Raw genomic sequence first — 72,089 nt, forward strand, 5'->3', positions numbered from 1 at the left:
CGGCTTTAGACCTGGCAAGTCCACCATTGACCAGATATTTACCCTGCGGCAAATCCTGGAGAAGACCCAAGAGATGCAGATCGACACCTACCACCTTTTTGTCGATTATAAAGCAGCCTTCGACAGTCCGCTGCGCTCAAAGGTATTCCAAGCCATGTCTGAATTTGGTATTCCCGCAAAGCTCATCCGGCTTTGTAAAATGACTTTTACTGACACGAGGTCCTCAGTTAAAATAGGAAAGAACCTCTCCGAAGAGTTTGGTACCAAAAGAGGTTTCAGACAAGGAGACAGCCTTTCGTGTGACCTCTTCAACATCCTGCTAGAAAAGGTTATACGAGAGGCAAACGTCAAAAGAAGTGGCACAATCTACACCAATAGTCACATGTTACTTGCTTATGCTGATGATATAGACATCATGGGTCGATCAGTAAAAGAAGTAACTGATACCTTTATAAAGGTCGAAGGAGAATCTGCTAAAGTGGGTCTGGCGGTAAACGGTGAGAAGACCAAGTTGATGGTGTCGACGCGCAATGCGTCCATTGAGCTCGGACCGACTGTGGAAGTTGGTTCCTATAATATTGAGGTAGTAAAAGACTTCGTCTACCTCGGCACCTCCGTCAACACAACAAACGACATCAGTTGTGAAATAAAAAGAAGAATTGTATTGGCCAACAGATGCTACTTTGGATTAAGTAAGCAGTTTAAAAACAAAGCCACATCTCGTCAAACAAAAATAACGCTCTACAAAACACTGATACTACCCGTGCTGATGTATGGCTCCGAAGCCTGGGTACTTGCGCAAGCAGACATGGCAGTGCTTGGTGTGTTTGAGAGAAAAATTCTTCGAAAGATCTACGGACCAATCTGCGTTGACGGTGAATATCGACGTCGCATGAACCACGAGCTGTATCTGCTATACAACGACATCAATATTGTTAAACGTATCGAGATGCAGCGATTGCGTTGGCTAGGCCATATCATAAGAATGAGCGATGATGAACCCGCTAAAAAGGCGTATGAATACATGCCACATGGCGGTGCACGCAGAATTGGCAGGCCAAGGAATAGATGGCGCAAACAAGTGGATGTTGAGATGAAAAGGCGCGGTATTCCAGAGAGCAAAGCAACAAATAGAGAGGAATGGAGATCTCTTCTTAGTTCGGCCTATAGAACAAATGTTCTGTAATGGGCCAGCTAAGTAAGTAAGTAAGTATAACCTTGAATAATGTCAAGTTTACACTTGCGCTCTAAAATCCACTGGATTTCACGAAATCCTGAAATACATCCCCGTGTTTACATTTATTTTTAAACATATCACAATGATCAAGGTAGATGCATATGCGCAGCTGATCGAACATGAATTTTCAAAACAAGTTGTTGCAAATTGAATTAGTCATCAAAAATATACGACAATATAGAGCTTTACATTTTAGATGATGGCCGTAGTAGCCAATGCTATGTCTTATTAACATTGTATTTACTACAAGTTAATATAATAATAAATAAATAGAGCTTTACAACTTTATTTCGAAAATTATTATGTATAGAACCCGTTCCCGTGCTCCGAAGTCTAGCAAGACTTACACTTCTCTTTAAACAAAAATAGCGCCGAATAAAGGCCTGCGTACATAAGCTGCTCTGCCTGATTGCCTTGCTTTGCTGCTTCAATAAAAAATAAAAGAACAAAGAAGGCCGACCCAATTTCCAACTGATGGCAACCCAGTTCGAAATTTCGTCTTTATTCTATTATTTTTATTACGTCAGAAATGAAGCAGGTAAGCAAGGCAATCAGGCAAAGCAGCTTATGTAGCGAGGCCTTAACACCCTATTCTCTTGTTTTCTGCCATACAATTTTGGCATAGTAGAAACTAACAACATGTTCATTATCATCTAAATACGATAACTGATACGTTGATTTGCTGCAGTTTTTGCAATTTCCGTCATTTTTCCCTTCCCGTATTTTTTAAGAAATTTGTATGGGGAAGCAATTTTAGACATTTCCCTCTTTTTTCTAACATTACCATTAAAAAGTACGAGAACGCAAAGAAATATAGCATTGTAACAAAGTAATCTAATATTTTTTTCACATTGTTTAAAAATGTTGATTCTAAAATTTTTTGTTGCAGCAGTTGACCATCTACCTTGTTTATTGTGATACGTGAAAAGTGTTGCAACTTTTGGTACTTTTTCAGTCACAAACAGGGTCGTATATCATTGCTCTGTTCCAGAACCTGCAAGAAGCTACTATTTTTTACTACGATAACATTTTTTCCTTTATGTTATCGAAATAAATAGTAAAAATTAGTAGATTCTTGCAGTAGTGGAACAGACCACATGTGTACTGTGATTTCGATGTTGATTTCGCTGAAATCACGAAATTAGATGATTTCATTTTTGTATGCGAAATCATGATAATTTTTGCTTGATTCCGCGCGAAATCACGAAACACCTTCGAAATCACGAAAAGACGCCGAATGTAAACCAAACATAAGACCGTGTTTAGACATTCAAACTGGAAAGAAAATTTTTCTTCTCAATTTCTTTTAAAATTTCCTTGTTGTTTAGACACGGAAATCATGTTTGTGTCAATTTTATAATTTTTCTTATTCTTCTTCACACTAATTTTCTCATTGCGCCGTTCAAAAACAAAGCCAAGGCAAAATTGTAATGAAAAATAAAAATGGACGTGTGTGATTAATTTTAATATTTCCACTTATTTCGAATAGCTTTTCCTCCAAATGTTTTTTTTTTTCAATTGTCTCCGCTGTTGTTTGTTTCTCGACAGAGAAAATGAAATGAAAGAAAATGCAAAAACATATCTGCAGCCAACTTCAGGTTGTATACGAAGAAAAACGAAACAAAAAAGAATTTGCCAATACAGAGGTGTGTGTACCCCCTCTTATTCCTCTCTACTCCCTCGCCCATAAACTCAATTTTCTTTCCCATCAACTTTCCCTGTATAAACAGGGACTAAAGAACTGAATTCTAACCTGCGAAAAGTGTACTTCAATTAATTTTCATAGGAGATAAAACAACAGAATTGCTATAACAAAAATAATTTAAAATTTCAAAATTTGTAAACAATTCAACATTTTAAATATTTTAAAATAAATATTTTTTATTATATACAGTGAGTTGTCACTTCTCCCATACAAAATGTATATGCAAAGTGACAACTCATATGTAAAAAACATACCGTGTAAAGTACCCATAAGTAATCTTAATTATAAATTTCAGGATTCCACCTCTGTTCACCAAAATCCAAAATGTACCGAACCTAGTACCATTTAGTACTTTCCGTACCCATAAGTACGAATTTCCGAAACTACCTCAATCCTACACTGCATAAGTAATCTTATGCCTGATTTAGACTGTGCTGGATTTAGCAATTATCTGGTTTTATTTGACATAAATTGTATGAAAATGACAACTTAAATCCACTGGATTTGCTAAATCCAGCATAGTCTAAATGTACTATTAATTCCAAATTTCAGGATTCCAGATCTATCTATTCATCCAAAACCAAATTTTACCAAATTGTAGTACCATTTAGTAGTCTTCGTACACATAAGTATGAATTCAGCTCTATTCATTCACCCAAATCCAAATTGTACCAAATTTAGTACTTCTCGTACACATAAGTACGAACTTCCAAAACCATTTGCTTATAATAACAACACTTCCCAAACTTGATTCCCATTCCAAATTTCAAGATTCTTGCTATAACCGTTCAAAATATACAATTGGTACAAAATTTAGTAACTTTTAGTACTTTTCGTACAATTGCAGCTCAAATTTCCAAAAACTCTTTAGTACATCTTTCTAACTCTTTATCAGTGACGTTCATTCCAAATTTCGAAATTCTAGCTCTTCCAGTTTGTCTAATACAAAGGGTACCATATTTAGTAACTTTTAGTACTTTTCGTACTCTTCTATGTCGAATTTCCATAAACCCAGCCTTATCTCACCCCTACACACCAACAACAACCCACATCCAAAATTTTAAGATTCTAGCTTCAGCCGTTTCGTCTGGGCGATGATATGTCAGTCACTCACGAAGCTATTTTATATATGTATATAGATACCTACCTGTATATAATAAAAAATATTTATTTTAAAATATTTAAAATGTCGAATTGTTTACAAATTTTGAAATTTTAAATTATTTTTGTTATAGCAATTCTGTTGTTTTATCTCCTATGAAAATTAATTGAAGTACACTTTTCGCAGGTTAGAATTCAAGGCCTCGCTACATAAGCTGCTTTGCCTGATTGCCTTGCTTACCTGCTTCATTTCTGACGTAATAAAAATAATAGAATAAAGACGAAATTTCGAACTGGGTTGCCATCAGTTAGAAATTGGGTCGGCCTTCTTTGTTCTTTTATTTTTTATTGAAGCAGCAAAGCAAGGCAATCAGGCAGAGCAGCTTATGTACGCAGGCCTTCAGTTCTTTAGTCCCTGTTTATACAGGGAAAGTTGATGGGAAAGAAAATTGAGTTTATGGGCGAGGGAGTAGAGAGGAATAAGAGGGGGTACACACACCTCTGTATTGGCAAATTCTTTTTTGTTTCGTTTTTCTTCGTATACAACCTGAAGTTGGCTGCAGATATGTTTTTGCATTTTCTTTCATTTCATTTTCTCTGTCGAGAAACAAACAACAGCGGAGACAATTGAAAAAAAAAACATTTGGAGGAAAAGCTATTTTTATAAGCAAAAACAATTCGAAATAAGTGGAAATATTAAAATTAATCACACACGTCCAGTAGTAAAAGTTGAAAACTGCTCCCATATGAATTGTATTGTGTCTGAAGTAAAGGAACGCTTTTCGAGTAAAAAGTTGTAAAACTTGAAGATTCTTGAACGTAAAGGAACAGGGCTATAGAAGGTAGCCGATTCGGCGAATTGCTACAACAAAGCAACTTTTGCCCATGGTACAATAAGAAAGGTAGATGCATCGGCGAATTGCTACAACAAAGCAACTTTTTTTGTAATGTAAACTGTCAAAATTTTCGCCAAATAGTCTCTTGTTGTCTCTTTTTATCGCTTGTGTTTGTCTATAAAGTGTAGACATGCTATCTCTTACTTACCGAATCATATGGTTTTTTGTTTTGATTTTTCATGGCGAATTCCTAGTTTTTTGAAGTTTTAGATTCGATCAGCTGGGCTGAGGCATCTGCCTTTCTAATTGTACCATGCTTTTGCCGTAACATAATACGTCAAAATTTGTAAAGAGAATCAATTCGCCTTGGCGCTTAAATTTGCAGCGATTTAGCTTTGGCCAATCAGAACAAGATGTTTGTTTACATTTCACAATTACAACAATTTTATTTGACATTTCATGTTCAATCAGCTGATACGAGTCGGCTACCTTCTTTAATGTGCCTTGCCCATGGCCCAATTACAGGTCCTCCAGCAACATCAGATGATTTCGATTTTAGCTGTCAAAATTCATATTTGACAGTTGAATTCGCTGTGAGGTATAGAAATGTCAAAGTGTACAGAAACAGGTAGATGTATCTCTAAAAAAGGAAATAAATTAACTTAATGTTGTAGACGTAAAATGTCAACATTTGTTGTGTTTTGTATGAGAATTTAATTTACAATAACTTATTTTAGCAGTTGAAGTTCGATCAGCTGGTATATTCGGTTTCGTCAAACAAAAATAAATCTTTTTCAACTTTTCCTCGGAAAATGTTTTGTATGTATCTACCTGAATTGACAGAAAAGAAATTCGCCTCAAAAATTTTTTCGCTTTTGTTGTATCGTGTAAAGTACCCATTATGGAGTATAGGATTGAGGTAGTTTGGGAAAAGTTTGAGGTGGTTTTGGAAATTCGTACTTATGAGTACGAAATGGTACTAAATTTGGTTCAATTTGGATTTGGGTGAACGGAGAGAGTTGGAATCATAAAATTTGATTGAGATAGTTTTGGAAGTTTGTTACGAAAAGTACTAAATGGTTCTAAATTTGCTACAATTTAGATTTGGGTGGACGGATAGAGGTGGGATCCTAAAATTCGGAATTTCTGTTGGAGATAGTTATTGAAATTAGTACTCTCATACGAAACGTATTAATGGTATTATGAAGAGAGGTGGAATTTGGAAATTTGTATTACAGCCGCTGTTGGTGCGTAGGGTTGAGATATGGATGTGGTTGTACGAAAATTACTAAATGGCACAGAATTTGGTTCAAATTATTATTGTGTAAAGGGGTAGAGCTGAAATTGTGAAATTCGGTATTAGTATAGCAGTTGGCGTTTAGAGTTGAGATGGAGAGGAAGTTTGGAAATTCGTATTCGTATGTATATGAAAAATACTAAATAGCGGTTGGGATATAGTTTTAAGTACTAAATTTGGTACCAGTTTGGTGTTGCATGAAGGGATAGGAATTAGGAATTTCGAGAGATAAGAATTAGGAGTTTAAGTGCTATACATTTTTTGGAAACGTCATTATTTGTTATTTTCAATATTTGTATTTAATGATTTAGTCTAGAGTAGTCTAGAAGTACGTTTATATATAACCGGATTTAACAAACCGACTGGGTTTTAAATGTCAATTCCATTGCTTATATTTCAAACAAATCCTCATAAAGAAGGTTAACCCTGCAAAAAGCTCTAACTGCTATGCCTAAATACGACCGTATTCCCAGGGCGTGTGTGGTGAAAAAAGTAGAACACATGTATTCTTATGAGAACTACCGAAATACGTCGAGCGTATACTTTTTGTAAGTTGAACATTTTCAACTTTGACAGAACGTACGATATGTTATTGTATGTATGTTTGTGTGTTTTGTATTTTGAAAACAAAAGCCCAACAAAAAATGAAATACAATTCATTGCAAGGGAAAATTATTTATTTTACGAATGAAAACAATTAAATAAGATTTGGTCGCGGATTTTGTGTTTGAAATGGGATTTCGGATTCAACGTATTTGGGTAATACGGACGCTCAGAGACCGTTGTTGTGGTAGGTAGGTGAATATTGTTTGTACGTCACGACTTAAATTAGGTATAGCTGTAATATAAACAGCATATAGGTTAAGTTATTTTCTGTAACATAGGTGACCTTAAAGGCTTGGTTACCAATTGTGAAATAAATTAAATTAAAAAATATAGGTGGAATTTCGAATTGTTGTATGAGGGTTTGTGTTGTTGTTTAGATAAGGATTTTTTAAATGCATACAAATTCTGAAGTTAGGCTGAGGGATGTCTGATTTTTTGAGAAATACGAAATGTATTAAATAGTATTAAACTTAACGTTGGGTGTGGCGATGAAGCTGAATTATATACTTAAGGCCTGCGTACATAAGCTGCCTTGCCTACTTACCTTGCTTACTTCTGATAAAAGAATAAAAAAGAAAAGGGCAACCCAGTTCGAAATTTCCTCGGCCTTCTTTATTCTTTTATTTTTATTATGTCAAAAATGAAGCAGGAAAGCAAGGCAATCAGGCAGAGCAGCTTATGTACGCAGGCCTTTAGTGTGTGAAAAGTGCAAAATTGCAATAAATTTAGTACTGGGTTAGGAATAGAAGTGGAATTCTGATTTTTTTTTATTTGCCAGGTTCATTGTTAGAGGTGATCGTAAAATAAGTGTACTAGAAGTATTAAATACTAATAAATATTGAAACACTCGTATTGAGTGAATCGATAAATGAAATTTGTTATAAGGATCACTGTTGAGTTTGGATCAGAATATTTATTAAAATCCCTCTTTAAATGTATGAATGGTTTCTACATTTAATACCATTGGCATTGGGTGAACAAGTAGAACTAAAACTGTAAAATTTGAGGTAAGGTCCTGGATTTTAAAAATTGTACTGAATAGTGTGCTATTGTTTCTATGTTATCACCAAGGCGAATTTAAGAAGGTGATCCAAGAGGCGAATTCAGGCCGCAGTATTCATTTGCTGTCAACATTTTTGCGCGAAACAGCCACAAAAGGTAGAAGAAAACGGAAAAATATTCTTCGCGAAGTTTAAATTAATGGGTCTATCTTGTATTGCCACTAAACTTGAGTTGCGTTGTCAGTTGTCTGCGCGACTGAGACGAAATGTTGTACCATTAATGTCAACTCAACTGGGTGGTCGATAAACATGTTATCGATCAGTGTTTTTTCAAACTTGTGATCTCTATATGCCAAAAAAAACTATTTTATAAATAATTTGCGCTTTGGATAACTCTTTTATGTATTCTGGACAATATTTTAATATTTTGGCTGAGTTTTCGAGCAAATTTGGAAAACAACCCAAGATTGGAATATAACCTGCCCATTGAGTTTTATTTGCTGTCCCAAAAAATGATAAGTTCGGTGGAATTATTTTTTGATGATAAAGAAAATATACAGGACATTGCATCTATTAGAAGAAATTTGAGGGACAAGTCGAATCCATTGGAATTGCCATCTGCACTGTAAGCTGATGATCATGTGGAAAGATCTGTATAATCAGTAAATTATTTCAGGTTTAAGGCGTATTTTGGATTGCCAAAGGATGCCGTAGTTTACGTTGTGGAAACGTTAAAGGACGACTTCAAAGAAAGTTACAGATCAACAGGAATACCCCCACTTTTAAAAGTGTGCGCAGCGTTGCGATTCTTGGAGGACGGAAGTTTCCAAAAGTCCCATGGCAATGATTTCAACAATTGCATGGCTCAATCTACATTGTCGAGAGTATTTGTACTTAAACTGAACCTACTGTATTTGTCACCAAACTCCTCGGGCTAAGTTTGGATTTTCACTCAGTTTATCAATTAATATTTCGAACTGCTGCTTTGTCGTTATTTTCACCATATTGATACACAAAATTAATTAATGATGCAAAGAATCAATAATTGTTAACAAAATATTTATTTTTCCTTCTATTTTACTTCTTGTTTCTTCGAAAATGTTCACTGCAACTGAAAATTGGTAGTTGCTGAAAAACAGCCGCTTCGTCAACTGAGATTCGCAACTTCAGTTGAGAGTTGCCATACGTGGATCTATTTTGACAACTGGCAACGCCACTCAACGATAATTGTTATCGACCCCTAAGATGTTGTACACATAGATTCTTTAAAGAAGAGAAATATTTGTTATTTAATTTTGATTAAAAATATTTTTTGACAGCAAATAAAGACATCAGTTGTTATTATTGTATCAGCTTCTTTCTCGCACCATGGTTAACATGAATTCGATTTCTAAATAATGTACTGAAATCAAAAAGTCAAACGTATCTTTTCAACAAAATTGTTTATATTTTTGTCTATTCTGAACGTTATAGTAAAGGCCTGCGTACATAAGCTGCTCTGCCTGATTGCCTTGCTTTCCTGCTTCATTTTTGACATAATAAAAATAAAAGAATAAAGAAGGCCGAGGAAATTTCGAACTGGGTTGCCCTTTTCTTTTTTATTCTTTTATCAGAAGTAAGGAAATGGTTTTGGAAGTTCGTACTTATGTGTACGAGAAGTACTAAATTTGGTACAATTTGGATTTGGGTGAATGAATAGAGCTGAATTCATACTTATGTGTACGAAAACTACTAAATGGTACTACAATTTGGTAAAATTTGGTTTTGGATGAATAGATAGATCTGGAATCCTGAAATTTGGAATTAATAGTACATTTAGACTGTTGCATCCCTATTTATAATTAATGTACAATGGTAACTCTAATCAATAATGTAAATTATAATACAGTGGCAACACTATAATTCAAATGTCATTGTATTCCTTTTTCTACTTCATAGTTTGTAAGTTTCTAGCAAAGAGAGTAAATTGGTCTGTTCCTTTACTTTTGAAAGTGGTAAAACCGGCAAAAGTAGCAAAAGTTGTAATCTGCTTCCATACGAATTGTATGGTGTCTGAAGTAAAGGAACGCTTTTCGAGTAAAAAGTTGTAAAACTTGAAGATTCTTGCACGTAAAGGAACAGAGCTAATGAATTCCTAATAAACTAATTAAAAATTAAACGCGTGCCAAGCCTTTCAATTATTCAACATATATAGTCCACTCTGACGACCATTCCAGACACAACAAAATTGGCGACGAGTAAAAACAATAGGAATAAAATGGATGCAGCACAATTCGAACAATTATTGCAAGTTTTCAATCGGAGTCAGCAGGAGCAGAGAACGAAGCCGATGGGTTTTGGCGACCGGCGGCGGCTGCCATGCAAAACATTCGGCGGCGGCTAAAAGTCGACTAAAGCTGACGAAGAACGTTGTCATCGGCTTAGCCGACATACTCACAGCGGCTACAAAAAATCGACTGAAATAATCGGCTGTTATAGAAAAAGACGTTAGTTTTATTCTAATTTCATTTTATTTTTTTTTAATACTTTAAAGTTATTATATAGTTATTGTATTATATGTTATACATATATCACATTTATTATCAGTGAAGAGAAATGCACTTTCAAACGCTCTAATTTTTTGATAATGAAGATTCCACTATAGTCCTATTATCATGAATAAATAATTGCTTTTTAATTGTTGCGGGATGTAACCGGCTCCTCTTTGCATTCACACAGTTTCCGGCAAATGAAAAGGATTGTTCGGATGATGATGATGTGGCTGGAATTCCGAAACACATATTTGCCACTAAAGCAACATTCGGGAAGATCTAAAAAAAAAACAAAAATTATAAATCCGTTCAAATGTATTCATCTTCAACTTACATCTTTATTTTCTCTCCACCAATCTAAAGGCTCTACAGCATCGACTTTAGTCTCAAAATATTTATTTATTTCCGCTTCTATGTCATTTTGAGAACTATTTGTGGATGAACCCATGAACTCCAACATTTTTTGACGGCTCACTGATAGTTTCTACGAAAGCAATTATTTTAGTACAATATCATAATATCCATTAAATACATCATAATACCTGCTTTTTTGCGGCTTGTTCGGCAGACTTGCTTGTTGATGGCTCATAAGATATTGGAACATCTTCAAAATCCTTTATTTTTCTAACTTCTTCCAGAATCAATTCCTCTTTTGTTAAGGGATCTGAGGCATCAACTAGAAGTTGCATGGAATTCGGGGATTGTTTCGGAACTTTTTTTAAATATTTTTCAAGAACTTTCCATTGTTTTTGCGAGGGGTCCATCAACGCTGCAACTACATGCATTCTATATATTTTAAATCTATTTTTTAAATTGTCTTTGGCAAAATTGCATAAGTCTATTGACAACTTAAAACATGACTTTTCTTCGGCATTAGTTAAAAGAGATATGATACATTCATAGAAATATATGCACGAAGATATTGTTGGATACTCTTGCCCCTGAAGATGCTTCGTTGCTTCTTCAAATATTTTTAAAAATTTGCCAAATTCCTCTATTATTTCCCTCTCCATTTTTCCTATGATAAGTACATCTTGTTTGGCCTTTACCAAAGCTACATTTATCACAGAAATATTTCTATTGTAGCTGTCTATCATAGCCAATAGAGAATTCCACCTTGTTGGCACCGAATTCTTTAAAGAATTGCGTTGCGGAGTATTAAGTGAGGTTTCGTATTCGCCGTTGAAGTAGTCGTCTCCACTTGTAAATTGTTCGGAACAATCCAAGCTCTCCAAAATTGTCTCTGCTTCAGAGAATATTGTAGAAAGTGCGCCCTGTTCCTCCACATTTTGAATACTAGAAATCTCCTCGGCGCTATAAATAAGGCTCCCGTAAATTGTTTTTAATTTTGCTATTATTTGTTTTACGTTATCGAAGCGCTCATTTTCTAATATGTCGTGCATTAAAAATCTATGCAAAGAATGCGCCACACATCCATACCTAGTAATACCTTTTCTTTTTAAAGCTGCAACAATGTTGGAACCTCCATCTGTTACGGCGCAAATTTTTTTCTCTTCAATGTTGAATTCTGATAGCGCCTTTTCAATTTTGTCCATGACTGCCAATCCAGTATGTGGCCGCGGAAATATCTCTGTTTTCAACGTCACGATTGTCATATTGAAATCTTTGCAAAAATGCACTTTCATATTAATGTATGACAAACGTTTATAGCGATCGGACCACATATCCATAACCAACGTCAATTGTTTCGGTGTATTTTCCAGACATTTTTTTACATGTTCTAAGTATACATCGTACACGTCATTTAATGCAGTAGTGGCCACAGTTCTGTCACTAGGAAGAATCGTTTTGGGATTTAAAAAATTGACAAATTTTTTAAAGCCAGGTCTTTCCACAATATTAAACGGTTGCAAATCCCAGCAGCACATTTCAGCAACACGGCGAGCAGTTTGGTGTTTGTTGTTGCCACTTGACATAGGTTGCAAAGCATTTTTCGTCATCATAGAGGTTTTCTTGCTGTTTACAGATTTTGCATCTATGTTGTGCACAGCCCGTAGATGAAGTAAATAGTTCGATGTTGCTGTCGAGATCCCAAAACTTCCCAAACAAAGAACAACAATAAGTTTTCTATTATACAAATACAAACGACCGCTTTCTTACCTTTTCAAATTATCTTTTTCCTCCAGACAGACCTTGCAAAATTTATACTTCTGAAGTACATGTCTTTTATTGAAGTAAAGGTCACCAAAATATTTCCAACATATTGATATACCTTCATTCACAACGACTTTTAGCATTTTTTTTAAATCGTTTTTCTTTTTGAGGAGATCTTCAATCTCAGACAGATCCGTTGGAAACACACTTGGGATATTGTCATCTGATTCATCCGAGTCAGAGTCTGTTGGAATCCTTTTTTGTGTGGGTTTAGCAATAAAATAGCTACTGATATCTCGCCGCGACATTTTATAGAAATTATTATAATAATACTTTTCCTTTTTTCACTTGAGCTCACAAAAACGTTAAAACGGTTTAATAATGAGATTGCCATCTCACTTAAAATTAGCAACATTGTGAGGGTTGCCAATAAAAACACAAAACTGTGTGTCATCATCTCAATAATATTAGTACAAATGTTAATAATGTTTTAATACATATATTCTTCAGTGGATTTTAAACAAACAAGGAGTTATTTGAAGATAATCATTTTTATGAACATTATTATCTTTATTGTTTCTATGTTGACAACATACCAAAATAACGACTAAGTCGATGAAGTCGACTACTAATAACAGCCGTTGAAAGTCGCTCACATCGGCGGCGGCTCAGATTTGGCCCAACAAGTCGGCGGCGGCTGCGAGCCGACTTTGAGCCGATCGGCTTCGCTCTCTGAGCAGGAGTTGTTAAATAGAATTGCAGAAAGTTCTAGCAACGCACAGACACGGCAACAACAACAAAGTGTGCAACAAATACACACAATTATACCGCCATTTGAGCATTTCGATTCCACCAAGGAAAGTTTCAAGTTGTACATGCAAAGATTCGAAAACTACTTGTTGATGCGTGATGCTTTAAAAGACAAAAAACTGTGTCATCAAATGTTAATTAATTCAATAGGCTCCACAAATTTCAAATTGATGGTGTCCCTAGTGTCTCCTAAGAAATTACCAGAAGTGAGTTACGATGAATTGGTACAAAAACTAGAAGCACATTTGTGCCCCAAAAAGAACATTTTGGTTTTGCAACATCGATTTCTATGCACATATCAAAGCGAGGAACAATCAATAGCCGAATATGTAGCTTTATTACGCAGGGATCTGAACGATTGCCAATTTGTATCATCGTGTGAGTGTAGATCCGACATTTCAAACATCTTTCTTCGTGCGCAGTTTATACGAGGCCTTAAAGACTCATACATACGCGAGCAACTCCTTCAGTCAACAGAATCGGATTTCGACAAAATTATGGATAAGGCACTGTCGTTGGAGGCATCAAAGATTGACAGCCAAGAACTAAATTCAAAGCAGCACATAACTTCGAATGACGTCAATAAAATTCAACCAACTTTTTCAAGCCACCGAAGAAGCCGATCATCAAGAAGATCATCTGATAGACACCGTTCAAAATCAAAAATAAATTTTTCACAATTGGGTATCGACCATTTATGTATTCGCTGCGGAAGGAACAACCATAAGGTTAAAGATTGTCGCACCAACCCAAGGAAGCTCAAGTGCAAATCATGCAACAAGACGGGTCACGTTAAGCAGGTGTGTATCAAAACATTAATATCAACTCAAAATAACAACAATGTGGCATCAAATGACGACTACGATGAGTATATACACAAACTTCATAACATAAACAAAATTGTTGATATCCATCACAACCGGCCCAACAACAAGAATGATGATGACAAATACATGGTCACGGTTAACATCAATGGCCGACGTCAGAATTTTGAAGTGGACTCTGGAGTAAAATATACATTAATCAACAAAAGTGCGTTCGATCGTCTCAACGTCAAGTCACAATTACAGCGTTCGTCGATAGCGTTTCGCTCCTACACCAGAAATATTTTAATTCCTTATGGAAAGGTAAGCGTAGAAGTTGAATTCAATGAAAATAAATCGAAACAAGAAATGTATGTAGTACCCGATGATTATGAACCACTGCTAGGACGAATTTGGATACGCAATCTTCAAATAAATCTTCAAGAAATTGATCATAAACAAATAACACAAATTCAATTTGTTCGAATTAATCAAACATATTCACTAAATGAGATCATTAATGAATTTCAAGAACTTTTTGATGAGAAAATTGGATGTGTTCCTAATTTTCAAGTTAAATTACAATTACGAGAAAATTCAACCCCTAAATTTTTTAAAGAACGTGAAGTTCCATTTGCTCTACGCCAGCGGGTGGAAAAAGAACTTGATGAATTAGAATCATCAGGCATCATATCGAAAGTTGAAAGGAGTGACTGGGGTTCTCCATTAGTAATTATCCCGAAATCAGATGGTGGGGTTCGACTCTGTGTCGATTATAAAATTGGAGTAAACCCACAGTTAGTCTCAGCCAATTATCCAATTCGCCGGATTGATGAAATTTTAAATAGCCTTAAAGGAGCCAAGTATTTTTGCCGTTTAGATTTGTTTAAAGCGTATTTACATCTTCAAGTCGACGAGGAATCCAGTCAAATTCAAACAATATCAACCCATAGAGGAACTTATAAATTCAATCGATTGTCCTTTGGAATAAAGACAGCGCCCTCTGAATTTAATCGCATAATAGAACAAATTCTGTCTGGTTTGAAAAACACAATGTCATATTTCGACGATATAGTAGTTTATGGCGCTACAGAAAATGAATGTTTACACAATTTACATCAATGTCTTCAACGTTTAAAACAGTATGATTTACATTTGAATTTGGGGAAATGCTCATTCATGAAACTTCAAATCGAATATTTAGGACATGTAATTCAACATAACAAAATTTCAAAATCGCCTTTAAAAGTTCAAGCAATAGTAAATATACCAAGACCATCAAGCGTAGATGACGTAAGAAGATTCTTAGGTATGGTTACGTACTATTCAAGATTTATTCCGGATTTGTCTTCAACAACTGCACCCTTACGGTTGCTACTACAAAAGAATAAAAAGTTTTTCTGGTCAACAAGTTGTGAAACAGCATTTTTAAAACTCAAAAACATTATAGCTAGTGACCAAGTACTCATGCCATTCGATCCAGACTTGCCAGTTGTGGTAGCATGCGACGCTAGTCCCACAGGGATATTGTTAATGGTCAAGAACATCCAGTAGCTTTTGCTTCAAGGTCGTTGACAGCTGCTGAGAAAAATTATAGCCAACTGGACCGCGAAGCATTAGCAATAATTTTTACAATAAACTATTTCTTCATGTACTTGTATGGTGGAAAATTTAAACTGAATACAGACAATCGTCCCTTATGCCGAATATTTCACCAGAATAATAAATTGCCAGCAATAACATCAGCCAGATTACTACGTTACGCAGAATTTTTATCAAACTTCGATTACGAAATAATTTTCAAAAAAGGAACTGACAATTCAAACGCAGATTGCCTCTCAAGAGCAACACAAATGTTGAATCAGACAACAACAGATCAATTTATCAATGAAGAAGTTAATCAGCTTTGTATTCAATCAATTTTCAACATTTCAAATGAAATTATCAACGCCGAATTAATAGCTAAAGAAACAGCTAATGATCAATATTTATCCAGCCTTCTTGAGCAACTACGCAACGGCACTGATGTTAGCGAGGTGTATACGGTGAATGACAATATTATATTCAAGGGTCAACGAGTGGTAATTCCCAAAAATATCCAGCCTCAAATATTAAAGGAACTGCACCACACACATTCGGGCATAACAAAAATGAAGCAGCTCGCCAGAAGATATTGCACATGGAAAGGTATAGATCGCGATATAGAACGAATGGTGCGAGCATGTGAGTATTGTGTTCAAATTCAATCAAAACCGGTAAAAGCCCCTTTACATCACTGGGAGGAACCAGCACAGAACTGGGATCGAATACACATCGATTATGCAGGTCCGTTCCAGAACCATCATTTCTTAATTGTAGTTGATGCGAAATCAAGATGGGCTGAAGTAAAAATTACGCGTGACGCACCCACAACCGAAATTACATTGAAATTGTTGACAGACATTTTTGCGAGTCATGGATTTCCCATTACAATGGTATCGGACAATGCAAGCATTTTCAAAAGCGACGAATTCAAAGCTTATTGCAAAACAAATGGAATTTTTCAAAAACTAATAGCTCCTGGACATCCAAGTACCAACGGCTTAGCAGAGAGAAATGTACAGACCCTCAAGCGGAAATTAAAGGCAATGTCAACTGAACGTGGTACATTACACAGCAAGGTAAACGAAATTTTGCAAAGATATAGAGCAACGCCTCTTTTATGTGGAAAAAGTCCAGCTGAATTGTATTTCAATCGTCGTATTCGAATTAAATTGGATGCAATATTGCCTACAATAAAATTTCATCATACAAAACCAATACCTGGTGTTCGTAAACTAAGCGTGGGAGAAAGACTGATAGTTCAACATATGTATAACAACAAGTTAATATGGAAAAACGGTACAATTTTAGAAAAGTATGGACAGTTACACTATTTAGTGAAACTCGACGATGGATATGTGCTTAAACGCCATATAGACCAATTAAAAGCCTCAAGGGTTCAAGAAAAGAAAGTTCGTTTCGAGTCAGCAATTCAAAGTCAGCCATCGCGACAGCAATATAGTCAATGTCAGTATTACACTTTCCAACCAGCACCTCAAGGTCAAATCCAATCAAGTACTCCAGAAACATCAAATTCAGCAAAGCAATCATCTCCAGGAAATACTCAGCAGACTCAAGATTATCAACCGTGTAACGATCCACCCTTATGGTTCCATCTCCTCCAGAGTTTGCTACCTTCTGGCCCCGGCCGTGCTCAGTCTGGGGCAGTTCTTTTCCTTCGGAGACGGATTCGGAGTCGTTCACATAAAAGTAAAGTTTAAGGTAGCTGTTTGTTTATGTGTTTGTATGACCATATGATGGTGTGTGTATTTGTATGCGAGTCTGTTGGTATGTGTGTGGGAAATGGTGTTAATCGAATGTGAGCAACATAAGATGTATGTGTGTTGCTCGTCGTTCGTTACCCACCCTTCCTGCTGACAAGTCGTTTTATGTCAGCCCTAATATACCTTTTAACAGATCACCCTCCCCCTTCGTGACATAACCAAACCGTTTAGTGATTCATATTTGTAATTGCAATGCATATATTTAACATCTTGGATAGATTATGAAAACAATAGTTTAATTAGAATAATTCGTGATACCAAAAAGTATCTTAATTGTATGTATTGTAAAGAGTAAATATCATAGACAGTTTTAATACCGTTATATGATTAAACAACACTAAATTGATATATTTAATGAGATAAGTGATTAGAAATTTTAAAGATAAGAATCTTAAACAAAAATGACTTATGTTTTATAGGATCGCAAACTTCTATGAAATGAATTATATGAATTATATTACTATTGGACTTACCCAATTACTCCAACGCAGTCTCCAGGCCTGTTGACGGTGGAATATGATGCCTCTTCTTCTAAAATCTTAATTTCATTTCATAAGAATGTTGCGATTACTTAAGATGTTTGAGTAATGTGTGTGCTTCTAGTAAATGAAAATAGTAACAAATGTTGATGATGCTGGAGATCCTTTTAAATATATATATTGTGATGGAAACGTTGTAAATAGAATATTGAGGAAATTGCAGCTTATTCCAACTATTCAGATATTGCAAAAGATAACTTAAATTTCTTGTAATTTTCACCAGAAAAAGAAACAATTTGGATTTTTTTACGTCTTGAAACCATTCACTAATATTAAAAATTTGGTCATCCTTCGAGGATATTTCGGACTATGAATTAGTTTCCTTTTCTAATTTTCAGCCTTCCGTTTTGAAGATAAAATCGGTTTAATAATGTGTCTTCAGTTTGGCCATAAATAATTTGATTCGCAGACCACTAGGATCTAAATTCCAAAATAGTTTTTTTTTTTCTCCAGTTTCTCCTTCCTTAAATGGATGTTGTTCCACAGGATATATATATTTCCTCAGACTTTTCAAATAATGAATTTTCTTTTTAAAATATCAAGTTCTTTTCTCTTCGAAGTCTATTTATTAATTGAAAATTTTCTTAGTTTATTTATTTTCAAGTTGACAAGTTTTTCGTTTTGCCTACTGCTCCATCAAAACTTGCTATGCCCCCAATAAATATATTTTCTAGGGTACAAATAAATAACTAATTATATGCTGGACTTTGTGAGTTGACCAAAGTCACAACCGGTACAACAAGGCAATTTCTACAGTTCCAGATTCAAATGTACTCAGTCAACATCGTCCAACAACCCAGCAGGTCAGTCCTCAACCAAATCTTCCATCTTCAACTAATCGACAACATCCAGAACCTCAACAGCAATTTTTAAGAAGATCTCAACGTCCTCGAAACAAGCCATCGTATCTTAGAGATTACGTAGATGAAATAGATTAGTAAAAATGTATTCAAGATCTCAATTAAGCGTGGGAGACTGTTGTATCCCTATTTATAATTAATGTACAATGGTAACTCTAATCAATAATGTAAATTATAATACAGTGGCAACACTATAATTCAAATGTCATTGTATTCCTTTTTCTACTTCATAGTTTGTAAGTTTCTAGCAAAGAGAGTAAATGAATTCCTAATAAACTAATTAAAAATTAAACGCGCCTTTCAATTATTCAACATATATAGTCCACTCTGACGACCATTCCAGACACAACATAGACTATGCTGGATTTAGCAAATCCAGTGGATTTAAGTTGTCATTTTCATACAATTTATGTCAAATAAAACCAGATAATTGCTAAATCCAGCATAGTCTAAATCAGGCATAAGATTACTTATGCAGTGTAGGATTGAGGTAGTTTCGGAAATTCGTACTTATGGGTACGGAAAGTAGTAAATGGTACTAGGTTCGGTACATTTTGGATTTTGGTGAACAGAGGTGGAATCCTGAAATTTATAATTAAGATTACTTATGGGTACTTTACACGGTATGTTTTTTTACATATGAGTTGTCACTTCTCCCATACAAAATGTATATGCAAAGTGACAACTCATATGTAAAAAACATATCGTGTAAAGTACCCATTATGGAGTGTAGGATTGAGGTAGTTTGGGAAAAGTTTGAGGTGGTTTTGGAAATTCGTACTTATGAGTACGAAAGTACGAAATGGTACTAAATTTGGTTCAATTTGGATTTGGGTGAACGGAGAGAGCTGGAATCATAAAATTTGATTGAGATAGTTTTGGAAGTTTGTTACGAAAAGTACTAAATGGTTCTAAATTTGCTACAATTTAGATTTGGGTGGACGGATAGAGGTGGGATCCTAAAATTCGGAATTTCTGTTGGAGATAGTTATTGAAATTAGTACTCTCATACGAAACGTATTAATGGTATTATGAAGAGAGGTGGAATTTGGAAATTTGGTATTACAGCCGCTGTTGGTGCGTAGGGTTGAGATATGGATGTGGTTGTACGAAAATTACTAAATGGCACAGAATTTGGTTCAAATTATTATTGTGTAAAGGGGTAGAGCTGAAATTGTGAAATTCGGTATTAGTATAGCAGTTGGCGTTTAGAGTTGAGATGGAGAGGAAGTTTGGAAATTCGTATTCGTATGTATATGAAAAATACTAAATAGCGGTTGGGATATAGTTTTAAGTACTAAATTTGGTACCAGTTTGGTGTTGCATGAAGGGATAGGAATTAGGAATTTCGAGAGATAAGAATTAGGAGTTTAAGTGCTATACATTTTTTGGAAACGTCATTATTTGTTATTTTCAATATTTGTATTTAATGATTTAGTCTAGAGTAGTCTAGAAGTACGTTTATATATAACCGGATTTAACAAACCGACTGGGTTTTAAATGTCAATTCCATTGCTTATATTTCAAACAAATCCTCATAAAGAAGGTTAACCCTGCAAAAAGCTCTAACTGCTATGCCTAAATACGACCGTATTCCCAGGGCGTGTGTGGTGAAAAAAGTAGAACACATGTATTCTTATGAGAACTACCGAAATACGTCGAGCGTATACTTTTTGTAAGTTGAACATTTTCAACTTTGACAGAACGTACGATATGTTATTGTATGTATGTTTGTGTGTTTTGTATTTTGAAAACAAAAGCCCAACAAAAAATGAAATACAATTCATTGCAAGGGAAAATTATTTATTTTACGAATGAAAACAATTAAATAAGATTTGGTCGCGGATTTTGTGTTTGAAATGGGATTTCGGATTCAACGTATTTGGGTAATACGGACGCTCAGAGACCGTTGTTGTGGTAGGTAGGTGAATATTGTTTGTACGTCACGACTTAAATTAGGTATAGCTGTAATATAAACAGCATATAGGTTAAGTTATTTTCTGTAACATAGGTGACCTTAAAGGCTTGGTTACCAATTGTGAAATAAATTAAATTAAAAAATATAGGTGGAATTTCGAATTGTTGTATGAGGGTTTGTGTTGTTGTTTAGATAAGGATTTTTTAAATGCATAAAAATTCTGAAGTTAGGCTGAGGGATGTCTGATTTTTTGAGAAATACGAAATGTATTAAATAGTATTAAACTTAACGTTGGGTGTGGCGATGAAGCTGAATTATATACTTAGTGTGTGAAAAGTGCAAAATTGCAATAAATTTAGTACTGGGTTAGGAATAGAAGTGGAATTCTGATTTTTTTTATTTGCCAGGTTCATTGTTAGAGGTGATCGTAAAATAAGTGTACTAGAAGTATTAAATACTAATAAATATTGAAACACTCGTATTGAGTGAATCGATAAATGAAATTTGTTATAAGGATCACTGTTGAGTTTGGATCAGAATATTTATTAAAATCCCTCTTTAAATGTATGAATGGTTTCTACATTTAATACCATTGGCATTGGGTGAACAAGTAGAACTAAAACTGTAAAATTTGAGGTAAGGTCCTGGATTTTAAAAATTGTACTGAATAGTGTGCTATTGTTTCTATGTTATCACCAAGGCGAATTTAAGAAGGTGATCCAAGAGGCGAATTCAGGCCGCAGTATTCATTTGCTGTCAACATTTTTGCGCGAAACAGCCACAAAAGGTAGAAGAAAACGGAAAAATATTCTTCGCGAAGTTTAAATTGATGGGTCTATCTTGTATTGCCACTAAACTTGAGTTGCGTTGTCAGTTGTCTGCGCGACTGAGACGAAATGTTGTACCATTAATGTCAACTCAACTGGGTGGTCGATAAACATGTTATCGATCAGTGTTTTTTCAAACTTGTGACCTCTATTCGCCAAAAAAAAAACTATTTTATAAATAATTTGCGCTTTGGATAACTCTTTTGTGTATTCTGGACAATATTTTAATATTTTGGCTGAGTTTTCGAGCAAATTTGGAAAACAACCCAAGATTGGAATATAACCTGCCCATTGAATCTTCGGATCGTCAAGTTTTATATGCTGTCCCAAAAAATGATAAGTTCGGTGGAATTATTTTTTGATGATAAAGAAAATATACAGGACATTGCATCTATTAGAAGAAATTTGAGGGACAAGTCGAATCCATTGGAATTGCCATCTGCACTGTAAGCTGATGATCATGTGGAAAGATCTGTATAATCAGTAAATTATTTCAGGTATAAGGCGTATTTTGGATTGCCAAAGGATGCCGTAGTTTGCGTTGTGGAAACGTTAAAGGATGACTTCAAAGAAAGTTACAAATCAACAGGAATACCCCCACTTTTAAAAGTGTGCGCAGCGTTGCGATTCTTGGAGGACGGAAGTTTCCAAAAGTCCCATGGCAATGATTTCAACAATTGCATGGCTCAATCTACATTGTCGAGAGTATTTGTACTTAAACTGAACCTACTGTATTTGTCACCAAACTCCTCGGGCTAAGGCTAAGAACTGCTGCTCTGTCGTTATTTTCACCATATTGATACACAAAATTAATTAATGATGCAAAGAATCAATAATTGTTAACAAAATGTTTATTTTTCCTTCTATTTTACTTCTTGTTTCTTCGAAAATGTTCACTGCAACTGAAAATTGGTGGTTGCTGAAAAACAGCTTCGTCAACTGAGATTCGCAACTTCAGTTGAGAGTTGCCATACGTGGATCTATTTTGACAACTGGCAACGCCACTCAACGATAATTGTTATCGACCCCTAAGATGTTGTACACATAGATTCTTTAAAGAAGAGAAATATTTGTTATTTAATTTTGATTAAAAATATGTTTTGACAGCAAATAAAGACATCAGTTGTTATTATTGTATCAGCTTCTTTCTCGCACCATAGTTAACATGAATTCGATTTCTAAATAATGTACTGAAATCAAAAAGTCAAACGTATCTTTTCAACAAAATTGTTTATATTTTTGTCTATTCTGAACGTTATAGTAAAGGCCTGCGTACATAAGCTGCTCTGCCTGATTGCCTTGCTTTCCTGCTTCATTTTTGACGTAATAAAAATAAAAGAATAAAGAAGGCCGAGGAAATTTCGAACTGGGTTGCCCTTTTCTTTTTTATTCTTTTATCAGAAGTAAGCAAGGTAAGCAGGCAAGGCAGCTTATGTACGCAGGCCTTAAGTTCATTTGAAAAAGGTAGATCTATGCGACTAATGTTTTACAAGAAGGTTCTTATATGCTGTTTATATTATAGCTTTTTGCAGGGTTAACCTTCATTATCGGGATTTGTTTGCCTAATCTCATCAAATTTATGAAGATTTACCATACAAAGTTAAATCTTTTCATGACCGGATTTGTTTGAGATCCTGCACAAAATCTGGATACTAATATAACCCAACTCTGTTTTTGTACTAAAAAATGCAACTCATTCCCTATAGTACGAAAAGTTGCAAGTGTTATCACAAATTATTTGTTTACGTTTTGTTCATTTGTCAAGTAAGTAAATAAATATTTATTGGAATAGCAAAATAAAATAACAATTCCATTTCGTTACAGGAAAAGCCTACACACATAAATCACACAAACAGCGACCACGGTATTCAACAAACAGCTGAAATATCAAGAATCCACAGTATTCCAGTTGCCATCAATGCATAGTATTACAACAGCTTTGCAAGCCATATCTATACATATCAGTAGAGGACTGAACCAGAACAGGCTGTGCGACCGAAAGTCATAGTGGCTCGTGACATACGAAAGCCTTCCATATCGTCAACTATGTCAAGTTGTTCGAGGATATAGAGAAGACTATCCTGACTTTGTGCAGTTCTACCATCTGAGAGGAATATGAAAATATCCGCCGCTAAATCCACTGCCACACCGTTCACATCCTAGACGGCTAAAATGACGCTCCCTCTGAACATATTGATCGATGGTGTCCTCATTCCAACCACTAAGTACCGCAAAATATTGGGCAGCAGTTGGGGTGCTAACAAAGAAAGCTTGGTATGCAATTATTAGCGCTAGGCAGTGGAAGAATATTCAATCCTGCCAGAATGCCGCCCTAATGACGAGAACCTCTAGACCAACGAGCCTATCAGTCAGGCTTGAATAGAAGTCGCACATGCAGTACAGTGATACAATGTGAATGTCGTTCTTGGAGACGAGTTGATTTACCTGTTTATGGCAGCAGCAGGGCAATAAATGCCGAAATCGAAATAACAGAAACAACAGGCAAAATGTAAACACATGCGTGTTACGTGAGAGCCATCCCAATCACCATCTGGTGGGTAGGCCCGACATGGAGAGATCCAACTAAACAGGAGATAACCCCTAGATCAACATGCATATCAAGCAGGTTTAAATAGCATTCACACGGATGCAGTTGCTAGCTAAGGCCATAAGCAAATATAGTGTGAATAAAGTCCCTCGTCAGCAGCTGCCACGACAAACCAGAGTAGTTTTGGCTCAACTACGCTCGGGATATTGCAGTCGCCTAAAATCGATGTCGCCGTGCAAGAGATCTGTCCAGTATGCGGCGTGGGCCCGCACGACACAAAGCACCTTTTCAACTGCCCCGCCAAATGTAAAGGTACGTGGTACTTTTTGCTGTCAACTAAGTAATTGCAACGTTAATGAAATAAACCTCTTTTTTAGTTTCACTTCGGCGCTTTTGTTGAGATGTGTATTATTTTATTGTTGTTTACAACAATAAAATAAACCTCTCTTATGCTGAAATTTGTGTGCAACATCATATACCACGACGAGGGAGAAGAAAGGCTCAAGCTGAGGGCGTCACCTAAAAGACCAAAAACAGCAAACCCACGAATTGGAAGAAGAAAAATAAATCAATAAACCAGCCTCAGAAAATTATTTGCTCTTCTGATTGAAAACGATTTTGGATTGTGTCACATGAAAAAGTCAGAAAAGTTCTACATAACAAGGATTCATCACCAGTGGTTTGGAAAAAACCATGGTTTAATAAGAAAGGTTAGCCAAAGCTTTATGTCAATTTAAATTTTTTCATTCGAGTATGCCTAAAACTTCAAAACAATATAAACAAACTGTGTATGTGTGTGTGGTGTTTGAATAATATGCCAAACAATTTTAAAAACAATCGAATTCAATGATTTTTAAAATTGTTTTTAGACCATTTGTATGGAAGAAATTGGTGAGATTTGTATTGAAACAATCAGTTTATCATATTCACAACTCGATTATGTGGAGAAAACTTAACTCTTCATTCATTTTTTGCGTTTTTTATAAAATGCTCAAAAAATGCATTGTAAACAAACCCACTTGTTGCTTTTATTTTGAAGTTTTAGGAATTCAAGAAAAACAAGTGTTCTATAGATTTTTTCATTTAAATCTACCTCTTTACTTATACCATGGAAAAAAACCATTGCTGGGATGACGTCATATTTTCTGATAAGATGAAAATTATGTTATACTATCACGATGGACCCAAAAAAGCATGGCGAAAATCTCTCAGCCCTGGAAAAGAAACATTTATTACGTACCGTTAAGTTCGGAAAACTGTCAGCTATGGTGGGAGGGTGGGTGATGCAAAGGATTTTTTATATTATGTAATTTTATGTATTTTTAGATTATGTAACGAACAGCGTCAAGAAATTTGGATTTCTTGTCCCTGAAAATTCAAACAAATTGCAATATAAATACTACCAAGATAATGACTGCATCTGCCCCAAATTAATCGACACCTCAGCCCAAAGTCCAGATATTAACCCATCGAGACCTTATGCGTACATCTGAAAAAGGCGGGAACAGTAGTACGATTCTCTAACACATTTTATGAATGAAAAGTTCAAATAAAAGTTGACAACACTCTTGCTATCGGTAGATCTATACGACTGCATTTTATTCGTCGCTAGCTTACCGAACATCGTTAATTACCAAAATTATAAGCATTTTAATTTATATAAAATGAGTTAGAGGATCGCACTACAGGTCCCCTAAATATGAGCGACTTGATAAAATACATAAAAGGGGTGGCAAAAATACCATTGGAATATGACATTCCGAAACTTATTCATTCAATTCAGAGACGTTTACAAGCTGTTATTGATGTCGATGTGGGCATACGAAATTCTAAAAACATCTTTTCGAAAAATTCTCTGTTAGACTGAAAATTTTGCAATTCTTTAGTTGACAATACAAGCAATAGGTTGTTTGCCTTTTTTGTTAAATTTAGCTACTTGTTTCTTTGATTTTATTAATAAAATAAACATGTGTAAGAATTATACTCTTAACAAATATATAAATAATGTTATTGATTTATAACAACAAAACTTTGTTTTATTTAAAATAGTTTATAATATTGGTTTTGCAATAATTTAGTTGACTAACTGTATTGAACAACTGCAAACTTGAATTTTGATGGGGACTATCCCAGTTGACCTGAATATTAAAAAAAATGAACCACAGAAGTCTGAAGCACACAAAAATTATAAATTTAATTACAAATAAACACACGACAAAATGCGCTAAAATCTTTGGACAACTTTCATAATAACACTATTAGCCTATCGCACAATGAATGGGCCCGCTGGGTAATTGGGACTTGAAATGCCAAGAAGTAATTTCTTGAAGTCACATTACCAGTAAAATTATTTTCAGGTTACATTTTAATGGGACATTTGATTCCTGTAAAAACATTATGACAATTTTAAAAAATTGAGTCCCTGCTGAATCCGCTTACCTCAACTTCCAATTTCAAATCTTTGGGATAATTATTACTGAAATAGTCACGTATAATGGCCTGGTCCGATCTATCACCAGAAAAGTTTTCACTGCAACACGGAACATGGCATCTGGCCTACGATAATCCTTGCGGGGAAAAATAAATTGTTATTGTGGCTATAGGTATTAGGTATTTTTTCTTACCTGGATTAATTGTATTCTTTTCTATTGTCTTTACAAGGAAACTCAAATCATAGAAATTAACAGTAATGGGAGATCGTTTTGGATAGCCATTGACTGCGAGAGAAAAAGCAGCTGTTTGAGCTTATGGAACACAATCAATCCTACCTTGTAACGCCACTGTTCAACCAGTTGCTGCTGCTATATACACAACTGAAAATGAAAATTGTATAATATTAACATCTTCATTAACATTATTCAGATCACTCCATTCTTCATTTTCAAAGCTATGGTCATTGCCAAGGGTGCACATTCTTCGGCAGCATGTCTAGAAAATTATAGAAGAATTGATTAGCCTCACTCACTCTTAGATACATAAATATGTATGTTGGACATATTTTCACTTACCTTACATACTTGGGTCCACCATAATGGAAACATCACTTTCATGACCAGGACATATGTATGTATGTGATGTCTCTTATCACCACCATGAGCATCCAAAAAACAATTGACATCGCGACCAGCAAGACCAACATCCTGCACATAACTTTCAAAATCCCTTGGCTTAGTATAATGAATAACTGCCCTAATATCGATTTCCCAATGGTGGCCACAGCAATACGCGTTTCTGCATGCCAGTTAGCACGTTTCCGTTTGTTTTTCTTTTCCGGTTCAGCCGCTTTACGATCTTGCATACAGATACACAGGAAATTGGCTTTACGTTTGCATTTTAATGATGTTGCGATGCGTTTCCCGAAATATACATATATTTATTTAGGAACAAGTCTCGTTTAGGGGCACCTCTCCGATCGGGCTGAAATTTTTACCATAGGTAGTTCTTTGGACCTTGATCACGACTATATATATCTTTCCCGGGGGAAGTCCATACTTCCCGAGATATGGGTCTTGACATTTCGGGAATGTCCTACTTTAACACCATTACTTTATTTATGGGCACCTCTCGGATCGGGCTGAAATTTTCACCATAGGTAGTCCTTGGGACCCTGATCACAACGATATATATCTTTTCCGGGGGAAGTACATACTTCCCGAGATATGGGTCTTGACATTTTACTATTTTTACTTGCGCAATATGGGTACCATTTTAAAGCTCGTGGTGAGTACTTTTCTTTGCTATTACGACTTTTGCTTCAGATTACAACAATATATAGTTTCTCCAAAATTATAAGTTGTCTTTAAGTAGCCGGCCTTCGGCCGGGATTTAAGACTTTCTCCTATGGACAGGAGCTAAAGTGGGCTACGCGAACAAAAGTTTTTCCAAAATTATAAGTTTTCTTTAAGTAGCCGGTCTTCGGCCGTGTTTTAAGACTTTCTCCTATGGACAGGAGCAAAAGTAGACTACGCGAACAAAAGTTTTTCCAAAATTATATGTTTTCTGTAAGTAGCCGGCCTTCGGCCGGAATTTAAGACTTTCTCCTATGGACAGGAGCAAAAGTAGGCTACGCGAACAAAAGTTTTTCCAAAATTATGTTTTCTGTAGGTTAGGTTAGGTTGAAAAGAGGGGCGCAAGTCGCCACATGTCCAATGGACATACACTTAAGCCAGAATAGGCCTGTTGTGCGCTCTAGACTAATTGATGAAATGGGTCGTATTTGTTATTTTAGGAATTCTGTGCCCTTAACAAAATCCCTTAACTGTTTAACATCTGTTACCGTTATCCGGTATGGTGTCGGTCCCTAAAGACTGGGACCTGATATTTGCGAACGCTGGGCATTGGCAAGGAAAGTGTTCCAACGTTTCGTCGTCCTCTCCGCATGCCCTGCATAAGCTGTTATCTGCGCATTTAATTCTATGCAGATGTGCTTGTAGGCCTAAGTGACCAGTAAGGATACCTGTTAGCCTACTAATGTCTGCCTTACTTAATAATAGTAAGTTTTTAGTTTTATCCTCGTTTGGGTCCCCCCAGAGAATCTTAGTGGTTTTCCCTATCTCCTCTCTATTCCATAGGGATATATGGGCCTGCTTTGCCCAATCTTTTAACTCTAGACGTGACGCATTTAGAGGCTTTGCGCTGTCTAAGTTTATTGTTGCTAATTCCCTGCCATTTTTTGCCAGAGAATTTGCTCTTTCATTACCTTTAATCCCCGCATGGCCTGGTACCCATATAATGCGCACTGTTCCTTGCTGGGAATAATTGTTTATCGTATTTATGCATTCCAGTACAGTTTTCGATTTTACTGTCTTGGATGTTATTGCACTGATTGCCATTTTACTGTCCGTAAGGACGTTAACGGTAGTTGGTCTCGAGTTAGCATTAAACCAGTTCAGACACTCTGTGATCGCCCTGACCTCCGCTTGAAGGACCGTATTGTGATCCGGCAAACGAAGAGAGATTTCGGTCTCTGGTTCTTCAATAAAAAGTCCCAGTCCCGTCCTCCCCCTAACATCGAGCCGTCTGTATAACAGCAGTTTCCAGGAGGCTTTCCAGCTAGGGTCCCGCCGATCCACGAGTCTCTGTCAGGTATTAATGTTTCACACGAGGCAACTACAATTGCTTCAGGTATACGGTCCGAATTAACGTTATCCGTTGACTCCCCCGTTGTTACCTGTAGAATTTTTTTTATGGTATGTTACGTGGTTCTTTTCGATCCACTCGTCTGTCGCCTTCAGCCTTATGGCTGCGACGGCAGCTTCATACCTTATCTGAATTTCTATTGGGTGTACGTATAGAATAGTTTCTAGTGCCCTCGTTGGTGTTGTCCTCATAGCACCACTTACTCCTAGGCAGCACATTCTTTTGACTTTTTGTAAAATTTTTATATTACATTTTTTATCCATCGCTGTCCACCAGACTACTGACGCGTATGTTAGGATGGGTCTAACTACGCTTTTGTATAGCCAGTGTGTCATCTTTGGATTGAGGCCCCATTTAGAGCCTATGGCCCTCCTACAGGTTGACCAACATCTGTATGCTTTGTTGGCTCGTTCTAGGATATGATCCTTCCATTTAAGTTTCCTATCCAGGATTACTCCCAGATATTTGACCTTATTGGAAATCTTAATAGTCTTGTTAAGGAAAACAGGTTCCTCGATGTGACCCAGTTTTGTTTTCCTAGTGAAAAGACATATTTCTGTTTTTTCCGGGTTTACGTTTAGACCTCTTGGTCTAGCCCAGTTATATGCAAGTTTTAGAGCCGATTCGGCCCTTCTGCATAACAAATTAGGGTTCTTTCCCCTCAGAAGTATTATAACGTCGTCTGCATAACAGACTGGTTCAAATCCTACTTTGGTTAAAGTCCTCAGTAGGCTATTTATGGTAGTAACCCACAGGAGAGGTGACAAAATCCCCCCTTGTGGCGTTCCCTGACCAACTTTATCCCGTTTCGTTACGTCGTGTAGCCCGCAACTTATCCATCTATTCCTTAGCATATTGCTTACCCAGTTCGTAAGGGCCCGGTCCACATAGAAATTATCTAAGGATTGGATAAGGGTTTCAGTGCTGACGTTATTGAAAGCACCTTCGATGTCAATGCATACTGCCAGTGTATACATCTTCTTGTCGAAGGTGTTTTCGATGTGGTTTACTACCTCATGTAAAGCGGTTTCCACTGATCTGCCTTTAACGTATGCATGTTGTTTATACCCAGCAAAATAAATTGGAAGTAGTGCAATGTGGATTAGTTCTGTCACGGCATGTTTTGATGCAGTTCAACTGGAGGCACTCCAGTCCTCACATTTTAACCGCATTTGGATGCAATCCAAAGAATCACATCCACTTGTCACATTTTAACAACATCCGGATGCAGTTTAGCGAAGTCGTGAAAAAGCCACTCCAATTCCTCACAATTTAACAGCATCCGGATGCAGTCCAAACGGAGTCGTGAAAAAGGCACTCCGTTCGCTACATTTTATTAGCAGTTGTTAGAGATCCCTACATGTACATAAATCAGTTTGTACATCTCTACAGGCAGCGGCATACATTTTCCAAAAAGAGTTAAAGCCCCCGGCACATACGGTACGTTGTGCGACGCGTTGCGCGTTGAAAACAACAACCACATGAAAAATGTGTAAGTGATGCCAAGTTTGTTCTTGAAGTTTTCATGTGGTTGTTGTAACACAACGCTCAACGCGCCGTATGTGCCGAGGCCTTAAGAGTGTTAACATTTCCAAACATTTGTTAATACAAACTAAATAATATTTGGTTTGGTTTTAGGACGCGCAGCTACCGTTGTTGGCAGCTACTTCACTCGGAGACCTTGAGGTCCATTGTGATCATCCTTAGAGAAACTGTGTGTTGTGGATGGGCTATATGTGATGATGATAGATGCTGGACTATTGCGGATTTGTTGTGAAGTTGAGTATGTAGGTGATGCTATGATGATGGGTGTGAGTTTATAGGTTATAATATTTATAATATTAATAATATTTAATTTGTGAACATTTTTCCGGTAACTCACGAGAAGAAAATTTCCGAATGGAGTGCTGTTGGAGTAAATGTCGAAATCTTAACTGGTGATGGGAAGGCAAGCCATTTAGCAAATGAAGTAAAAACAGTTCAGCTTGGAACAAATGGAGAACGGAGGAAACACGCATGTTTGCGATTGAATCCAATGGAGAATTTTCATAATTTGTGTTAAAATGTGTGTTCGTTTACTCAAAATTTGTACAAATTGTTACTGGATGTTGTTCGTTTACTCTACATTACAATGCAAAAGACCTTAGTCGATTACAAGAAGTTACTGGACTTGTACAAATTGTTGAGTAAACGAACACACCTAATGTAATAAAGTTCTTAATATTTTTGTTTTACACAAATAATAAATGCATTTTATTTGTTCTGGCATATTTTGTAATGGCTTGCACAATTTCCGCAGAATGCCTGTATCAAAACACGTGCTTTGGACTGCCTCCTATTCTACCCCAAAGGGTTAGGTAAAATGCAATACCAAAGGGTCAGTTAAAATGCAGTGCCAAAGGGTCAGTTAAAATGCAGTGCCAAACGGTCAGTTAAAATGCAGTGCCAGAGGGTCAGTTAAAATGCAGTGCCAAAGGGTCAGTTAAAATGCAGTGCAATGGAGTGCCTCTTTCAGTAGTCACGCTCTTGTAAAAATCATGAGTGAAAATGCATAATTTGATGCACTTCCAGATCACTTGTACATATCATTTAACTGCCTCTTTGGAGGCAAACTTTTTGCTGGGTATTTAAGCATATCGTTTGGGATCTTGCTCTTAATCATGGTATCGACTATACGTTCCATGGTTTTGAGTAAGAAAGAAGTTAGACTTATCGGGCGATAAGACTTAGGAATTGCGTAGCTAGCCTTTCCAGGTTTGGGGATAAACACTACCCTCGCCTCCTGCCAGGCTTTAGGGGTATACGCAAATTTTAAGCATGCGTTGAAGATACCAGCTAATTTGGACGAAATATAGTCCACCTCCTTTTGGAGTAAGGCCGGAAAGACCTGGTCTGGTCCCGCTGCTTTAAAAGGTTTGAAACTGTTGATGGCATCTTTGACCATTGTTTCATCAATGTTTGGTGCTTCGTCCGTAGCATTTTCCCCAACTGCCGATATCCCTACATTTGCCGTAGTGCTCGGCGGGAAATGCGTACTCATCAAAAGCCCTAGCGTGTCCTCGATTGTTTTCATCTTATTTCCCATATCATTCACCATAATCTCGGTTTGTGTATGGGTTTTCGATAGAAACTTTTTTATTTTAGATACATCATTTACGCTGTCTACCTGTTCACAAAAGAGTTTCCAGGAATTGCGCTTTGCTGTTCTTGTCATTTTGTTGTATTCTTTAAGTTTTGTGTGATAGTTATCCCAGAATACAGCTAATTTTTTACGTCGAGCTCTGTTGTAAAGCCTTCGGACCTCTTTGCCTTTGTTACGAATTTCTCCTGTCATCCAGGGTTTTTCGTAGGCCGATGTCCTCTCTCGAAGGGGACAACTTTCTTCGAATGACTTTACTAAGCCCTCCGTTATAATTTTGACATTTCTGTCTATATCTTCCGTGCTTGAGCATTCATAGCTATCGTGCCCTAGCCTTTCTTTTATTAGTTTTCCAAATTTTATCCAGTTGGTTTTGGATTTATTTCGGAAACTTATAGGTATCGGCGGTGGCCGAGTTAAGGCCTGCGTACATAAGCTGCTCTGCCTGATTGCCTTGCTTCTCTGCTTCATTTCTGACATAATAAAAATAAAAGAATAAAGAAGGCCGAGGGAATTTCGAACTGGGTTGCCCTTTTCTTTTTTATTCTTTTATCAGAAGTAAAGCGCTCGGCACATACGGTGCGTTATGCGTCGCGCTACAACAACCACATGAAAAATGTGTAAGTGATGCCAAGTTTTTTGAAAAACAACAACATGGCTGGCGCATTAAAGTTAAACATAATTTAACTGTTTTGGGACAACGCATGTCCCAACGTGTCACTAAACGGACCGTATGTGCCGAGGGCTTAAGCAAGGTAAGCAGGCAAGGCAGCTTATGTACGCAGGCCTTTAGTTCAAATCTTATATACCGATGATCTGAGAAGGAGTGCTCTTTCGAGACCCTCCAATTCTGCACATCGTTTATAAGATTTTCGGAGCATATTGTTATATCTAATACCTCTTCCCTAATCTTGTTAACAAAGGTGGGTGTATTCCCTGTGTTAAGTGTTACTAGGTCGTTAGTATTCAAGTAATCTAAAAGGGCTTGGCCCCTTTTGTTAGTATTAAGGCCTGCGTACATAAGCTGCTCTGCCTGATTGCCTTGCTTACCTGCTTCATTTCTGACGTAATAAAAATAATAGAATAAAGACGAAATTTCGAACTGGGTTGCCATCAGTTGGAAATTGGGTCGGCCTTCTTTGTTCTTTTATTTTTTATTGAAGCAGCAAAGCAAGGCAATCAGGCAAAGCAGCTTATGTACGCAGGCCTTTAGTACTTCCCCACGTGACGTGGTGTGAGTTAGCGTCGCTACCTACTAGTACTTCGTTACCTGTTTGTTTTGCTTCCCTCACCAGCCGCTGCAGCTCCGACGTAGGTGGTAGTGTCGGTGAATCATACGGCAGATATATTGAGGCCAGGTATATGTTGCCATTCCCCTGCTTCAGTACAGTTGCGTCCGATGTTGACAACTCTGGGGAGAAAAGAAAACTTAAGTTTTTGTGACATATTATACAGGTTCTCGGGCGAGACCCTGTATTAGCATAAAAAAGTTGGTAATTTGTATGGTTTAGTCCAGAGACCTTGTTCTGAATAGTCCATGGTTCCTGAATCAAACCTATGTGTACTTTACCTGTGTTAATTTGCTCCATCAGTGCCATGGTTGCCGTCTCGCTCCGATGGAGGTTTATCTGGATGCCTCCGATCATTGGTCCTCCAGTAAACGGGATTCTTGGGAAGCGCTGATTTCAATGTCGGCTCCCTGTAGGTTGTTGCTCGGAGGTGAAGCCTCCTCGCTGTTATTTTTGGCTTCCTCGTTTACGCCGATGCTCGCCTTTCCCGTTTTGAAGCGGACAGCGTTTGAAACGTAGTAGGCCATACCCTTTGTCTTTGTCAGACTGGACATGGAGAGTTGGTCAATTCCGACCACAAGGAGAGTACCATCTTCATGCTCCTCCCTGTGGAAGACCTCCCAACTCTTCACATCCAATGTCCTGTTTTGACGACCAAAGACCTCGAGCATGCGTTCCGTCTCGAACTTGCTGCCCCAACCTCGGACAAAAACGGATGCCTTAGTCAGTTGAGGAATTTGGTCTTTCCTCACCAGCTTGAGTTTGCCGCTTTCCCATGGAGGTCTTATACTACTGAAAATATCCTTGAGGGCGGCAACGTTTGCATGCTGGGCAAATTGGTAAACAATCATGTCCCCTTTGACCCCGCTGCTGACAATTTGAATTGGATCTCCTCCCTGCATTAGGTGGTCCAATATTAGGTTATTGACCTCATCTTCAATGGCTTGAATTTGGTCCTTGGGTAGCTTGCCGGAACCCCTACTGGTGTCGATCACTGCATAGCAGAGCTCGTCCCTGTATCGTTTCTTTGCTACCTTGGCATAAGATGGCGGCTCTTTACCAGTTTCCGCAGCCCTCTTCCTCTTCCACTTGGTCCGGGATTTCTTTACGGAAGCCCCAGGTTTTGCAGTCGATTCCGCGGCCGGGCACACCTTTTTCATGTTCGCGCTCACTTTGTCGCCCTCTGCCAAGGGATTCTCGGAACAGCCTCCCTTGCGAGGTTCTTGACGCGGCTTGCTCGAATCATTTGAAGGTGTGGAGCTCTTTTTCTTTTTTGTTGGCTTTGCAGTGTTCTGCTCTTCAGGAGATCTGATCCTCTTCCCAGCTTCCGATGAAGTTGAGGGAGTGTTCGTGACCTCCTTGGGAGCATCCTGCAGAATTGCCTTTTTGCTTGCCTGTTGCTTCTTGAGCTTGCGCCGTTGAGCCCCAGACAGCTGTTTTTTGTGAGTAGTGAGGTTTTCAAAGCCCTTACCCACATCATCTACCATCTTGGGGATCTCCTCCTTTTTGCGGTTTTATTTGTTTGGGATTCGGAGTCTGAGTCACTACCTGTATCTGAAGGCTGGGTCGAGCTTGAGCTTCCCCTTAGTTCCTTAGCTTCCTCCTCCCTGTAATTGCCCTTCGGCTGTGTGCTTGTCGCATTACCTTCGACCACAGATGCCAAGGCACCCACATCTGTGGGAGAGATTTGCTTACGATCGCATGATGACGACGGGGTGTGACTCGTAGGCAGATCAACAACACCCGCCGGTACTGGGTTTATTAAGCCCTGCACCCATGGTAGAACAAGAAAAGGTAGCAGCAATACCCAGCTGACTGAACTGGGTTGTAGTGTTAGTGTCAAATTCCATACGACATTTTATGTATTTATTTCTATGTTCGATGTATGTTAGGGATATATATTTTTTGAAGAAAAAAATTATTCATCTGAAATAAAAACAATTTCCCATAAAGACTCCTTCATATCAATGACACGTAACCTCCTCCAGGTCCGAACGACACCACTTATAGAGGCGGTACAATATTTGTTAATATGTGTGGTATTTTATTAAACTTGAAAATAATAAAGCCCTAATAAACATGTGCTTTTTGTTTTCAAAAACAAAAGATTGAAACAGCTTCTCTTTTTTCAATGAATTACGAGCGACCCTAAACATTTTGGCAAGAATTCTACTTCCTGCGTGATATTGTGTATTTAGTGGAATGATACGGAAACATTCAAACTGAAAATCTAACCAGTTTTCATTCATGTTTTTCAAAATATTCAATCAAATGTGAAAAATTATTAGTTTTTTAAATTCCAATAATTTATAGACATTTCCTTATTTTGTTTACATTTATATTTGACACTAACGTTCCAAACAAAAACAAATTCCTTTGTGGTTGTTGTTCGAGTTGTATTTGTTGTAGTATTAACTTTACCTTGTATTTGTTCTACCATGCCCTGCACCGTAACTTTATTTTCTTTTCCGACTTTCTTCATATTTGTTTTTTGTTTTAGGGGAACACCCCCGTAGTCAGTTTTTTGTCCGCGGGGAAATTAAATTCCCAGAGGCAGGTGATCTCACTACTTCGCACCGACAGGTCATACCACAAGTGATTTCCCTAGTTCAGAAACGAAGTAGTATGATCATCCACCTCCCCCTATCCGCCGGTGGGGACGCGCCCGGTAGGTGAACTGACAAACACCCTCGAGATGTTTTCTGTAAGTAGCCGGCCATTGGGCGGGATTTAAGACTTTCTCCTATGGACAGGAGCAAAAGTCGTAAACGCAATCAAAAGTACTCACCATCAGCTTTAAAATGATACCCATATTGCCCAAGTAAAAATAGTAAAATGTCAAGACCCATATCTCGGGAAGTATGTACTTCCCCCGGAAAATATATATATTGTTGTGATCAGGGTCCCAAGGACTACCTATGTTGAAAATTTCAGCCCGATCCGAGAGGTGCCCCTAAACGAGACTTAAGCCTTTATTTATTTTCCAGTTTTTTAAAGTTTATTTATGTTGTTTTTTTTTATGTACACATAAACAAAAGTAAGCTGTCATTTGTATCCTCACAATTGTATATATAAACGGTTAAGATTAACCCACTGGATCTATAAATCCCACAGGGTTAACCTTCAATAGTGTAACCGGGGTATTATCGACAACAATAGTAAAAAGCTCTGTTCCAGAACTAAAAACTTTTTACAATTTTTACTACTTTTACACATTTTGCGTTCCCGTACACAAAATTTATATGAAAATCGTTTACGACTTTTACAACTTTTACGACTTTTACCACTTTATAAAGTACGGGAACAGGCCAAAAATTAGTAGATTCTTGCATTTCTGGAACATACCAATAGTTTACGTTACGTATGCCACTAAAAACGATTTTGATTGATTTCAAGAACATTTGTCAAAGGAACGTTTTTTTATAAGGTTACCCATATGATTGTGTCAGCTGGCAAGCTGTTTAATGGTTTGGAAAACGTTAGTTGTTTTGATATGCTATGACAAATATAAATTTATTGTTTAAGCTAAATTGGAATTTTTAATAAATTAAAAAAAAAACAACATTTTATTTTAAAAGGTTCACATGTCATCACAACACTACACTTTTAATGCCAAAAAGTGCTACCAAGTTTTTATGTGTATATGTGTGAGTATGTATGTTTGTGCTATTTTATCAGGCAAAGAAGCTAGAAGTGTGCTCATAAAGTGCTTAATTGTGAACAAAAGTTGTTTGAGACAAGTTATTACAAAGATTTTACTGTTTTTATTATATTAACAATTTAATTTGAAACTGTTTTGACAATAAAACAAAATAATTTCCAATTCAACTGCTGTAAAAATATTCACTTTGTGTGGATGTGTGTGACACAGCAGCATCAGCTGTCATTAGCAAACAACAAAACGAACGTCGTTCAAACTGAAAAAGAAGCAGACGCAAAATTTGAAATTGTTAAAATCAAGTGCTTTTTACAACTACGGTGAAATAAAAATTAAAAAATATATTAAACATGGTAATATTGGCACTTTGGTTTATGGAAAATATATTTTTAAATTAAAACAAAATGTAATTTTCCAGACATAGAATTGTGAAAATTCAAAGTTGTATCGGGCAGCAAACAAGGCGCGCACAACTGTCAAATGTCAATGAATGAATGGTCTATCGGAAGAGAAAGACACGACAGAAGAGAGGGAGTGTATAACACGAGACAGAGAGATTTGGGGAATGTACGTTTGAAAACCAGCAGTAGCAGAACATTTTTGTTTTTTGCTTGTTGACTCCATTCGATTGGATTTTGTGGAGCAATCAACAACGTCTTTTAAATTTCAAAGAGGAGTAAACCTGTAAAATTTTGGAATTTGAAATATTATCCTTGCAGTTGTAAAGTGCGATTAGAATAAAACGCCAACATAATTTGCCAATGAATAGTAATTTGAGTGTCGAGCGATTTCTTAAAGACAAGATATAAGCGACAAAAGATATTTATTTTTAAAATAAGCAGATAACACAAGCAGCAAGCAAGCTTAAGAAGAGAAAAGCAGAGTCGTCGTTTTCTACCATACCGAAAAAATAAAACAAAATTAGCAAACATGTCAACGGCAGTTCCACCATTTGTGGTTAATTCCAGTGGCGGCGACAGTGACATTGTGCTGGCTGCCGCTTCGCGAGATTTAACTGGATCCCGTTTGTTCCAATACTATATGGAGAGTTTTTTCAAAATTCCCAAAGATATTAAAAATGATATAATCTATTGCCAACGAGCACTGAAGGCTCACATCAAGGTTCATCAGGTGAGTAAGAGCGAGCGATGCGGGGAAAAAATTGTAACAAAATGGCAAAAGTACTTAGTATGTACGGATGTATGAATTTGTTAGTAGTAGCCAGCCATATACGCACAGGTTGGATTGGATGGTGGTCATTGTTTAAAAAATATATTTTCTTTGTTAGAGATTTTTTAATTGTTTTACTTTTTCTCATGCGTGAAATAAATTCGATCATTGATTTATTAACTAATTCGTCTCTTGTTATATTTTTTCTATTTTTTTGTTTCATCATCACTGTGCTGGTGGTTGGCCTTATTCAGATGGTCTTGGATGTGTTTCAACAACAACCCGATGCAGTAAGTATGAACATAATTAGTTGTATTTTTATTAAAAGAAGGATAACAAAGGATAAGGGATATCTTGGGGGGTAGTGGTTAACATGTTGTTACTTCTCGGGAATAGTAGGATCTAATGTATGTTATTGTAAAAACTTTTCTTTTTTTATTTTGCACACGTTTTTTTCTTTCTGTTGCTTCCGACTGAGGTAGTGTACTTCTTTATCATTACGGTCTTGTTTAGTTTGATGGCATTCAGCTTAAGCAAAATATTTTCAGAACTTTCACTTTTATTCGCACAAAGTGCACAAAGTATTATTTGTTATGCATATCCTTAAAGTTTCCAAAAATCTATGGGAAAGTGTATATCTCCATTGCCCTCTTTTTGGTAACAATGTAATTGTGTTGCCTATCTCGAGGTAACGTTCAAAGGTTTACACATAGCACCAGAGACGTCACATGAACAACGTGTTTTTGTTGTTAATTGTAATAAAATTCAGTTCATCATATTTTTGCAAAAACAAGAAGAAGTGGGAGGAGTATAACTTAAATATCTTGTAAATTTATAGCAATTCTAATAAATTATCTATAAATGTGCATAGTTTCCAATTCTCCCAATTAAATTGATAAACTCTATGTACATAAATAAATATTTTAATATGTATAGACATACATACACACAAACATACCACTGAAAGATGTTGTGACTAAAATATGTGACGTAGGCATCATTATTAGAAAAAAGTTAATATTTTTGCAAAAGTGGGAATTATTGGTCGATTTTTTATGAAAATATACTTAATGTGGTTGTTTGCAAGGATAATTTATCCTAATGATCTCTTTGTTCTTGGGTCGAAATCATTAGGTTTGTACTTTACAAACAACAACAAAAACTGAAGTAAATGTACAATCAAGAACATGTTAAGGAGCATTGTAATTAGCCACCCACATTTATGGAAAAAACAATGGACTTCCTTTCATTTCATCCATCGTTGATGAAATTTGGCCAATAAACCATTGTCCATGTATTAACTACAAATTAGCAAGTATGTTAGGTAATACACTTTGGACATACATCATAAATAGTCTTATATTGCAAACAATAAAATACGTATTTCTTTCAACAGCTTTCTATTTTAATTGTGTTATTAAAACTCCAAAAATATTAATTCTTAAATATCTAATTTTAAAGAATATCATTTGCCCCTTGATTTTATTGTTGTTCCATATCTCTCTGTTTTACTGAGCAATCAATTCCTAATGTCAAAAATGACATTTCCCTTTTTGCGTCGTGTGGTCTCCAAAACGGCTGATGTGATAGATGGCGCTTTTGTTTGCGCCAACAACAAAAACAGCTTGATTAACTTGTTGTGGTTGTTGATGTGTGAGTAAAATGGCGTTAAAAGAAAAACAGACATCCAGCAACTAAATTAAATAATGCCTTTTATATTTTGGTCAAAAGATTTGGAGATATGTTAGAATTTATGGATAAATATGAATGTAGGTTTTAACAGAGCTGTAGGAAATTGGGAAATTGATATATAAATATCGATTTTGTCACAATTGTTCATGCTATTAAAATATGTACTGGATACAGTAAATCTTCTCTATAATGAATATGTTGGAGGAACAACAAATTACTTCCTTATGGAGAAACTGCTTTGAGGGAATTCCTATTTAAGCTTTATAAAAAAATCGTTACAGAGAAGTATTCGTTACAGAGAAGTTAAACTGTGCATTTTTCCAAACTATAGTGGGGAAATAACCTAAAATGTCATCTTCGTCTCGTCAACAGAATTAGTAGTACCTATTACACATTATGAATCACATTTTATTAGGGGACTAACCATTTAATACTCAAAGCGGATAGCGTAGGTAAATATTTTCATGAAATTTGTGGCATTTAAATCTATTATTTGGATCTATGCAATTTTATGTAGGACATTAGTCAGTATTGTGAAAGGGTTGAGAAACCGTTGAAAGGTGATAGGTCCTAAATAGCCTTATTTCTGTCACAACCATTGTAATTACAATTTTATGCGTGCCTAACTAACGTAAAGATATATTATACATATACACAGTCTTACATAAGTATACGTACGCCCCATAAATCTCGTGTTTTAGAAAAAGTAATGATTTATAAAATTCCAAGTACACAGGTTTATTTCGTCTCACTAATAAACAATATTTAATACAACAAAATTCAATTGGTGTCCAAGGATTATATAACGCCATATTAAAACACAATTCAAGGTTTTCTGTATGTAATTTGAGCAAAGAATTCCGGGGAATCTATTAACTTCCTGAGATATCCCAGGAAAAATGTGAATTTATCGACACCCAGGAAGGTGTGTTATGCACAAGGTCAACTAAAAATCTTTCTAGGATCTCAAAATCTATAATCTGACACTAATATTGTGGCTTTTTGTATACTCAAATACCTAAAACGGAAAGAAATCAGCAAGGGTCCACTTTAACGAGCTATACAAGAAGTTTGGCATTAAATAACGGCACTTAACACACAAAAATTATTTTTTATACCCTACACCACTATGTGGGGAGGGTATTATAAGTTGGTTTATGCCAAAAAGTTTGTAACGCATCGAAATAATGGTCGTAGACCCATACTTATATATACCAAAATGAATGTCTCGACGAGCTGAGTCGATCTGGCTATGTGTGTCCGTCCGTCAGTCCGTCCGTCTGTCCGTCTGTCCGTCTGTCCATCTAAACCTTGTAATCACGCTACAGGTCGCAATTTTGATCGGATCGTCACCAAATTTTGGACGTTGATGAGGGTCCCGGAGGGGAAGAAGCCTATTGATTTTGGTGATGGTCGGATAATATTCAGGGGTCGGAATGGGCAAAAAACTTATTTGCGGAAAAAGTCAACGTTTTATTTCAAAGCGAATATCTCCGTATCTATAAGTGGTATATTAAAGGCAAAGCATGCTAATGAAAGCAGAAAATATCACCTTTACAGCGATGTATGGTAGGTTATCGTAGGTGGTCAATCAACGAAGATATCGCAATAGTTGCTTATAGAACCCAACTTTTAATTTATTCGATATTAATTCTAATGACGAATAACACAGCTTTTGTTGGATACTTTCCAAAAACAAAACTTGGCTATGAAAGTAGAAAATCCTGTCTTTACAATGATGCAAAGTAGCTTAGCGTAGGTGGCCAAATAACGGAGATATCACAATAGTCGGTAATACATCCCATTTTTCCACTTTTAAAAAAATCACGCTACAGGTCGTAATTTTGATCGGATCTTCACCATATTTTGGGTGTTGATGGGGGTCCCGCAGGGGAAAAAGCCTATTTATTTTGGTGATGGTCCGATAATATTTAGGGGTCGGAATGGGCAAAAAACTTTTTTGGAGAAAAAGACAATGTTTTTTCCAAACCGAATATCTCAGCTTCTGTAGGGGGTATGCCAAAAGCAAAACCTACTAATGTAAGTAGAAAATATCGTCTTTGCAACGATGTAAAGTAGGTTGTTGTAGGTGGTCAAACAATGAAGATATCGCAATAGCCACTAATAGAACACAACTTTTCATTTTTGCGATTTTAATAATAATTGGTTGGGGACCTTCCAAAAACAAAGTCTGACGATGAAAGTAGAAAATCCCATCTTTACAATGATGCAAAGTAGGTTGGCGTAGGTGGCCAAATAACGGAGATATCGCAATAGTCGTTAATACATCCCATTTTTCCATTTCTTTGTAATCACGCTACACGTCGTAATTTTGATTGGATCGTCACGAAATTTTGGGTGTTAATGGGGGTCCCACAGAGGAATAAACCTATTGATTTTGGTAGTGGTCGGATATTATTCAGGGGTCGGAATGTGATGGTTGATGGTTGGCATACATCCCACTTTTCCATTTTTTATTTGAGTTATTCTGACGATGCACTTAAACGCGTTTCAATAAAATTGACCTGTATTAATGAAGACATTCAGAGCAAAGGCGCTAAGCTATCCCAATTTTAATATTTTGAATTTTACCAGTCAAAAGCTTATGCACAGGGGAAGTGGTGTAGGGTATCACATAGTCGGCCCCGATCCGACTATATCCTTGGCTAACTTGTTTTTCTCTAAAATATATCTCGGACACCCAGACACATTCGCCAAAACAATAATATGTATAAATTTTGCTGCTAATTCCATAAATTGTACGATAATACTCATATTTCCTTGGGGCGTATGTATACTTTTGTAAGTATCATTTTTTAGTTTTTGTAAAATTTACCGTTATTTATATTATGGAATATACTTTTGTTGTATTAAATATTGGTTATTAGTGAGACGAAATAAACCTATGTACTTGGAATTTCATAAATATCATTACTTTTTCTAAAACCCGAGATTTATGGGGCGTACGTATACTTATGTAAGACTGTGTATATTATTTTTCACAGTACGCATTATGTTTTCTTTTAATCAGTATTTATCCAGGACGCTAATACCGCTTGAAATTGAAATGCGTATTTATTTTTTTTTATTTAAAAAATATTTGTTATAATTATAACTTATAATAAAGAAAATTATAGAAGCGCTAGCAATAAAAGCTAGTAAAAATGCGTATAATTTACCCAGAGGTGGCTGATAGTCACTCTACAACATTTTCACATGTAATTCGAAGAATTTCAGTTTTAATTTGATTATTTCATTTGAAATTCGAAACATTTCACTTGTAATTTGAGAATTCCAATTGAATTTCGGATTATTTAATTTGTAATTTGAGAATTTCATTTAATATTCGAATTTATGAATTTGTAATTTGAATTTTTTTATTTGTAGTTCGAATTTTTTCATTTGTAATTTGAATTATTTTATTTGTAAATCGAAGTTTTTCATTCAGAATTTCAAATGAAAAAGTTCAAATTATAAATGGAAAAATTCGAATTACAAATGAAATAATTCGAATATCAAATGGATTTCTCAAATTACAAATGAGATAATTCGAAATTCAATTGGAATTCTCAAATTACAAGTGAAATCTTTCGAATTACAACGGAAATTATTCGAATTACATGTGAAAATGAATAGGCCCCCATATAACGGCGTCAACGATTTCAGGTATTTTGTCCTTTGTACCTACAGTGCTGCTCAAAACATTTGCAACTCAGATGCCTATATCACATTCAGTCTATTTTTAGGGACATTTTGAGTTTTGAAATTTGTTTGTTTTTGTTATTTGATTTTTTGTTCACCATATTTTCAAGATTTAAAAAGGATTATTCAGTTATGAACACTTATGTTTAAAAAATGTGTGAAATATCGGAGGAACACATGTTTTAGCCTGCTCAAAACATTTGCAACTCCGTGGTACGAATAACTATTAGTTAATTTTTGACGATTTTTTGTGTTGATTGGCATCAAATTGTTTTTAATCATAAGAAGGGGACAAAAAGCTTTCATGAGGAGTACATTTTATACCACATATGTTTACTTTTGATAGACAAGTATGCCGAAAACAAGACATGTCTAATTTTTTAAGAAAAACTTAAATTATGGCCAGAAATTTTTATCTACGATTTGCTAAAATGGTAATTTTTGAAAATTGTGGATCCGACGAGGTCCAAAAATAATTATAGGAACATCACAATATGTAAAACAGAGTTGGATACCGCGTAAAAAGATCTAAAATCGCCATAAGATGGGAAGGAGATGCAAGGACAACAACATCTACTGCAGGGGATGATCAAATAATTATACGAATTATTAAGCAGATCTCTCAGAGGACATCAACAGATGTTAAAAAAAGACTTGACACCGATAAATCTATGCAAACACCTCCGATACATGCCAAGGACACCGGTATACCAAAATAGGCAAATTTTGGGAAAACAGTAATTTCCAGGAAAAGTGGAATTTTCATAGAAATTATGCAAAAAATGTGTGACTATGTTTTTGGAGTAGTAAAACCTAGTACTTCTCCTCGATATAAATCAATATTTAAGTTATATTACTTGAAAAAATTTGATTGATCACCAGAACGAAAGATAATAGAATTTGTCCCCTTATACGAAAAAGTTGACCCAAAATGTAGAAGGTGTTTTATATTGCCCAGGAGGTATTTTTATGGACAGGAATGTTATAGGATACATTAGGACTTAATATTTATCAGATCCAAGAAATAACCTGACAGGTAGCATGTCAAAATCTCACCATGTACACGCCAGAAATGTCGTATAACAGAATGTTTTGGCATAATACCGCATCTAAACGTGTATATAATCACGTAAAACTAGTAATTTTTTGAAAATATGCTTAAGTTCTTATCGAACCCAATCAGGTATAGTAATCTAAATTCATATAGGAGGTTCCGGGACTCCAATCTGGACTCTAGACTATTAAAAATCGTATAAAACCTTGGTATTTGACAATTATCCTTAGAGCACAGGATTCCAAAGGATATATTAATTTATTTAGTTAACTGTTTCTTTTACGATGTCTCCAGATAATAAATAAAATGTTTAATTCACAATATATTATCAAAACAAAAATAATTTCTTCAGATTTTGTATAAAATTTTCTCAGTTGCAAATGTTTTGAGCAGAACCAAAAGTGAGTACGAGCTTTGTTTTGTATATTTTTTGTAAAATAAGTGAAATTTTTGCAAATTAATTTTTAAATCTTTAAAAAGAATTCAATAAACAATCAATCTACAAAAATATTGGCATTTCAAATCCACAAACTACCTCAGAACTATATAAAATATGAACTAGTCATTCCAGTTGCAAATGTTTTGAGCAGCACTGTACGTTTTCAGACAGTATTGGCTATTATTTGGTACTTATGTTGCTAGCGATCAAGAAGCTTATTTAACAAAAATTAAGGACATTGGCCCATGTTTCGGTATAGCCCCCATATAACGGCACCCCCGGTTTCTGGCATTTTTTGCGGTTTTAGCTACATTTTCAAACGAATTAGCAGCAATTTGGCATTTTAAGTTCGAAGTTGGCAAAAAGCTTATCTATTAAAAATTGTGAACATAGATCGATTCATGTTTCGGATTAGCCCACCCTATTTCAGGCATTTTGATGTTTGTAGCTATATTTTCACACCGAATCAGCTATAATTTGGCATTTGTAGGATTGTTAGTGGTTAGAAACCCTTCTCCATTACAAATTTGGGACATATGCCATATTTTGGCATAGCCTCCATATAACGGTACCGCCCGGTTCCTGACGTTTTTTGCGGTTTTTGTTACATTTTCAAACCGAATTAGCAGCAATTTGGCATTTTTCGTTCGAAGTGGTCAAAAACGTATCTATTAAAAATTCTGAACATTGTTCGTTGTTTTGGAATAGTCCCCATATGGCGGTTCCGCCCGATTTCATGTATTTTGACGTTTTTATCTACATTTTCAGACCGAATTAGCTCTAATTTGGGATTTTAAGTGGTCGGAAACACTTTACTAAACATTCGAAAAAATCCAATTTCGAAAAAACGCGTTTTTAGTTGGCGACTAAAATTTGACTTCCCAACTTAATAAGATTATTACACAAAAAATAAAATAACATGACCATATTTTGCAAACAGGCAGCCAGATATTAGTGTTAAATTTCTGTGCAAAAAAATAACTTGTTTGTTGAATTATGTCAAACAGGTAGTAAATGAGCTGTAACTCGTTTAGTTCTAGAAAAAAATAGATATAGTTAACTCAGAAAACGTTTTTTTTTTTTTTTTTTTTTTTTTTGAGTTATGCAACTCATTGAGTCTATGTGCCACCTGATTTCAGTTATTTACACGTTTGTAGTTATATATATAGACCGAATTACCCGTTATTTGGCATTTGGGATTGTTAGTGGTCAAAAAAAGTCTCCACTAAAAATTTTGGACATGTATGTACATGTTTTGGTATAGTTCCCATATAACGATACCACCCGATTTCAGATATATGGACGATTTTATCAACATTAAAAAATTTTAAATTGGAATTTTGGGTTCCCAGTGGTCGAAAAACGCCTCCGCAAACAGTTATTGACATAGGTGTAGGTTTTGGAATACTCATTTTAATGTAATTAGATGTCATTTTGGCATTTAGGGTTAAAAGTGCTTAAAAAACTTCTCCACTAAAAATTGCAAACATATGTCCACATTGTGGTATAGCACCTATGTAATGTTACCGCCCGATTTCAGAAATGTTCAACTTTTTGGTTGATCGATCGATTAGCAAAAATAAGATATTTCCAGTGGTCAAACAGAAAGAAAACTAATTATTCTATGTAAGTCCAGAATATTTCATGGTGGAGGGTATAAATAAGCACAGAACATTGACAAAGAAGACGTTCTTTTCGTTTTCTCCCGTTTGTACGTCTTATTACATTGTCCGCAGTAGTCAATATCATTGTTAACCAGCAAAAATTCTCATTACAAAACCCCTTACTAACCCATTATTTTAACAAGTGAATGTCGTGCGAAATTTGCAGTTATTTTTGGCCACTAAAATAAGTAAGTCTTAACTGCTTATTGTAGTGGCTAAAAAATTACCATAAATTTCGTGCCACACGGGTCCTTGTTCAAATAATGGTTTAGGAAGGGGTTTATAATGAGTATTTTTTACAAGTACCGCATTATAAACTTAGAGTTATAACATGTAATGACCTTTCATTAAAATGTTTACCATCTCAACCGTATTGTCAGGGAGAGAAGGGTGGTGGGTTTGGGCGATTCTGATCCTAGATTACCATTGCATCCATAGTCAAGTTGGAATTTGCGAGATTGGATACTAACTCGTATTTAGGTCTTTATTATAAATACCTGATTATTATCAATACCAGTCAAACCACTGATTTTAAGTTTAATATTTTCTTAATTGTCTTTGAGAAAATATTTACCTATGGATTTCTATTCTCTTGTCTTTGTTCACCTAAGACAGGCATTCAATTAAATGTCGACAACGACAGCTTCTTGTTGTAAACACGTGCATGCAGCTGCTCTTAGAAGGAATCTTGGGAATTACGTCTAATATGTCATTTACAGCATAATCACTTATTGGATTTTCTATATTTGTTTTAATCTCGACTTTTGTCTTCCTACATCAATGAATGAATGACTTTTTCGTCCCTTCAAAAAGTAATGTGCAGCTGTTTAAAATAAGACATTAGTTGAAGCGACTCAATATTACGTGCACCAAAACACACATTATACAAAATCACCGAAATCTATTTTTAGCATTATATCTGTTTATGTTGACAAATGTATTTTGATTTTTGAAGATACATATGTATGTATGCTTTTCTCAAATAGATAAGATGTTTAATGTAATTATGGAGGTAGGAGGAATGTATTTGGCGAAACTGTATTTTTATTCAGATTTTATAGAACGTTTGTTAATCTATATTACTTATTCATATAATCCGATTCGCAAATTTTAACCCATTGTGCTTCTTCCTGTTTGTGAAGGGGAAACTGTTTGAAGGGAAGACATACATTTAAAAAAGTAGGAATATTAAAAGTTGTTGCAATAAAAAGCGTTTGTCCAAAAAATATATTCTTATCAACCTAAACCATAGAAAATAAGGGAAGAAAGGTTGATGAAATTTAACGTGAAAATTAAAGTATGTGGGAACATGTTTTATTACACTTTTCCTATCTTGATGTCCTTTTTTCATCTCTCTATTTAATGGTTAAGGATAACAACAATAATTCCATTGCGTTCTTTATGAAGTCTTTAGTTCCCAACGTGAAAGCTCTACGAACTGATAACATCAATATATCATCACCCAATATAATTCAGCATGTTAAATTTCATTTAAACCGGTTAAAATATTTTAGCTAATAGAATCGAGGTTAATCGACCTGCCTTCTATTCCAATGGGGTTTTTTCTTGCAAATGAAAGTAATATGTGCACGTTTTATTTATTGTTGCTGTAAATATTTAGTAGTAGGAGAATTATTACAATCTGCTTAAAAATGTATTGAAAACACCTACACGTCGCTTCAAACATTCATGGGTATTTTAATTTAAATTAAATACCGTGAGTCATTGTACTAAAACAGATTGGCCAATATTTTGTCGACATGTTACCTATGCATCTAATAGATAGCGATGTCCCCCAAAGAATAACACCAGTGTGCTAGAGCGAGGGTTACATTCAATTGAAAATGTTATGAACATATGCAACAACAATACTCTTTAAGTGGCATACATAAATGAATTCAATTTGTTGCTGTAATTCGCCATTAAGTCATGGCCATGTAGATACATTTTCGTTTTAATTTTGAATATTTTTTGTTGGAATTCTATAAGCCATGATGCTCCAGGACTACCTAATGTTGTTTCATTTGATTGTATCAACAGATCGATCGCCATTTTCTAGTTGATGCTAATTTCAATTTTTCCACCTATGTGTGTATGTAATTGTTGTTGCTAGTATGTATTATGCTATCCGCTCTTTGAGTTGTTTATCATGTACTCTGCTGATATGGCTGTGTGAGTTTTATTTTAGTTTAGCTATTATTTATTTAAGGTCGTTAATTGTTTTATTGTTGTTCCTACAGTTTGTTGTATATTTTCGTCTCAGTCTCGTAAAAATTGTTTTATATGACCAATGTGTTTGAGTAAAAATACATAATATGTACATATATGTATGTACATATATAATAGGTACATATATTATAGATATATCGACAATACATTATGACTGTATGCTGTATGCATATACTTTCTTTGTTTAATCAAGCTCTCTTATATCTATAATTGTTGGTTTCAATCATTTTTTTATAAACATAAGTACATAATAAATAGTCTTTGTATCCAAATTATAATTCTATAAAATAAAAGATAATTAACATGGAATATCATAATTTCCATTTAACTGTCGAGAGTTGCATTTGGTTGAGTTGTATTTTCATTTGCTTTGCGAACATTATTGACATTTAGTTTAAGGGTACCACAGATTAGGTGATTCGTTCTTTTATAAAATTAGGTCAGAATGGACAATTAATTATCTTCTGTTTAATATCACTTAAGGGAGTCTAAAAACTTTTGTTATTACTTCCACCATAGAAGAGTTTCAGTTTCATTGTGTTTAATCCTTTATATAACGGTACAACCCGATTTAAATTATTTAAAGCTTTAACCCCAATTTCAGATTCTTATTGAATTGTGTTATGGTATGTTTACATATGTATTGCTCTTATGTAAACATGGTTTAGGTTTTAAGATGCACCATTATACTCACTTATGCTCTGTTCCTTTACGTGCAAGAATTTTCCAGTTTTACCACTTTTTACTTGAAAAGTGTCCCCATACTTAAAAATGTATACATTACATTACTTAGTTGGCTGGCCCTCTACAGCAGGGCTGCTCACAATTGTATTTAAGAGAAGCCTATATATTCATTTTTCATGAGTTTTCATTAGATATTTTACATTCTTAAAACATAATTGTAATTCTAAAAAAAAATTTATGATGAATTAATTCAAATACACTCCACGTCAGTAGAATAGAACACCTAAATTTTTGTTAATGTTAGCTTATTTATCCCAAAACGAATTAATCAACGTTTTTAATCTTGCAGGGATTTAAAGTCTATAATGTTCCGTATCAAACACAGAAAAAATTATGTTTCTAGCTCTTCGCGAAATGATTTTCTGACCAATTTTCCGATAGTACTATGAAAAATAGGCATTTATTTTTGGTCATCAGGATAGAACATTCACTTTATTTTCGCGAATTTTTGAGTTATTGACGCCGAATTTTCTTTCAGTCGATAAAGCAAGGCTTTCTAATCATTTTTCACCAAAGAAAACCTATAAATAATTCCGCGAACACCGAAGTAACAGCGTAAAAGAGTTTAAAATGACAGATAATTGAAACATCTCGGAATATCAATAGGAGTGGCGCAGTAATGTCATATTTCTTCACAATTAGATAGAATATGACACAGACAACCTCGACGGATACAATCGAGTTCTTCGGATGCTGATAAGATGGACCATTTTCAAAGTAATTATGAAAAACGTCAAAATTTCTTATAAAAACCTTGATGTTTTTTTCAATAAAATGGTTTTTCCGCGAGCAAGTCTGCCATTTAAAAGTTTGAAAATATGCTTCACATTTAGAGGAAGATAATCTGATATGAAAACAACCGCTATTTTAATACACTGAGCGAAATTTTATTACTTTTTAAAAGCAACATACGAAACCCAAAACCTCAATTTCCATGACCCCGTTTTCCCGCGAAAACGGGGCTTTTATATATGCGAGTTCAGTAAAAAAAACTACTACATCGTAAAATCCGGTATGAAGAGCATAACCTGGTCCAATTATATTGGAACATAATACTGTTGAGAACAGTCGCGGACACCGAAATAAGAACACATATAAAATTCAAAGTCCAAAGGTTGTGTTAAATTTGAAAAAGTGCTAAAATTTCCTTCAGTGTATTGAATAGAGGATGTTTTCATATCAGATTATGTTCGTCTAAATCTGAAGCATATTTCCAAAGATTTAAACGCCAAACTTGTTCGCGGAAAAACAATTTTATTGAACAAAACATCATGGTTTTTATAAGAAATTTTGACGTTTTTCATAATTATTTTGAAAATGTTTCATCTTATCAGCATCCGAAGAACTCGATTGTATCCGTCAAGGTTGTCTGTGTCATATTCTATCTAATTGTGAAGAAATATGACATTACTGCGCCACTCCTATTGATATTCCGAGATGTTTCAATTATCTGTCATATTAAACTCTTTTACGCTGTTACTTCGGTGTTCGCGGAATTATTTATAGGTTTTCTTTGGTGAAAAATGATTAGAAAGCCTTGCTTTATCGACTGAAAGAATATTCGGCGTCAATAACTCAAAAATTCGCGAAAATAAAGTGAATGTTCTATCCTGATGACCAAAAATAAATGTCTATTTTTCATAGTACTATCGGAAAATTGGTCAGAAAATCATTTCGCGAAGAGCTAGAAACATAATTTTTTCTGTGTTTGATACGGAACATTATAGACTTTAAATCCCTACAAGATTAAAAACGTTGATTAATTCGTTTTGAGATAAATAAGCTAACATTAACAAAAATTTAGGTGTTCTATTCTACTGACGTGGAGTGTATTTCAAAAAACTGCTATGTATTGCTGGATTAACAACACTTAAGAGAATTTTCCATTTACGGTAGCGTAAAGGCGTGAGCACAAATGCTCTACAGAACCTTTGTCTCATATGCCGAACTAAGAAACGATTTCCATTCCTCTCTATGTGTTGCTTTAGTTCTCCAGTTTGGAATACCGTGTTTTTCGATCTCGCCTTCCACTTGTTTACTCACTCCATCGAAGCGTTACCCTTCAAGTTCTGCGTGTACTGCCTTATAATTGTTCCAAAAACATCCCATAAGGGACAAGGGAGACTTCTCTCATATCAATGAGTGACCCCGATTCATATTAGCTCAATGATATAGGACCTACAGTTTATCGCCGAGTCCGAACGGCGTGTCTAAGACACCACTTTTGTAGAGAAGTTTTTCATGGCTGAAATAATCAGTAAATGTCGCCAACATTACTGAGGGGTATTTTGCCACCGTTGAAAAGTGTTTTGATGTTGCCTGGCCGGGGAATCGAACCCACGACCTTATGTGTGCAAGGCGGGTGTGCATACCATTGCACCACGGTGTACTGCCTTACGCACCGTATTTTTACGCCTTTTTAGTGGGTACATCACCGCTCATTCTTACGACATGGCATAGCCAACGCAATCGTTGTACCTCGATACTTTTAACTATACTGATGTCGTTGTCGGGTGCCACCGTGGTGCGATGGTATGCACGCCCGCCTTGCACGCAGAAGGCCCGGGGTTCGATTCCCCGGCCAAGCAACATCAAACATTTTTTCAACGGTGGCAAAATACCCCTCAGTAATGTTGGCGACATTTCCTGAGTATTTCATCCATGAAAAACTTCTCCATAAGTGGTGTCTTAAGACACGCCGTTCGGACTCGGCGATAAACAGTAGGTCCCATATCATTGAGCTAAATATGAATCGGGGTGCACTCATTGATATGAGAGAAGTCTCCCTTGTCCCGTATGGGATGTTGTGGAACAATGTTTTTTTTTTTTTTTTGTCGTTGTATAGCCGATACAGTTCGATGTTCATACGACGTCGATGTTCACCGTCAACGCATACTGGCCCGATATTCACCGTCAACGCATACAGGCTTTGGAAACATACATTAGCATGGGCATTATCGTGTTTTGTAAAGTGTTATTTCTGTTTGACTAGAATTGGTATTGTTATTGTACTGGTTATTTAAGACATAGTAGCATTTGCTGGTCAATACTATTCAACTTTTTATTTCACAACTGATGTTGTTTGTCTCTAACTAGCTCAAAATTTTGGTTCGAGTTCTCTTTCGAATTTCTTAAAGGTATCAGTCAGGGACGTAGTCAGAAATTCATCTCAACACCATTTCGGGGGCCCAACGGACAAAAGTTGATGTTTTCTGAGTAAAATATACAAAAAAAAAATTCTAAAAATTACAATTTCGGGAGGGGACCGGGCCTCCCCCTGGCTACGTCGGTGGTATCAGTTTCTTATTTTACTGATCGACCCATGAAGTCAAAATCGTCAGCATAAGCAAGTAACATGTGACTATTGGTGTAGATTGTGCCACTTCTTTTGACGTTTGCATCTCGTATAACCTTTTCCAGCAGGGATGTTGAAGAGATCACACGAAAGGCTGTCTCCTTGTTGGAAACCTCTTTTGGTACTAAACTATTCGGTGATATTCTTTCCTATTTTAACTGAGGACCTAGAATCAGTTATTGTCATCACACAAAGCCGAATTAGCTCTGCGGGAATACTTAATTTAGGCATGGCTTGGAATACCTTGGCATGTAAGGGGCTGTCGAAGGCTGATCTAAAATCAAAAAATATCGTAATTGTCGATCTGCATTTCCTAGATCTTTTACAGGTCTAAAATCGCATTGGTATGGTCCAATTATTTCAGTGACCATAGACCTTCACACAATATTCCTGGCACTATCTTAGAAGCAATATGTCTTAAGCAATACCCCTATAGTTAGAGCGCACTGTCTTATCTCCTTCTTTCTCTTTCTATCCTCGTCCCTACAGAAAAATGTGCCTGTATCAAAGTCATCAGTTTGATGTTTTACTCTTTTCGGACACTTCCGCTCTCCATTTCTCTCTTTTCCTTGCTGAAAAGACGTTTCTCCTCTGTCCTTTTCTCCCGATACCTCTCCCACGCTGCTTCTGATTGTAGAGTAGCCTTATATGCCTCTTCGGTAGCGTCACGACCCTCTTGGTCATACCATGGGTTCCTTGGTGGAGGTTTCTGGTATCCAAGTATGGATTTTTTTGGTCTTTAGACAGCCAGATGTTGTTATAAAAGTCGATATTCTTAAATTTGGTACTGCTAACTACCATGTTTTTTGCTGCTACGAAGTCTATCAGTCTCATTCCATTGTCAGATGTTTCACTGTGGAGACACCGACTGTTGGACCAAAAAATTTTCCCTTTCCAATTTTGGCATTTAATGCCTGCCTAAAATAATTTTAATGGCATGGGCAGGACAACGGTCATATGTTTCTTCTAAGCGCTCGTAAAATACATCTATGGCCAGTTCGTCCTTGTCTTTAGTGAGAGCACGATCGCAAATAAAGCTGATGTTGAAAAATTTTGATTTTGTCCGTATTGCAGCAAGTCTTTCTTTCACTGGTGTGTAGCTGGAGACCAGATGTTTTAACCTCCGACCAACTACAAATCCGCAACCAAACTCATGCTTTAAGCCATGGATGTTATGATATTGCTTTAACTTTAAGTGTTGTGACGCCTTTCCCATTCCATTGTATTTCCTGTAGGGCAGTAATATCGGTCCTGTATTTTTCAAGTACATCTGCCAATGTATAAACTGCACCTTCTCTGAAAAGAGTGTGAACAATCTAGGTAAATATCAGCAGATCATGATCCTTAAAACCTTTGCGGCAGTCATCAATTTTCAAGGGATTTGGCTTTCTTATTCTTTTATATCAATTTAAGCCATTACTTACACACATTCTTCTCTTTCCAGGATCCCCAACAAAAGAAACGTATCATCGATGAATTGGAATCAGAAATCTATGAAATTAATGCAGAACAAAATTTCCTACTGCTACGTTTACGTCGTGTTATCGATCAATTTTATAAAATGCTTAAAAAGAATGGTATACCAACAGATGTTAGTGCCACAAATGCTATGGTATCCAGTGAAATTGTACCACTCATTAGCGATACAAGTGTTGAAATTATACCCATTACGGTAACATATCGTAGTAGTGAAGAAAAGTTAATAGAAAAGTATTTTGAGGTACAAAAAGACCCACAATCGGAAGTGATGACGACGGTGGTATCACCACCACCTTCTCCATCACAGTTACGCAAAAAGGAGCCTGCGAACTGTGTAGAAATAATCAATTTAGATGATGATGGTAATATTTTGGAACAAATTGTCAAAACCCAACAACAAAGGGGACAAAGGGGTCAGAAAAGAGAGTATCCCAATAGCGGTGGTAGTGTTATTGGCACTGCTAACACAAATAATAATGGAGAGAGTTTATTGAAGAAATTTGAAATGGCTGTGACATGTGCCAATGCATCACAAACTTCACTATTGAAACCCATGAATCAACGTGTTATCAATGAAACTGTGGTGACACCAATTCCAGTTGTTATGCCCGATATCAAATCCAAAATGGATAAGGGTACTACATTAGCTGAAATCTACAATCAACGTAGACAGGAAAAAGAAGAGGAACAGCCTGTTAGCACAAACGTTAAAATGAGCCGTATGAATTTGAGACAGGCCTTGAAGAGAGCTCAAGCCGCTGTTAGAGGACCAGCTGCAGCAGTTGCGGCTGCAGCACCACTGCCTCCTCCACCACCGCCACCACCACAGCCCATTGCTGTGGTTCCCACCAAACCTCCCGCAACCAAGGGAAGGCCATCAAAAGCTTCCATTGCCGCCGCTGCTGCTGCAGCTGCCGCCGCAGCCAAGTTGCGCAAATCACCTGAGGTATCTTCGTCCTCCGAAGAAGGTACGCCCGAAAGGGGTCCAACACCCCCTCACGCCTATTGGCCAGACGAATTGGAAGAAACTCGTACTAAGGCTGAAGAATATGGTCAAGAAATGTTTTTGAGAATTTTTGATTTGTACACACCTGAGGTGTATGCTCATATGCAGCAAAGGCGTTCCAAACGTCGTCGTCGTTGTGTACAAAATAACAGTTATCATTATGGGGTAAATTTAACACAATTAGCTTTAATCATTGGACATTATTAGTAAGAATTTTCTCCCCACTCTTTTAGGCATCCGGTACCAATTACCATGAACCCGAGACCAAAAAGAAACGCAAAGCTTTCTTGCTGTCGCCACAAGTAAAGAAAGCCATACCTAATAAACGTAATAAAAGGCGTAGTGCTGATAATGCTTCTGACATAAATTCAGCACCACCATCCCGTTCCGCCTCCAGTAGTCCTCAAGATGACAAACGTACTTGCAACGAATGTTTTAAGGGTGGCTATATTCTCGAGCAATGTGAACAATGTAAATCCCATTATCATCCTCAGTGCCAACGCGAAGAAGATGCCCCCACAACTCAGGATCCAAAAGAGATTTTAAGTCAAACAAAAATATGTCCCACTTGTAAAAGAAGCAATGATAAATTGTTACAAAAAGGTTTGTCATGTTCTTCTATTTCTTCTTCTACATCGTCGACATCATCAACGTTGTAATATTGAATAACATTTTTGAAATTTTTATATTGTTATTAACTTTTTATGTTGTTACTTTTTCTTTTTTTTTTTGTATATAATTAGAAATTTTACTCAATAAAGAACTACAAAATACTGCACATGCGTTGGAATTGAAACTGGCTCAGGAAAAAGATCGTCGGGAAGTTTTACAACGTACAGGCAAAATGTATAAAATACAAATGAACAGCCTTTTTAAAATTGTCGACTCGTTGAAATCGGATAACACCCACGGCAATGTTACAACAAAGTCCACCAGAAGCACGGGACATATAATATAATATTAAACTATTAGATTAGTACACAACTTCCATTAACTTTCTTTAAAATATGATTTGATATCGGCTTTTAAGCCCATTCTTCCTCTGAAAAGGTTTCTTCTGTTTTCCTCTAATATAATCGTGTTTTAATCTATACTTTTTACATAACGTTAAACATAAATCATTATTTTGTTTTTAAGCTGTCGTTTATCTTGTTTTCTTTGACATGCATTTACTTTATATACTTAAACATTTGTATTACCTAACCTAATTATGTTAAATTTTATTCCATTTTACTCTCCTGTTTTTTTGGTAACTTTATATTAATATTAGAAGTCGCAATGGTGTATAAGTTTTCTTTTTTTAAATAAAAATCTGCAAGAATATTTAAAAACTTTTTGTTTATTTATTTTTCTTTTTTTTTTTGCTATTTTTATTTGTTTTTTTTTTTTAATAATTGCAAGACTTTCTCTTAAAATACATAGTACATCAATAAAGGAGTCTGTTAATACAAATTGCCTAATTTTTGTATACTTACGATGACCAAATGTACTCAATTATAGATAACGGTACTGTTTTTCGAAATTCGTGCTTTATTTACATACAGTTTGTCAAGTAATTGTTTTCGAACCAAGAAAACTAACATTTTTCTATATTAATTTATGAAAAATGACTGATAATTGGGATAAAAATGTCGGATTTTTTGCAGAAAATAGTTGGTAGACTTATTAAAGACAAGATAGGATGTATAAATAAAAAATTGACCCACGTAGTCCAACAAAAAATAACGAAAACCTATAACTACATATAATTCAAGCTGTCAAATAAATGTTTTCAAAATTTAATGGAGGTGCCAAAATAACCAATATTTTTGGTAAATTCTTGAAAATCATGACATTTTATGAATGTTATTCTTAAAAAGGTTTAACTACTAACAAGTATCAACAATATTAGGCATAGAATATCCCTACTAGGAGGGTTACCATATGGACCAAGGAAGTACCAGGTCATATTACATGTAAACAGGGTCCTATAGGTCTTATACCGGGAATATCTGAAAACTAAGGCGTTTTATGAGTTTTTTTAGTTCGCCAGGATGGAATGCCATCAATTACAATAAATATTACATACAGAATAAATAGATCAGGGGGGTTGCCAGATCTACTAAAAGGTGACAGGTAATATAAACAGTAAACGAGGCCATCTGGATCCATAACCTGGGCTTAACATTTGTTTATTTAACTCAAATCGAATTAATGGATAAGGGAATTCTGCAACATAAACCAAAAACGACATAAATAGAAATGCATATATAAGATATTGTCAGTCTATGCTGATTTTTAATAGACCTCCGATTTCAACTGTTTATAGCGAGTTCAGAGGAATTCTCTAAGTTTTTTTGCTTCCATGCTAACACTGAAGCATTATTTACCCATCAACATAATTTTCCCCTTACAAATTTACTACAGTAGTACTGCAGAGTACGCGAAATGTGTCCAATAGGTCGAAGTATGCATTTCTGAAAATTGTCGAAACCTCTACCCCATACATTTCTAAGCAATATTGGTCGCCTACTTCGATATTTCCGATTGTTTAGTGAAATGCCATTATCTCTTAATTAATTTTAATTAAAAAAACAAACTTCGGTGCCCAGTTTCGGGGCCCAGGTGGCCTCGTTCACTGTTTATATAACCTGGTACCTTTTTAGTCGATCTGGCAACCCTTCTGATCTAATTATGCTGTAGGTAATATTTATTGTATTTGATGGCAGTCCATCCTCGTGAACTAAAAAACTCATAAAACGACTTACTTTTCAGATATTTCCGGAGTAAGACCTATAGGACCCTGTTTACATCTAATATGACCTGGTACTCCCTTGGTCCATATGGTAACCCTCCTTAGGGATCTTCTACACCTAATATTGTTCATACTTGTTAGTAGTTAACCCTTTTTAAGAATAACATTCATAAAATGCCATGATTTTCAAGAATTTACCAAAAATATGGATTATTTTGGAACCTCCATTAAATTTCGAAAACATTTATTTGACAGCTTGAATTATATGTTGTTATGGGTTTTCGTTATTTTTTGTTGGACTACCTGGGTCAATTTTTTTATTTTTACATCCTATCTTGTCTTTAATAAGTCTACCAACTATTTTCTGCAAAAAACCCGACATTTTTATCCCAATTATCAGTCATTTTTCATAAATTAATATAGAAAAATGTTAGTTTTCTTGGTTCGAAAACAATTACTTGACAAACTGTATGTAGTTGCCTATATGGCTATTGCAGAAACATCAAGAATCTACAATTTTGTACAATTTTGGCAATCCCACGGCAAATGAGATGCAATAGATGTCAGGAGTGGGGGCATTTAAGGGATTGCTCTGGACTTGCCCACGCGAGGGACTATGTTGCTGCATGCTGCGCGAACACAGCCTCCAGTGAGTCGTCGTCAGATTGCGAAACTCCTTCGTCGTCGGATTACGAAACTCCCCCGCAGTCCTCCCAACAGCAGTAAGTAAGACCGAGGAAATAGTAGATTTCATGAATCGGATGAAGATCAAGGTCGCGGCCGTGCAGGAAACCATGCTGAACGACCACAGCTCAGTACGTTGTGATGGTTACAACGTAATAAGGAAGAATCGCACCAGATGTGGATGTAGGGGATTAGCTTTCCTTTTGCAGCAGTCTGTTCAATACAGATCTATCTCGCTTGAGCCCGCCTCTAACGACCCGTACATGGAATGTATGGGGGTAGCAGTCAGGTGTGGAACTGCCGAGATAGAGTTGCTGAACGTATACATCCCGCCGAGAAATAGCTGTATCTCAGATTATAATCCTGACATTAGCCAGCTTTTCGAAGGTCATAATAGTCTGGTCCTGGGGGACTTTAATGCGCATCATGAGATGTGGCATTCGGCCCTCGGAAACGACCAGAGGGGTATAGCGCTGGCTGAGCAGATTGATAGCTCTACGTTTTGCTCGGTCAATGAGGACGCCCCTACCAGAATTAGAGGAGCATGTCACAGTTCGCCAGACATAACCATCGTGTCACCTGGTCTGACAAATGACGTCACCTGGCAACCCGTCATTTCCCTTGGATCAGACCATCTTCCCAAAATTGTCTCCATCAGCAGACCACCCGATGTCATCACCTCTGAACGCCGCACATTCGTCAATCATAGGAAAACTGATTGGCCGAGTTTCAGAGAGTTCAACAATCACCGCTTCAGAGAATTGCCCAATCCTTCTGATGTTCGTGTAGCGGAAAGGATGTTTCGAGACATCACTGCTACAGCCGCTCGTCATATCCCTGCTGGTCGAATACCTGAAGTAAGACCAAACTTCCCAGTCGAGGCGACGGGATTAGCAAATGAGCGTAATGAGCATCGTCGAACCAACCCCGACGACCCCAGAGTCAGGGAGCTGACACTGGAAGTTAACAGGCTGGTCGGCGAACATAAGCGGAACAAGTGGTTAAATCATCTGAATTGTGGACAACGGTTAAGTCACTCTCGAACCCCGGAAGGAGGGATGACAGGACCTCAGTCACGTTTGGCGACGTTACGTTGACTGACCCGAAGAGGTGTGCAAGTTACTTCAATCGACAGTTTGTCGAGCACCCCGAGAGTGACAGGGCAAAGAGAAGAGTGTTACGTCGCATTAGATATCTTCCTGCCGAGGATGAACCACCACTGTTTACAATGGATGATGTTGCGAATGCCATCAGGAACGCTAAATCATCCAAAGCGTTGGGCCCTGACGGAATTTCCATGGTAATGTTGAAACAGCTGGATGAGCCGGGAGTGGAGTATCTCACTAAAGTTCTCAACCTGTCGCTAGCCACCCTTATTGTTCCCGAAGTCTGGAAAATGGGCAGGGTGGTCCCGCTACTGAAGCCAGGCAAGGATGCCAGCAAAGGTGAATCGTACAGGCCGATTTCGTATTTGTCACCTGTAGTGAAGAGTCTTGAGGCCTTAGTCCTCTCCAGCATTAGAAATAGCTATCAAGTTGCCGATCATCAGCATGGATTCCGTAAGCAGCACAGCACGACAACAGCGCTGCACGCCATCTCCACACATATTTGTCGAGGACTCAACCAGGAGCGGCCGTGTGATAGAACAGTGATGGTGGCGCTTGACTTATCAAAAGCCTTTGATACTGTCAAGAACTCCACGCTGTTCGAGGATATCGAGCAGACAACCCTCCGGCCAAGTCTGAAACGTTGGATAATCAACTATATGTGTGGTCGCCAGTCGTACGTGGAATTCAGGAACAAGAAATCCAAGTCCCGTAGAGTGAAATAGGGAGTTCCCCAAGGTGGAGTGATATCTCCGGAACTGTTTAACCTCTACCTCTCCTGTATTCCACCCCCTCCAGACGGCATTGAAATCGTAACGTATGCGGATGATTGTACGATCCTGGCGTCAGGTACCTACCCTGATGACATCTGTGAGAGACTGAACTCCTATTTAACCGATCTTACCACCTTTTTGCACGCGAGGAATATGTAGATATCCTCTATCGACAGCCACTAAGTCGACTGCCACTCTGTTCACTTCATGGACGGCGCAGAGAGTTGAATATCAGGCTCGATGGTATCAGAATTCCGACCACAAACTGCCCTAAGTGGAGTTGCACGCCATAGCTATCTGCGATAAACTGAAATGTAGGAACAAGGTCCTCAAGTCCCTAGCCGGCAGCACTTGGGGCGCAGATAAAGAAACCTTATTGACCACGTATAAAGCGATAGATCGGTCTGTGGTAAGCTATGCGGCGCCAGTCTGGTCCCCGAATTTAGTTGATACGCATTGGAAAGAGTTTCAAATTTGTCATAACGCCGCCCTGAGAACAGCAACAGGGTGCCTCCGCAAATCTACAGTGGACCATCTACACGAGGACGCAAAGATTCTTCCAGTACGACAACATAATGACAGGGGCTGGATTCTTGTTCTATGAAAATTTCAAATGAAAAATATTTCCTTTATAATTTTTTTCATTTGACAGTTTTTTCCTTTATAAAAGATTTCATTTCACATTTTCATAGAAACAGAATTGAGCACCAGGTAAACTACAACAAATAAGTCCCAATTTACATTAGGCGAGTTTACTTGCGGCCATGATACAATAAGAAGGTAGCAGCAACTGCCGTTTTTGGTAACATAAGATGTCAAAATTTGACATAAATTCAATGCAATTGACACATTATGTTACCATCAGCTGAGCTTCAGCTGGGCTGATAATGCTACCTTCTTATTGTATCATGCTTGCGGCAATTGTCAGTTTGTAGGTGAGAGAGGGTGCTGAGAGGCAAAGGGTTACCATATGCCTCACCTCTCTCTCCTACAAAATGACAATTGCCGCAAGTAAACTCGCCCAATGTAAATTGGGACTAAAACTCAACAACAACCACATAGAATTTTTTTGTTTGTAATGTTAGTGTCAATGGTAAATGTAAACAATATAAGGAAATGTCTATAAATTATTGGAATTTAACATTTATCCCAACAACAAGATAAGACATTTTGTTTGCTATCATTCTTCAGTGAATGGCTTTTGAATTTAACATAATGTTATATCACGATATGGTGATATAACATTTTTTTTTCTTTTATACATTTTTACGTATTTAACCGAATTTACCGATCCAATTGACATAGAATTATTCTTGAATAACTCCTTGAATTCATAAATTTCGTTTCTGATACCCATGGTACAATAATACAGGTAGCATTATCATGCCAGCTGATGGTAACATAATGTGTCAATTGCATTGAATTAATGTCAAATTTTGACATCTTATGTTACCAACAATTGCCGATGCGGCTACCTGTGTATTTGTACCATGCTGATACCATTACATGAAATGTTCCTCCTTGGTTGCGATTTTGAATTAACTGCAACCTGTTAAGGGTAATGTTTCTATACAAAGTTTCGTAAACATTTTTTTGTTGCATGCATTTTGTCTAGTCTTAGTTGTTTTTATGTCTTTGATTTCTCGAAGAAAGTAGAATTCTTGAAAATATGTATGTTTGAGGGAGCTGAAAATTCATTGAATAAGGAGAAGCTGTTTCAGTCTCTTGTTTTTGAAAAAAAAACGCATACATATTTGTTAGGGTTTTATTTTTTCAAACTTATCAAAATACCACACAATATGTGTGTTCGTTTACTCAAAATTTGTGCAAATTGTTGCTGGAAGTTGTTCGTTTACTCCACAGTACAATGCAAAAGACCTTAGTCGATTGCAAGAAGTTACTGGACTTGTACAAATTTGTAAAAATTGTTGAGTAAACGAACACACCTAATATTAACAAATATTCCCCCGCCGGGGATAACAATCTTGAAGCGATGCGGGGGCTAGACGTCACAATCTTCTCATTTAACTTCTTGTAGTGTTGAACTGGGAGGCTGTGATTGACCAAAGGTTATCCACTCTCTGTCACGCTCCAACTCAGTGCACTGGAATTCAAAGTGTATCTCCGGATTGAGTGACACATATTTGGTAGTGATCTCCTACCAAAGTAATTGTGAGATCCCCTAACACCGGGGTGTTAAGCGACCTCGTGCCCATCGGTGTTCTCAAGGTTTGCAGTTAGGGTACCAACTGTATTCGAACGGAGCCTCGCGTGATACCTGGGCACCTCAGCGAGTAACCAGCGCCCTAGTCATGGTAATGGAGGGCTATGCCATGACCTGTCCTCAAATCCCCCAGTAAAACGTTCCCCTATGAATGAATCCGAACTAAACAAAACAAAAACAACCCAAACCAATCTCCCCTCGTTATCGACCCCAGCTATGACCACGGACAATGCCGCACTACCAAATGCGACTCTAGGACCTCAAGAATCCCTGGGTGGGGACGTGACCCCGACGACCTTGACGATGGACAGAGTAAGTCAAGACATTCTGAACCAAAGCAGGGAATTGCTTGATCTCATAGAGCAGAGAGAGACCTGCAGATTGAGCCAGGAAAACGAAATTCGTCCTGACTTATGTCAGTGGCTTCCTTACCAACAAATTTGTTGCAGTACTTAGCGGCTCTTTTATATTCGTGCCGATCCTTTTTCTCCTTGGCCTTCTCGCTCTTGGAACTGGGAAGACGACTCCCTCATGTCGGATGAAGAGATGGACGTTACTGTGATTCCATCTCGGACATCCCAGGAAGCGCCTTCCTCGGTCCAAGGAGAGACCTCGAACCTTACCACAGCAGGTCCAACTCCTCTACGGGATGTTACATCGGTCGGTACCGATAAGCCTTTTCTTCCGAGGCAGGACGCCATGGAGGAAGAAGCCGTGATGGAGGAAGCGACCCCCTCTAACACGACCTCTACCAACAAGAGCGAGAAGGCCAAGGAGAAAAAGGATCGGCACGAATATAAAAGAGCCGCTAAGTACTGCAACAAATTTGTTGGTAAGGAAGCCACTGACATAAGTCAGGACGAATTTCGTTTAATCGGAGTGAGGCTTCGAGTTATGAGGAGACTTGAGCGTAGGTACCCTCATATGGAGAAGATCCACGTTCCGGTTAACCAAATTCCAACTCCTGGAACGGCTGTCCCCTCCAGCCTAACGGCTGCCAAGGGTGCAGTCGCTCCGGGTAACCTACCCAAACCGGGAGTATCAGGCTGTTCGGACTCCTTGCAGACACCGATGGTGTCAGCGGCGGAGACGGGCAGAAGGATGCCCTCGACCCTGGAAACAGCAAGACGGCTGCTGTCCTCAAAGGCACCAACCGTCTTGCCGTCGGAACAGAAAAAGGGTCAGTCAGGGACAACGCAGATGCTCAAGGCGACTCCGAATGTATCTGCCTCGTCGGTGACTGCCCCCTCTTCTGTCGGGGTAAATAGAAGCAGCGACCTCTTGCGAACCTCGACGATGCAGAGGCCTGGTAAACAGGCAACTGAGGCGTCGAAGGATCCCAAGAAGCCCTGCTCCTTAAGTGATGGAGGAGTGAGGATCGCCGGTGGCGCAACTGGTAGAATGGCTGGTGTGACGGACGGCCCTTCAACCTCTAGGCAGGCCAGTGGTAGACCAAAGACCTCTCCGCAGCAGTCATGCGTAAAGCGGGTCAGGTCTTCGGAGGACCCACAGCCAACAGCCAAGAGGTTGCTGGACCGACATCAAACCAACCATCCTCCCACTCTTGCTAAGGTGACCGCCCAGCAGACGGCAACTGGGGTTGAACAGGAGAAGTCCTGCAAAGGAATCTCCAGTCCGGCTCCCCAGCAGTCATCTGCTGGCGGGACATCAAAACCAGCGAGGACCCGGAGGAAGCTGGCCTCAAAAGACGTTCAAATAGCAATCATTGATAGGTCTGATCCGGAAGGTTGGATCAGTGATGATCATTGGTTGCTGGTTGAACGTCTACTGAGGAAGGCCATAACCTCTGACGAGGCGGACGCAAGTATGACGGGCTTTGGCAAGGCAACTTATATCAGAGGTGTCAAGGTCATCGGCTGTCAGGATGAGAAATCGAAAGATTATCTCATGCGAACGGTTGATGGCTCGGGCGCACTCTGGGAAGGTTGCAAGCTAGCCGCGGTGCCTACTAGCGAGATACCTCGCAGAGCGTCAGCCACAGCCTGGGTGCCACCTCCGGATCAGGAGGTTGCGGAGGTGCTGAAGATGATCCAGAGGCAGAACAGAGGTCTCTCTACTGCCAGCTGGAGGTTTATCAACTCCACTAAAGAAGGAGCTGGTGCGGTGATGAAGTTCACCATGGATAATGAAAGTGCGGACTACATTAGGGATTGTGAGGGAGAGCTGTACTTCGGCTCTGGTTGGCTTCGGTTCCGAGTCTCGAAGCCACAGTAGAGAAGCTCAGCAGCAAGAGCTCCGCGTTGTGCAGATCAATCTGCACCACTGCAGGGCTGCGGCTGCTGAACTTCTCCTCTCCCTCACAAAAACCGAAGTAGACATCGCTTTGGTCCAGGAGCCCTATCTTCATAAGAATAGGGTTTCTGGACTAAACGATGGGCGCTACTCTATATTCTTTGCATCAAATGGAGAGAAGGTAAGAAGCTGTATTGTAGCGAAGAAAAGTTTAAACCTTATTCAACTCTATAATTACAGTGATGGTGACACGACTGTAGTGAGGTTAGAAGTAGGCTCTGGAAGAGCCTTGGTGCTGGCCTCAGTCTACATGCCGTACGAGGAACCAAACCCACCCGGTATACTGTTGCGGAAGCTAGTGGAGGAGACGATGAGTAAGGCAAACCTGATAGTGGGCTGTGATGCAAATGCTCATCACTTCCACTGGGGTAGCAGCGATACAAACTCAAGGGGTGAGTCCGTATTCGATTTTATTTTAACTAATAATCTTCGAGTATGTAATAGGGGAAATACCGCCACTTTCCATAATAGGGTAAGGGAGGAGGTGATAGATCTAACCCTTACAAATATGGAAGATACTTCTATAACTGACTGGAGAGTATCGGAGGAGTGCTCCTTTTCGGACCACAGAGCGATACTCTTTCATGTCTCTTATAGAAGTAAGCGGCAACCGCCTCATAGAAATCCGAGAAGAACAAACTGGGACTTTTTCCATTCCCTTACAACTTCCAGGCTGTGTGAAGTTCCAGAACCTCGCACAGTAGGGGAAATTGACAATCAGGTGGAAAATCTCACAAAGATTCTGATGGATTGCTATGAGATGTCCTGCCCACTAACGTATCCTGGTAGGAAAGCTCAGCCCGTCTGGTGGAACAAAGATTTACACGATCTGAGGAAAACCAGTAGAAAGGCATATAACAAAGCTAGTAGGACCAAACTCAGTACTGATTGGGATCTCTATAGAGCATCTTTCAATAAGTACAAAAGCGAGGTTAGGAAAGCAAAGAGAGACTCTTGGGTTAGTTTTAGTGAGTCCATAGAGGGAGTTAATGAAGCAGCAAGATTTCGCAAGGTGATCTCAAAGGACCCGAAAACCATTGGAAGCATTAAGCGAAACGAGGGCACCTGGACTAACTCAGCTCTTGAGACTCTAAACCTGTTGGCAAGTACACACTTTCCTGGCTGTCAAGATGCCAGCACGTGTCGACCTAGTGAAGATGCGAGCAGAAGCTTCAACACAGCAGAGTGTGATCTTGTTGATGGTGCAATAAGTAGTCCCAGAATCTCTTGGGCGATCAGTACTTTTCAACCCTATAAATCCCCTGGACCTGACGGTATCATCCCTGCGATGCTTCATAACGCGCCTCGAGTGTTGATATCCAGGAAGGAAGATTTTTAGGGCTTGCATTCTGCTGTCGCACATACCGGCGATATGGAAAGAGGTGACGGTGATCTACATCCCCAAAGCTGGGAAACCTAGTCATACCTTACCAAAGGACTATAGGCCGATAAGTCTTTCCTCCTTTCTACTTAAAACTTTGGAAAGGCTACTAGATTTGGAAATTAGATCTTATATAAATAATGACCTTGTAAGCAATTCACAACATGCCTACGTAAAAGGGAAATCGACAGACACAGCGTTACACGAGGTCGTGGGTTATATAGAGAAGAACATGGATGACTCGAGCTTCACTTTGGCTGCTTTCTTGGACATAGAAGGTGCGTTTAACAACGTGAAACTTGAGTCTATCCACTCTGCTCTAGAATCACTAGGTGTCCCCTCAATTCTAATCAATTGGATAGATAGAATGCTCGAGAGTAGAATTATCAATTCAAATTTAGGAGAGAGTTCAATTAAGAAGTCGGTCACCAGGGGCACACCACAGGGAGGAGTCCTATCACCCCTGTTGTGGCTTCTGGTACTGAACGGGATACTTTTAGAATTTGACAGGTTAAAAACCAAAGTAGTCGCCTACGCTGATGATGTAGTTATTCTAATCAGCGGGAAATTTCTATCAACGCTGTCCGACCTTATGCAAGGTGCCTTAGTAAAGCTCTCACGCTGGGCCCACCAAAATGGACTTGGTGTGAATCCGGCGAAGACAGAGTTGGTACTATTCACCAGAAAGAGGAATACTGCTGAGTTTGTTCCACCAACTCTGGATGGGGTGCAACTAAACCTCTCCACTGAAGCTAAGTACCTTGGAGTGGTATTGGACCATAGGCTTCTATGGAAAAGGAACACCGAGGAGAGAGCTAAAAGAGGTTTAATTGCACTATATTCCTGCAAGAACACCATAGGAAAGAGCTGGGGCTTAAAACCACACGTTATACACTGGTTGTATAATACTGTGGTTTGCCCCATTCTAACCTATGGTTGTCTTGTGTGGTGGCACTCACTTAGTATAAAAACAAATCTTTCAAAGCTAACCAATGTGCAACGTGCCGCGTCAATTCTCATTACTGGAGCTATTAAAAGCACTCCTCAAATGGCGCTGAATGCTGTTTTAAATGTTCAACCTTTGGACATTTTGGCTCAGCATCAGGCCTCCAGGTGTGCTTTGAGGCTTAGGGAACTTGACATGTGGCGTTGCTCATTGGCTGGCCATGCATCTGTTCTGCGGCGGCTTATTAGTCAGGTAGAGATTGGTGACAGAGGGGGAGAGACTGACTATATCTCTCCGTCTCTTGACTTCAATATACCTGACGTCTTAATTCCCAATAGGGACGCATGGGTTCAGTGCAGACCAATACCCGATAGCCTATCCATCTTCACTGATGGGTCTAAGATGGAAGAAGGCACGGGTGCTGGAGTGTACTCAGACGAACTGAACTTCAGGTACTCGTACAAACTTAACGACAACTGTAGTGTTTTCCAGGCAGAAGTCTTTGCAGTATTGAAGGCCTTAGAGGCACTAGTGGAGGGGACAGACCTAGCAGACAGGGCGGTCACCATATATGTAGATAGCCAGGCTGCGCTAAAAGCTCTAGGATCTTTCACTATTAAATCTAGGATCGTTCGAGACTGTAGAACTGCTCTGAAAGCCTGCAGAGTGCCAGTAAGACTTTGTTGGGTACCTGGTCACTGCGGTGTAGTGGGAAATGAGATTGTGGATGAACTGGCAAGGCGAGGCTCGCAATCAACCGATATACAACTGGAAGTTGGAGTGCGACCCCCGCTTTGTCACTTCATTGACAAACTCACAAGGTTCCACGTTGAGAAATCCAAAAGAACTTGGCTAGACGCTCCTGGTTGTCGGGTGGCTAAGTCAATCTGGCCGGAGATCTCGGCACGTAGAACTGATTCCCTCCTCTCACTATGCAAGTCAGAGATCAGGGTTGTTGTGGGGGTCATTACTGGCCATTGCAACATCAGATCAATGACGTGCAGATGGGAGGCTAGCAGCGGTGATTATTGCAGGCTGTGTGAAGATGCAGAGGAGACGGAGACGATTGATCATTTACTGTGCCAGTGCCCCAGACTGTCGGCCAGGAGATACAGACTCTTCGGCACATACATGATTGAATCGCTCTCCTACCTCTCTTCTTTCGACCCATTAGTCCTGCTTGCATACTGTAGAGGTCTTAAATGGCTATGGGGCAGACAAACTTAACTGCATGTTAGTCTATTTAATAACTAATATACCTCTTTTGTTTTTCTTTCCCCCCCCCCGACTCGTCTCTTCCTCTCCTACCTCTTCCTCCCCCATCCAGCAACAACAAACTGGTATCCAGTCGAGCACACACTCACACGCCATCACATCACAACAATCAAATCCATAGATGCAGTATCCATCATCACCACACTTACACAACCAACATCACATATACACCAGCAAAAATCACCACACACATCATCACATCACCACACTTTAACGGTCATCATCACACACAGAAACACATGCAGAACCACCAAACAACAGACTACATCAACAATACCAACAATATCCGATCACAACATAACAGGATGATCACAATGGACCATAAGGTCTCCGAGTGGAGTGGCTGCCTTCTACAGCAGCTGCGCATCCTAAAACCTAACCTAACCTAACCTAACAAATATTGTACCGCCTCTATAAGCGGTGTTTTAGTGTGCGGCCATCGTTCGGACCATGCATTGTGGTGTAGGGTACAAATAGTAAACATTTCTAGATTCTTGCCGTTCTGGATAGAGCTGGCAAAAAATCGATGGCACTATCGATAAAATCGATTGTTTTTTAAAAATTAAATATCGATAGATAGTTTTGCCTATCGATATTATCGGAACAAAAACCCCCAACCCAAAACTCATTAAAATAAATAGAAATTTCGCTGCTTTTCGGTTTTGTGTGTGTGTGAGAAAATAAGCCCGTAGTCACACGTACATATTTTTCGGAAAGGTAAAATGTATTTTTTAATATTTTTATAAGATAAAAGCAATTTTTTATTCTCCTTTGCATTTCTGTGAACTACTTGTGCAAAATGTCAAGAAAAGCATTGACATTTCCGCCATTTTCATCTCCAAATTAATGGTGTTGACAGCTTACCGATAATATCGATAGTAATCGATATTTTAAACTATTATATCGAAAATATCTAATGTTGGGAATATCGATGGTTTGCCAGCTCTAGTTCTGGAACAGACCAATTATCTGTTTCTCGGATGTCACACGTACACATTTTCCCGTAAATTGAGTTTCCGGGAAATAGGGGTAGGAAAGAGTATAGGGGAGGGAGCTCTTTCCTTCCTGTTCTCTCCCAAAAACTCAGTTTACTTAACTCTAAAGCCTCATTTTGAAACTTTCACAGCTTCTGAAGGAGTTCTTTCACCTTTACTCTCTCCCAAAAGCTGTGAAAATTTCGTATGAAAGGTTCAACGTGTGACTTTAAAGCCCTAAACACATCCAACGTTTGAGTAAAGTTTTGTGTCATTCCTGGTAGAAGAATAAAGACAATTTGAAACTTGGCAGCACTTTGTCATTTATTTATCTACCAGAAATGACACAAAACATTACTCAAACGTTGGATGTGTTTAGGGCATAAAGGCCGCGATACATATGGCGCGTTGAGTGTCGCGTTACAACAACCACATAAAATATTCTATAACAAACTTGTCATCACTTACACATTTTTCATGTAGTTGTTGCTTTAAAGCTGAAAACACATCCAACGTTTGAGTAAAGTTTTGTGTCAGTTCAGTTAGATGAATAAAAGACAAAGTGCTGCCAAGTTTAAATTTTTCGTTATTCTTCTACGTCTGTGTCATGGTAGAACAAGAAAAGGTAGCAGCAATACCCAGCTGACTGAACTGGGTTGTAGTGTTAGTGTCAAATTTCATATGACATTTTATACATTCATTTCTATTTCGAAGTACATTAGGGATATATATTTTTTGAGAAAAAAATATATCATTCGGAAAAAACCATTTCCCAGAAAGACTTCTTCATATCAATGATATGTAACCTCCTCCAAGTTCGAACGATAAGCCGCGCAGTAAATCACCGCTTGTAGAGGCGATACAACGTTTGTTAATATGTGAGGTATTTTGTTAAAATTTAAAAAAGATAGCCCTAATAAACATGTGCTTCTTTGATTTCTAAAACAAAACATTGAAACAGCTTCTCCTTTTTCTATGAATTTCCAGCGACCCCAAACTTTTCTGCAAGAATTCTACTTTCTGCGAGAATTTATGCATTTAGTGGAATGATGTGGAACCATAAAAATTGAAAATGTAACGAATTTTGATTCATGTTTTCCAAAATATTCAACCAAATGTGAAAAATTATTAGTTTTTTAATTCCAATAATTTATAGACATTTCCTTGTTTTGTTTACAAATACAACTGGCAGTAACGTTACAAACAAAAACAAATTCCTTTGTGGTTGTTGTTCGAGTTGTATTTGTTGTAGTATTAACTTTACCTTGTATTTGTTCTACCATGCGTCTGTGTTTAGACCAGGGTTCACCAGCAACAACAAATTCAACCGCTCATCATCCCTCTCTAGATCACCCTGTAGGAAATGTCAATAGTGAATCTATACTGACTTCCTACTGACATTGTCAACAGTACTACTGACAAACTGTAGACAACTAATGTAATTTCCTATAGACATTTTGTATGAACGTGTCATTCGAAAGTCAGTACTGACAATGGAACTAGTATGTCAATAGTAAGTCAGTAGTTCCTGAGGAACCATGTGTTGACATTGGAGTTAGTGAGTCAGTATAGACATTGGAGGTAGTAAGTCAGTATAGACAATGGAGGTAGTGAGTCAGTATAGACATTGGAGGTAGTGAGTCAATAGTACCAGATTTTCAATACTAAATTTTTTAGCTTATTTGGAACTTTTCATAGATAAAACAGCTATATAGTACATTTAATAAGAAGATGAAGCTACACATTTGTTTAAATACTATATTTCATTAAAGAATAAAACAAATAATATTGAAAATGCTAAAAATGTACAAATTGCGTATT

The 72,089-nt window shown here is 37.3% G+C and overlaps 1 protein-coding gene and 2 long non-coding RNA genes across 3 annotated transcripts; 2 read left to right on the forward strand and 1 right to left on the reverse strand.

The window, feature by feature from the left end:
- Nucleotides 1–23,058: 23,058 nt before the first annotated feature.
- On the forward strand, nt 23,059–26,128 carry LOC141398629 (uncharacterized). The gene is made up of 3 exons (XR_012411683.1): nt 23,059–23,315; nt 23,376–24,411; nt 24,477–26,128. It is a non-coding gene; the product is annotated as an uncharacterized lncRNA (long non-coding RNA).
- A 409-nt stretch (nt 26,129–26,537) lies between these two features.
- LOC141398630 (uncharacterized) lies at nt 26,538–27,479 on the reverse strand. Its single transcript, XR_012411684.1, has 3 exons — nt 27,108–27,479; nt 26,724–27,027; nt 26,538–26,666 (listed from the first exon to the last, which is right to left on the reverse strand). It is a non-coding gene; the product is annotated as an uncharacterized lncRNA (long non-coding RNA).
- Nucleotides 27,480–37,305: 9,826 nt separating this feature from the next.
- Lint-1 (l(3)mbt interacting protein 1) lies at nt 37,306–57,189 on the forward strand. The gene is made up of 6 exons (XM_073979551.1): nt 37,306–37,677; nt 37,743–38,455; nt 38,749–38,784; nt 54,818–56,023; nt 56,092–56,461; nt 56,602–57,189. The coding sequence occupies exons 2-6, from the start codon at nt 38,255–38,257 to the stop codon at nt 56,814–56,816; spliced, it is 2,028 nt and encodes a 675-aa protein (XP_073835652.1). The 5' UTR covers nt 37,306–37,677; nt 37,743–38,254; the 3' UTR covers nt 56,817–57,189.
- Nucleotides 57,190–72,089: the final 14,900 nt, after the last annotated feature.

Source organism: Musca autumnalis, unplaced genomic scaffold (assembly GCF_047663935.1).
Source record: "Musca autumnalis isolate F117 unplaced genomic scaffold, ASM4766393v1 scaffold_3, whole genome shotgun sequence".
NCBI lineage: Eukaryota > Metazoa > Arthropoda > Insecta > Diptera > Muscidae > Musca > Musca autumnalis.

Excerpts from the sequence above, each read along its gene's own strand:
- Lint-1 (XM_073979551.1), top strand. The coding sequence starts at position 38,255 with ATGTCAACGGCAGTTCCACCATTTGTGGTTAATTCCAGTGGCGGCGAC. Across the intron at positions 56,024-56,091 it reads ATAACAGTTATCATTATGGG|GCATCCGGTACCAATTACCA; the intron begins GTAAATTTAACA and ends CCACTCTTTTAG. Across the intron at positions 56,462-56,601 it reads TGATAAATTGTTACAAAAAG|AAATTTTACTCAATAAAGAA; the intron begins GTTTGTCATGTT and ends GTATATAATTAG.